General features: G+C 42.9%; 2 protein-coding genes across 4 annotated transcripts; both read right to left on the bottom strand.

Moving 5' to 3' along the window:
• Window positions 1-29,735: 29,735 nt before the first annotated feature.
• On the bottom strand, window positions 29,736-70,015 carry LOC111081165 (homeobox protein extradenticle). Of its 3 annotated transcripts, none has more exons than XM_022377150.2 (5): window positions 69,792-70,015; window positions 39,702-39,987; window positions 30,856-31,174; window positions 30,536-30,794; window positions 29,736-30,473 (listed from the first exon to the last, which is right to left on the bottom strand). In XM_022377150.2, the coding sequence occupies exons 2-5, from the start codon at window positions 39,964-39,966 to the stop codon at window positions 30,186-30,188; spliced, it is 1,131 nt and encodes a 376-aa protein (XP_022232842.1). In that variant the 5' UTR covers window positions 39,967-39,987; window positions 69,792-70,015; the 3' UTR covers window positions 29,736-30,185. The 3 variants fall into 3 exon arrangements, with proteins under 3 accessions (XP_022232842.1, XP_022232843.1, XP_022232841.1); XM_022377151.2 differs by having other exon boundaries at window positions 39,702-39,969; XM_022377149.2 differs by having other exon boundaries at window positions 39,702-40,007; window positions 69,792-70,014.
• LOC121404947 lies at window positions 43,026-46,619 on the bottom strand. The gene is made up of 4 exons (XM_041595364.1): window positions 45,426-46,619; window positions 44,471-45,296; window positions 43,689-43,822; window positions 43,026-43,066 (listed from the first exon to the last, which is right to left on the bottom strand). The coding sequence occupies exons 1-4, from the start codon at window positions 45,649-45,651 to the stop codon at window positions 43,026-43,028; spliced, it is 1,227 nt and encodes a 408-aa protein (XP_041451298.1). The 5' UTR covers window positions 45,652-46,619.
• Window positions 70,016-72,089: the final 2,074 nt, after the last annotated feature.

Raw genomic sequence — 72,089 nt, 5'->3', positions numbered from 1 at the left:
GACAGCAGGTGACGCCGAGAAGTTCGGCAACAACGCAACCACGCGGTCGCAGCATCGCCACGCGCGGATCGCGCGACTTGAAAATCGGCAACAGCGCTTCGACGACCCAGAGGGGCTGACGGAATTAACTCAGCTCATCTCGGCATATGAGACCGCCAGGGACCGCGGCCCATCGCGCACCAGCGTATCTACACCGACGTACCTACAGCGGGCCTCACACGGAGGCCAAGGGGCCACAAACCAACGGGGTGCCCACCACGAGGCATCCGGAAGGTCAGAGGCCGCCCATCTAGGGAAACGGCAGGATGAGGAGGGACCGGTCGACGTGCGACGGGCCTGCCGGAAGTGCGGAGAAGATGGGCATTTTCGTAGCGACTGCATCAATCAACAGAAGCTATTCTGTTGGGAGTTTGGCCGCCGAGGAATCAGGACTATCAATTGCTGCCGAAAGCCCGAGTCGGGAAACGAGTGGGGTCTCCGCCCCACTGGGATACGGGCGGAGACGCACACCCAAGATCCGGGGACATCCACCCACTAAGCATGGCAGGAGGGAGGATCGTGGCTCTGGTGACCATCAATGGAAGGGCTTGCTCAGCCACACTCGACACAGGGGCCACCCGGTCTTTCATTAGCCGGCGGATAGCGGACGAGATAGGAACGGCAGAAAACCAACGAGCAGTGAGAACCAGGATCAGCCTAGCCAACCACTCAAGGAAGGAGATCACACAGGCAGTAGCAGCAACGGTGCGCCTCGACCAGCAAGAAACACAGGTATCTCTCTTAGTGTTACCCACAGTACTGGATGACATCATTCTGGGGCTTGACTTTCTGTGTGGTATCTGTGCAAGGATCCACTGTGGACGAGCGTATCTGCAACTCAAGCGGCGCCAGCACCCTCCTGAGAACACACCAGAAATCACGGCGTCACTGGGTCCAAGAACGGTGACGTTTGCCGACCCAATAGTCATGAACGACGGCCTGACCACCACTCAAACGCCCTTGCCCACAACACTGGGCACCAACCAAATGAACAGCCATAGCCAAGCAGGACACGACAACCAAAGCAGGACAACAGATTCGACACCCAAACCGGACCCAAGCCCGATTACGACAAGGAAAGCTGCGACACCGATGGGTCCAACCATGGCCAGTTCCCTCATTCGTAGCACGCCTTCAAAGCATCGCCAGGACCAAGGGACTTCGGCCCAGATGGCTGTGGCTCCGCTGGATCAATCCAGGGCCAGTCAGACGAACCGAGAGTCGCCTTCAAAGCATCGCCAAGACCAAGGGACTTCGGCGCAGATGGCTGTGGCTCCGTTGGATCAATCCAGGGCCAGCCAGACGAACCGAGAGTCGCCTTCAAAGCATCGCCAAGACCAAGGGACTTCGGCGCAGATGGCTGTGGCTCCGCTGGATCAATCCAGGGCCAGCCAGACGAACCGAGAGTCGCCTTCAAAGCATCGCCAAGACCAAGGGACTTCGGCGCAGATGGCTGTGGCTCCGCTGGATCAATCCAGGGCCAGCCAGACGAACCGAGAGTCGCCTTCAAAGCATCGCCAGGACCAAGGGACTTCGGCCCAGATGGCTGTGGCTCCGCTGGATAAACCCAGGGCCAGTCAGACGAACCGAGAGTCGCCTTCAAAGCATCGCCAGGACCAAGGGACTTCGGCCCAGATGGCTGTGGCTCCGCTGGATCAATCCAGGGCCAGCCAGACGAACCGAGGGTCGCCTTCAAAGCATCGCCAGGACCAAGGGACTTCAGCCCTGATGGCTGTGGCTCCGCTGGATCAATCCAGGGCCAGTCAGACGAACCGAGGGTCGCCTTCAAAGCATCGCCAGGACCAAGGGACTTCGGCCCAGATGGCTGTGGCTCCGCTGGATCAATCCAGGGCCAGCCAGACGAACCGAGGGTCGCCTTCAAAGCATCGCCAAGACCAAGTGACTTCGGCCCAGATGGCTGTGGCTCCGCTGGATCAATCCAGGGCCAGCCAGACGAACCGGGGGTCCCCTTCAAAGCATCGCCAAGACCAAGTGACTTCGGCCCTGATGGCTGTGGCTCCGCTGGATCAATCCAGGGCCAGTCAGACGAACCGAGGGTCGCCTGCAAAGCATCGCCAGGACCAAGGGACTTCGGCCCAGATGGCTGTGGCTCCGCTGGATCAATCCAGGGCCAGTCAGACGAGCCGAGAGTCGCCTTCAAAGCATCGCCAAGACCAAGGGACTTCGGCCCAGATGGCTGTGGCTCCGCTGGATCAATCCAGGGCCAGTCAGACGAACCGAGAGTCGCCTTCAAGTGCAACGGAAACAACAGCTACGGCTCACCTGAAACGAAAGAACGCGGCCCCATGTCTGAAATTACATCGAGCCGCGACTAACAAGCGAGAGGTCATCAGACCAAGCAACCCAATAAGTGAATGCAGCACCCCGACACCACGGGACGACTCCAGCCAGAAAAGGACGACGGACTACCAGCTGGAACCACGGGCCGACTCTAGAATAGCTCGAGAACGGAACCCGTTTCGTACAGCTGACAAGGACTACGACAGAGCGGTTTTGGCGGCCGCCACCGCCATGGAATTGGAGGACCTCTCTCCTTGGCAACCAGCCCAAGACCCGGAACCACCTCCCACGCCCTGGGCAGCCAAATTTCTGGAGGAAGAATTGGCCAAATTTGAGGGACTAAGCGGAATCTCCCACATCGCAGAGCACACCATCACCATGAGGGATGACAAACCTGTGAAGCAGCGTTACTTCCCGAAAAACCCTGCCATGCAAAGAATCATCGATGCCCAGGTAACCGAGCTGTTACAAGACGGACGAATCGAGCCATCCAAGAGCCCACACAGCGCACCGATTGTGTTAGTGGGGAAGAAGACAGGAGAGATGCGGATGTGCGTGGATTATCGGCAACTGAATGCGCGATCTGTGCCCGACGCCTATCCGCTCCCCCGGATCAATCACATTCTCGAGAGACTCCGTAATGCCCGCTACATATCAACACTGGATCTCAAGAATGGGTATTGGCAGATCCCAGTGGTCAAGGGTAGCAGAGAGGCGACAGCGTTCACCGTCCCGGGCAGAGGAAAGTCATGCCTTTCGGCCTGCACTCAGCGCCGGCGACTTTTCAACGAGCGCTAGATAGCGTCATTGGACCCGCCATGGAGCCATATGCTTTTGCGTATTTGGACGACATCATCATCATCGGAGCCACGCTAGAGGAACACGTCGAGAACCTTCGAGAAGTCTTCAGGAGATTGCGAGAAGCCAACCTACGGCTGAATAGAAACAAGTGCAGTTTCTTTAGGAAAAGCCTGGTCTACCTCGGACACGTCATCAGTGAGCAAGGAATACACACGGATCCAGACAAGGTCATCGCCGTCAGGAAACTGGCACCACACAGCAACCTAAAGGAGCTGCGACGTTGCATCGGGATGGCATCGTGGAATCGCCGCTTTGTCCCCAACTTCGCTACGATGGTCCAGCCGATGACGGCCTCATGGCCGCGTACGAGGAACTTCCCACACTCGACGCGGTTCAAGCGGAGCAGGATTAGCCGGTGGCACCAGAGGGATGGCGAGTGGAGACCCCAGGGCGTCGATTGCCGAGTCTCATAGACAGCGTAAGCCAACGACACGACCGGGTCGGGCCACGGTCCCGAACGCTGGAGAACTTTGCGGGACAACGTTTCCGCATATCCATCAACCAGCGGAAAGAAATTTTTATTTCGTCCCGCCCCCCGAAATAAGAAGGGAGTGTGAAGGAGCAGGCTCCTGCACAACAACAGGGCAGTGGACACCGTCCTACCACGAGAGTAGCAAAACCCACACGGGCCCATCGGGGCGGGCCAGCAAACAGGACTGCCAATACTTTTGATTTTGTTATGTCTTATTTTTCCTATCGATTTATTACTTCATTTACTCCATATTATCCATATTATCCATTATTACTCATATTAGACGTAAGCAGTTAACGAAAATATATATAATAAGAAATTAAACTAAGCATTGATTAGTGGGAACGATGGCCACTGGGAGCATTCAGGTACCATCACTAAGAACCAAGAACCAGCACCCAGAACCAGGAACCAACAGTAGGAACCAAGAACCAGCACCCAGAACCAGGAACCAGCAGCAAGAACCGAGAACCAGCACCCAGAACCAGGAACCAGCAGTAGGAACCAAGAACCAGTACCAAGAACACTGTAACGAACCATGGTTCTACCCATGGCTCGTTGCAAACAACTCCCACCGCGACACCTCCACGGTAGGCAGCAACCAAAATTCAACTAAGATATGCAGAACAGAAGAACCATGGCTCTAGCCACGGTTCTCCACAAATAGCGGTGTGTCAGCAACTCCGGGAAATAAAATAGTCTTAAGCAACGCTCACAATTAATCAAGAACTCTCGACCAACAACTCTACACATTCTTGTCCACACAATAATTTAAAACACCCCACCTCTTGGGACATTTCGCAATCGACGGCCTACATAAGAAATATCATTTGCGTTATTTCACAATAAGTCAAGCTAGCATAAAATTATCGACCTACCGACCCAAATTCAGATATCACCTTTCCCAACTGCAACTGCACCTTCCGGGATGCAGCCTCAGCAAAAACACACTGCCCCACTAACAATTGTCAACGAAGCACCCAGCTTCGACCCACTTACTAGCCCCACATTTATTGTCGTAATCATAAGTTAGCAATAATTAATTATTTCCGGGTCTCAGGTGCTATCGCCAGCTGCATAAAAGGGCCAAGATCGGCTGAAAGAGTAGGCAGTCCATCAGCCCAAACACAAGACACTGCACTAGGCAGTCCCTCAGCCCAAACACAAGACACTGCACTACCCAGTCCAACGGCTCCAAGGCCAAGTAACTAGATCCGCGAGTTAAGTCATTGTAAACAAACCAGAATTAAATAATAAAAGAACAACGCAAAGAACACCAACAAAAACAACCAACCACCGGCTCACAGGCCAAGTGACAAGATCCGCGGGTAATCCATCGTAAACAAACCCACAAAGAATTAAGTAATAAAAATAATAAACACCAGCAAAACCGACAACCACGATTTTCTTGAAGTATTTTTGTCAGCAACAAAACGCTCCTCCGGTGTCCTACCTCTCTTTCGGTCAGACAAGGCCGCTCCAAACCTGAAAGTCACCTGCGATCTACAAATTGTCTTGTAGTGGACCCTGGACAGGCTGATGTTTACCTCAGCCTGAAATAGGACCTCACAAGTGGCGCCCGAGCAGGGACTTTTTGGTGACTTTAAGGAGACTAACACCTTAATACGGAGCTTTGTGGAGTAAAGACCCACGGCCACTGAAAGAGACTAGGCTAGCAAGGATCAATAACCGTCAAGCACAAAACGCAAAATCCGGTCGCAAGCAGAAATACCACCAACAACACGTAAGTCAGTGCTACTAACCACAGAAACACACCATGGAAGCCCACGGAGCCGGTCAACCCGACGAATTTTACCCGGAGGGACACCATACCAATCCAGGAGTCACCACCGGCTGGATCTACAAACTCCGGCGGGATGAGCTGGAAGTCCTGGCCGAGGAATTCGGATTCGGAAACGACGGAACAGTCGAGGAACGAAGAAAGAGATTCGCCGCACTAGTCGCCGGAACACTCTCGCAGGATGCCTGGGTTCGACTGGCCGACCTCGAACGGCAATACGCCAGACCAGCAGGACGCTCCAAGTCGCCCATGCCCACCACTCCTGGGCCGTCTGACCAGCGGAAAACCGACCCAAAAGCCGGGTTACAAGTCCCCACCGCGGCGGAATGCAGCACACCCTGGCCCACCCCGCATCGTAACGCCAGCCGATTTGCCCAGACCTCCAGTTACGGAGACCAGCCGCTCGCCCACACAGAGGATCGTGCCAGCCATGGACTCTTCCATAGATGGACGACACCACAGCCACACCGCCCACATCGCGGAACAGATTCGGAAATGGGGAATAAGGTTCGACGGACAGGACGACCCACTTACATTTCTGGAACTACTCGAAGAACGTGCGTTCTCATATGGGGTGGCCACGAATCAGCTACCTCGGGCCATGACAGAGCTTCTCACCGATCGGGCCAGTCGCTGGTACCGCACCAGCCAACTACAAGGCAGCTCATGGGCATATTTCCGCCAAGAATTCTTGACTTTCTTCTTGCCGCCACGGTATATTGAACAATTGGAAGACCAGATCCGAGCCCGCAAGCAAGCGGTAGGAGAATTGTTCAAGGATTACCTCATCGAGATACGCCAGTTTACCACGCCAGGTACGACGCAGCCAAGGAACTGAACAGGATCTACGATAACGCCCTGCCAGCATACCAGATGTACGTGCGGCGACACGAACTACAAAGCTTAGCACAGCTCACAATGTTGGCCACCGAGTTCGAGAGCATCCAAGAGCGGACCATCCCGACCACTTTCGCACCCCCGCGTAACACTCCAAGATACGCAAGGCCGGCTTCAGAGCCGAGGAATTGCGACTCGCACCAGACGCCATTTCTGAGTCCCCATTGGGAATCGACAGACACACCAGGGAGACCACCAGCTCATCCAAACAGTACGGCGAATCCCGAAGTAGCCCATCACATGATCACGACCCCCATCATCAACCCACGCGCAGCCTGTCGCCGGTGTGGTGAAGCGGGGCATGCGGCATACGACTGCCATAATCCCTCCATCCTATTCTGCTGGGAATGTGGCAAACGCGGCACACGGACCGTAAATTGCTGCCGCCAAAACACGTCGGGAAACGACATGCGTCCCCAACTGACACGGGATCAGCCGGGAACGACGCCTCCTCCAACCCGCGACTAAATAACTCTCTACACGTAAGCAACGGCCGGATAGTGGCGATGGTGACCATAGGAGGACACACAACGGAAGCCACAATCGGCACCGGGGCATCCAGAAGCTTCATCAGCGCAAACCTCGCCCGACAACTAGACAACAACACCAACCTGCAAGATGCATGCGTCCGCATACGCCTGGCCGATGGCTCGGTCAGAGAGATCTCACAAGTTCTACTGGCGCACATCAAGCTGGATCAACGAGAGGTTCAAATCCCGCTCCTGGTCCTGCCAAACATGTTGGGACAAGTCATTGTCGGCATGGACTTCCTAGGTGCCACCGAAACGACGATCCAATGCGGCTCCACGCTGCTACAGCTACGAGACCGTCACACCATGCCCACTGAACCCGTGCTTACTACCATCCACGTACAAGACGCCGAACCCCGATACCAGAAACCCCAACAAATCGCCACGAACCTACGTCCACGACCTACCACAACGCACACGGCACCCAATAACGCAACGCAGCACTTGACACCCAAACCAATCGCAACGAATACGAAACGCCGGCCCACAACGGAGAACACGAATCCGAGGCCAACACAAGCCAACCACAACCAAGCAATCGGGAAAACGAGTCCCACGGTCACTACGCACCAACCGCGTCCTAGGCCAACCACAGGGGACACACACCCCAAACAAAACCACGAGGATCTCACACACGAGACAAACACACTTGAACCCGGCGATCGACACAGGAAGCCCAGGTCCAAGACAAGCAACAGAGCAAGCACGCAGAGAAAACGCATCGGAAGCAGGGAACGCACGTACCCCCTCAAAACTGACCGCCAGCAGCGAAAAAGGACAACGGCCACCACCATCCGACAGCCCAGCCCCACGGGAAACAGCCACGCTAACCCCACGCTGGACGGGGCCCATAATCGAACTGATCTCCACAGAGCCCCTCAACGAGGGCCCGGAAACCAGCACGATGCCCCCACGATGCCCAGACAGCCGTCCTGTCCGACCCACGGCCGACGCCACACCGATCCTCGCCAACACAATGGAGTACCTTCCGCGTACTGAAATGATTCTTAGCGCCATGCAGCGAGCCATGCCTAGAGCCTTGTCCGAGATCTTCGTCGCCCACACAAGTCGTTGCTGCGATACCAGAGGGGTCATCGCGACTCACCTGTTCACGTACCAGTCTGGCTGTAGTATAACACGAGTACTACACCCGGCGTACCAAAACATCATACCCATGGTCGACACCACACCCATCGTCGCCCACATAAGCGACTACCAACGGAGGATCGAACCGCCCAGCGCCTTCGATACAACCCTCTTACCCGAAGACCCCAGCCAGCCATTTGACTCCGAAGCAGCCGATCCAACCGAAAATGAGCCCGAACCAGTCCCGGAGCCGTGGCCGCCGGACTTGGCCCCGCAGATCCAAGCATTTACATTCGACAGACCCATCCTACCGAAAGACCCGAATCAAACGTTTGACCCCGGAGCCACCGAACCCACCGAAGACGATCCAGAACTACCCACAGATCCTTGGCCACCCGACATAGCACCGCCGATTCAAGAATGCCTGGACAAAGAACTACCGAAGAAAACTGCCGAGAAAACCATCGTGATATGGGATATTCGACCCACCAAGCCGACACCAACTACAAAGCACCCAGAACATCAGAAAGGCCACGATCACAGCACCGACGCCACGCTAAAGTGACGAGATTAACAGCGACGAATCCGGAGACTCGGCACCAGCCAAAGGACAGGAAAAAGGCGAACCTCAGCACCCGCCAAGCGACGCCACTAATCTCTCCATCACCCACCCGGAAGAAAGGGGGGGGGGTGTAACGAACCATGGTTCTACCCATGGCTCGTTGCAAACAACTCCCACCGCGACACCTCCACGGTAGGCAGCAGCCAAAATTCAACTAAGATATGCAGAACAGAAGAACCATGGCTCTAGCCACGGTTCTCCACAAATAGCGGTGTGTCAGCAACTCCGGGAAATAAAATAGTCTTAAGCAACGCTCACAATTAATCAAGAACTCTCGACCAACAACTCTACACATTCTTGTCCACACAATAATTTAAAACACCCCACCTCTTGGGACATTTCGCAATCGACGGCCTACATAAGAAATATCATTTGCGTTATTTCACAATAAGTCAAGCTAGCATAAAATTATCGACCTACCGACCCAAATTCAGATATCAAATTCAGCAAAAACACACTGCCCCACTAACAATTGTCAACGAAGCACCCAGCTTCGACCCACTTACTAGCCCCACATTTATTGTCGTAATCATAAGTTAGCAAGAATTAATTATTTCCGGGTCTCAGGTGCGATCGCCAGCTGCATAAAAGGGCCAAGATCGGCTGAAAGAGTAGGCAGTCCATCAGCCCAAACACAAGACACTGCACAACGCAGTCCCTCAGCCCAAACACAAGACACTGCACTACCCAGTCCAACGGCTCCAAGGCCAAGTAACTAGATCCGCGAGTTAAGTCATTGTAAACAAACCAGAATTAAATAATAAAAGAACAACGCAAAGAACACCAACAAAAACAACCAACCACCGGCTCACAGGCCAAGTGACAAGATCCGCGGGTAATCCATCGTAAACAAACCCACAAAGAATTAAGTAATAAAAATAATAAACACCAGCAAAACCGACAACCACGATTTTCTTGAAGTATTTTTGTCAGCAACAAAACGCTCCTCCGGTGTCCTACCTCCTCTTTCGGTCAGACAAGGCCGCTCCAAACCTGAAAGTCACCTGCGATCTACAAATTGTCTTGTAGTGGACCCTGGACAGGCTGATGCTTACCTCAGCCTGAAATAGGACCTCACAAGTGGCGCCCGAGCAGGGACTTTTTGGTGACTTTAAGGAGACTAACACCTTAATACGGAGCTTTGTGGAGTAAAGACCCACGGCCACTGAAAGAGACTAGGCTAGCAAGGATCAATAACCGTCAAGCACAAAACGCAAAATCCGGTCGCAAGCAGAAATACCACCAACAACACGTAAGTCAGTGCTACTAACCGCAGAAACACACCATGGAAGCCCACGGAGCCGGTCAACCCGACGAATTTTACCCGGAGGGACACCATACCAATCCAGGAGTCACCACCGGCTGGATCTACAAACTCCGGCGGGATGAGCTGGAAGTCCTGGCCGAGGAATTCGGATTCGGAAACGACGGAACAGTCGAGGAACGAAGAAAGAGATTCGCCGCACTAGTCGCCGGAACACTCTCGCAGGATGCCTGGGTTCGACTGGCCGACCTCGAACGGCAATACGCCAGACCAGCAGGACGCTCCAAGTCGCCCATGCCCACCACTCCTGGGCCGTCTGACCAGCGGAAAACCGACCCAAAAGCCGGGTTACAAGTCCCCACCGCGGCGGAATGCAGCACACCTGGCCCACCCCGCATCGTAACGCCAGCCGATTTGCCCAGACCTCCAGTTACGGAGACCAGCCGCTCGCCCACACAGAGGATCGTGCCAGCCATGGACTCTTCCATAGATGGACGACACCACAGCCACACCGCCCACATCGCGGAACAGATTCGGAAATGGGGAATAAGGTTCGACGGACAGGACGACCCACTTACATTTCTGGAACTACTCGAAGAACGTGCGCTCTCATATGGGGTGGCCACGAATCAGCTACCTCGGGCCATGACAGAGCTTCTCACCGATCGGGCCAGTCGCTGGTACCGCACCAGCCAACTACAAGGCAGCTCATGGGCATATTTCCGCCAAGAATTCTTGACTTTCTTCTTGCCGTCACGGTATATTGAACAATTGGAAGACCAGATCCGAGCCCGCAAGCAAGCGGTAGGAGAATTGTTCAAGGATTACCTCATCGAGATACGCCAGTTTAGCCAGGTACGACGCAGCCAAGGAACTGAACAGGATCTACGATAACGCCCTGCCAGCATACCAGATGTACGTGCGGCGACACGAACTACAAAGCTTAGCACAGCTCACAATGTTGGCCACCGAGTTCGAGAGCATCCAAGAGCGGACCATCCCGACCACTTTCGCACCCCCCGTAACACTCCAAGATACGCAAGGCCGGCTTCAGAGCCGAGGAATTGCGACTCGCACCAGACGCCATTTCTGAGTCCCCATTGGGAATCGACAGACACACCAGGGAGACCACCAGCTCATCCAAACAGTACGGCGAATCCCGAAGTAGCCCATCACATGATCACGACCCCCATCATCAACCCACGCGCAGCCTGTCGCCGGTGTGGTGAAGCGGGGCATGCGGCATACGACTGCCATAATCCCTCCATCCTATTCTGCTGGGAATGTGGCAAACGCGGCACACGGACCGTAAATTGCTGCCGCCAAAACACGTCGGGAAACGACATGCGTCCCCAACTGACACGGGATCAGCCGGGAACGACGCCTCCTCCAACCCGCGACTAAATAACTCTCTACACGTAAGCAACGGCCGGATAGTGGCGATGGTGACCATAGGAGGACACACAACGGAAGCCACAATCGGCACCGGGGCATCCAGAAGCTTCATCAGCGCAAACCTCGCCCGACAACTAGACAACAACACCAACCTGCAAGATGCATGCGTCCGCATACGCCTGGCCGATGGCTCGGTCAGAGAGATCTCACAAGTTCTACTGGCGCACATCAAGCTGGATCAACGAGAGGTTCAAATCCCGCTCCTGGTCCTGCCAAACATGTTGGGACAAGTCATTGTCGGCATGGACTTCCTAGGTGCCACCGAAACGACGATCCAATGCGGCTCCACGCTGCTACAGCTACGAGACCGTCACACCATGCCCACTGAACCCGTGCTTACTACCATCCACGTACAAGACGCCGAACCCCGATACCAGAAACCCCAACAAATCGCCACGAACCTACGTCCATGACCTACCACAACGCACACGGCACCCAATAACGCAACGCAGCACTTGACACCCAAACCAATCGCAACGAATACGAAACGCCGGCCCACAACGGAGAACACGAATCCGAGGCCACCACAAGCCAACCACAACCAAGCAATCGGGACAACGAGTCCCACGGTCACTACGGACCAACCGCGTCCTAGGCCAACCACAGGGGACACACACCCCAAACAAAACCACGAGGATCTCACACACGAGACAAACACACTTGAACCCGGCGATCGACACAGGAAGCCCAGGTCCAAGACAAGCAACAGAGCAAGCACGCAGAGAAAACGCATCGGAAGCAGGGAACGCACGTACCCCCTCAAAACTGACCGCCAGCAGCGAAAAAGAACAACGGCCACCACCATCCGACAGCCCAGCCCCACGGGAAACAGCCACGCTAACCCCACGCTGGACGGGGCCCATAATCGAACTGATCTCCACAGAGCCCCTCAACGAGGGCCCGGAAACCAGCACGATGCCCCCACGATGCCCAGACAGCCGTCCTGTCCGACCCACGGCCGACGCCACACCGATCCTCGCCAACACAATGGAGTACCTTCCGCGTACTGAAATGATTCTTAGCGCCATGCAGCGAGCCATGCCTAGAGCCTTGTCCGAGATCTTCGTCGCCCACACAAGTCGTTGCTGCGATACCAGAGGGGTCATCGCGACTCACCTGTTCACGTACCAGTCTGGCTGTAGTATAACACGAGTACTACACCCGGCGTACCAAAACATCATACCCATGGTCGACACCACACCCATCGTCGCCCACATAAGCGACTACCAACGGAGGATCGAACCGCCCAGCGCCTTCGATACAACCCCTCTTACCCGAAGACCCCAGCCAGCTATTTGACTCCGAAGCAGCCGATCCAACCGAAAATGAGCCCGAACCAGTCCCGGAGCCGTGGCCGCCGGACTTGGCCCCGCAGATCCAAGCATTTACATTCGACAGACCCATCCTACCGAAAGACCCGAATCAAACGTTTGACCCCGGAGCCACCGAACCCACCGAAGACGATCCAGAACTACCCACAGATCCTTGGCCACCCGACATAGCACCGCCGATTCAAGAATGCCTGGACAAAGAACTACCGAAGAAAACTGCCGAGAAAACCATCGTGATATGGGATATTCGACCCACCAAGCCGACACCAACTACAGAACATCAGAAAGGCCACGATCACAGCACCGACGCCACGCTAAAGTGACGAGATTAACAGCGACGAATCCGGAGACTCGGCACCAGCCAAAGAACAGGAAAAAGGCGAACCTCAGCACCCGCCAAGCGACGCCACTAATCTCTCCATCACCCACCCGGAAGAAAGGGGGGGGGGGGTGTAACGAACCATGGTTCTACCCATGGCTCGTTGCAAACAACTCCCACCGCGACACCTCCACGGTAGGCAGCAGCCAAAATTCAACTAAGATATGCAGAACAGAAGAACCATGGCTCTAGTCACGGTTCTCCACAAATAGCGGTGTGTCAGCAACTCCGGGAAATAAAATAGTCTTAAGCAACGCTCACAATTAATCAAGAACTCTCGACCAACAACTCTACACATTCTTGTCCACACAATAATTTAAAACACCCCACCTCTTGGGACATTTCGCAATCGACGGCCTACATAAGAAATATCATTTGCGTTATTTCACAATAAGTCAAGCTAGCATAAAATTATCGACCTACCGACCCAAATTCAGATATCACCTTTCCCAACTGCAACTGCACCTTCCGGGATGCAGCCTCAGCAAAAACACACTGCCCCACTAACAATTGTCAACGAAGCACCCAGCTTCGACCCACTTACTAGCCCCACATTTATTGTCGTAATCATAAGTTAGCAAGAATTAATTATTTCCGGGTCTCAGGTGCTATCGCCAGCTGCATAAAAGGGCCAAGATCGGCTGAAAGAGTAGGCAGTCCATCAGCCCAAACACAAGACACTGCACTAGGCAGTCCCTCAGCCCAAACACAAGACACTGCACTACCCAGTCCAACGGCTCCAAGGCCAAGTAACTAGATCCGCGAGTTAAGTCATTGTAAAAAACCAGAATTAAATAATAAAAGAACAACGCAAAGAACACCAACAAAAACAACCAACCACTGGCTCACAGGCCAAGTAACAAGATCCGCGGGTAATCCATCGTAAACAAACCCGCAAAGAATTAAGTAATAAAAATAATAAACACCAGCAAGCCAGCCCACAGCAGCCGAGAGAGGAGCAGCGCCGCAACGCAAGAGATAATCGACGATCGGCTCAGCGTTCGGCAGCTAAGCTACAAAGTGGCCGAGGGCCGGGCAGAATAACCGGCAGAGGCCGGATCAAGAGGCTTGGCACGCGTCAAAAAAGATGCGAGCTGGGGGTCGAAAAATGGTGTCAGAAGTGAACAGTCGAGTTCCAGAGCAGAGTCCATAGCGAGTGCGATCGCCGTGACCCCCGCCCCCACGATTGGCAACAACGACAACAACATAGGACCCAACCAACGACACCGACGGAATCCTGCCCGCTGAAGATTTCCCCCACACGGAGGCCACCGAGAATCAGCGAAATAACACCAAAACAGGCGAAAGAGGACGGGTAAGCCGGCTCACTTACGTGGGTGTGTAGGGAGAGAAAGAGACGGTGCGATAGGTAGGGACCCAACCACGGATATAATAAAGAATATATATAAAACGCTCTTGGTTATTGTATCGGCTGCCACCAAACTGTACCCTTCCATCTCTACACCACTATCCTTGGGGAGACGGGCCATAGCATCGGTACGCGGTCAACGCACGGTGACTGTGGTCCGCCGCCCCTCCCCCTTCCCATATCACCTTCCCCGTAGAAAACCTCGCCTTTTTCCCCCGGAGGACCAGTTGAAAGGTGTGTACGCGGGCACGCACGGCACGCACGGCACCCCGAAGCTGGATTCCCCATTCCCCCCGAGCATTTCCTTCCCGTGCCTGGCTGTAAGGGCCCCGTTCCGATCCCACGCGCGGAGCGCCGCACTTTTCCCTCGCCACTCATTCCAATCTCTAGGTCCCAAAAATACCTGTACCCCGGCCTGAGAAAACATCCTTACAATTGATATGGCAGTATGTGAAAAGGCATCTATTAGCCTGTTCGGAACAGAACTTCACCGACTAGTTGCTTTACCAATGTCGTTATTGGCCTTCAGCCGCATATGTTTGTTTACTGCTGAATTCTATGTTATTATGTTCACGTAAGCTTTGTACTTGCTTGCCCTGCTAATCGCTCTCTCGAAGATCGCTCTTAGTTATCTACAGCGATCGGATCGGCAATACAAAGGGTAAGCAAGACCACTTGCATTTTGGATGTCATTAAAGATTATACAGTTGAATTTTACGTCTACGCCGTGTTCTTATTTATTCGGAATAATTATTCGATAGGGGATAAAAACCATTATCCCCACATAAAATTTGCTGACCCCATCATCTGAATTGCATTGTCAACTAATTGTAAAATCATTTTCGGGTTAAACAATCGCGATCTCGGCGCTTTGATCACTATTCATTGTCAGAGCATACACACACTAACCATTCCCTGCGTCGCTGCAATTTAATCAGTGCAGTGAACTCACCAATACACAGAAGCGCATACAAAGCGGCATCGGAGAGCTCGCATAGCTGCACAGTTACGCGCATTAGCTGTAATCTCTTTGCTTGCGGTCTCCAATGATATACATATATATACAGGATGATTTTTTCTGTCGTGCAAAATGGTTTTTAAAAGCATTAAAATGGAAGCACCTGAGCCTAATAAACATTATTGATTCCGCAGAGTTATCTCGATTTGTATAAGCACAAAGCAGATTCCATGGCGCGGCAAATGAAGACCATGGATTCATTTCTTACCAAGGAGGAGCTGAATCGTTTGGATGAGGCAGAGCTTCAGGCTCGCGTAGAGCAGCTCGAGCGAATGAACGCAGATTTCGATGCTGCGCAAACGAGCCTTGAAAGGCTGGATTTGCGGCAATTAGCTAATGATGCCCGGCTGGATTTTTCTAATGTTTATGTGACGGTCAGGTCCAAGCTGTCGCGGTATTTCCTGTCTGCTCGCGAGGTTAATGCTGCTCATTCAAAGGCCCGGCATACTCTCGAGGAGCATTCATCTTCGTTTGGCTATGATATAGGCCGTTCTCGACTGCCCGAGCTGCAGCTTCCTCGAATTAGTGGAAACTACATGGATTTGCCAGAATTCCACTCAATGTTCTCGAAAATGGTGTACAAGGAGCTGCGTATACAAATCATCGAGAAATTCCAGTATCTTCATGGATGCCTAGATGTGCTGCGCTGGACACTATTCGTTCCTTGGAGCTCTCTGAGGAAAATTACGACAAGGCGTTAAATTTATTAACGTTGCGATTTGATAATTAACTTATGCATTTTCAGGCACATGTCATGGCACTTTTCGGTCTTCAAGGGGTGGAGAAGGGCTCGGCCAGCGGTTTGCGTGAGCTCAGCGACAAGAATCAAGAGATTTCGGATGGCTTGCTGATTTACATAGTGTGCAGGCAATTGGACCACAAAACACAAGAGAAATGGGAGGAGAACCTTCCGACCTCAAGATTGCCTTCGTGGACGGCCATGGCCTCATTCTTGGAAGCGAGATGTCGAATGCTGGAGAATTTGGAATCGGCTATGGTAACAAGTCCTAGCCAGCAGGTGGGAAAAACAAACCTAGCACCCTGATCACTGTCATTAACGACCATTCTAAATCCATATGCAATTATTGCAAATCCTTCGATCACTACATATCTCGATGTCAGGCATTTTAAACCTTCCGGTTTTATTCGATAAAAGGAGGCTTATGTCTAATCCGCCTCAACAAAGGTCATTCAGTTCGTTTTCTTAAAACACGTTGCAAAATTAATAACTTTTGAACCTGGCTAGGTATAGTTCTGAAATGTAATTCACATATTTTCAATACTTAAAACAAATAAAAGAAAGATTAAAGTAGACGTGTCACTGGAAGGGGAATAATTAACGGTCAAACTCGAACTTTCATTTCTTTACCCTAAAAACCATCATAAAAAATATAAATAAAATTGAACAACAGGCAAATTGATTTTTTTTTTACTACAAATCATAATTTTGTATACATTTTTACTAGTTAAATTATTACAAAAAAAAGTTAACGTCCAAACAAAGGCAAGTAAAAACATTGAACAATTAAACGTAAAATAATGGAACTCTCCTGCTGTAGATTTTTTTTTCAGAAAACGAGTCACTGTGCGTGCAGGTCAGGAACTATCAGGATCATTTTATAACATCGAGACTCGCAAATAAGCTGCAGTTGGATCCTCATCCGTCTCACGTTCAAATTGCCGGTATTGGAGAGGCAATTCTTCCTTCAAGCAAGGCTGTGGACATCGCCCTGCAATCGCGGGTTTCTCTCTACATTATCACTGCCTCCATCACAGGGATGCAGCCAAACTTTGGCCTGGACGGAAAGGACTCTCCAATGCCTAATAACACTAGTCAACACGATTTTTCCTCAAGGAACAAAACGAACTTTTTCTTAAAGATTTGGGGCTTAGAAATGGTTTGATGATATTTTTTTTTTTCTATGGCAGAACTTTTTTTTGAAGAATTTTTGAAAACTGGTATTTTTTTTAAGCTTTTTTCAGAGGTAGCGCTTGTTTTTTTCACATAGCTCTAGTATCTTACGTCTGGTTGCAAAGAACTTTGCTATTTTGAAAAGATAATTAAAACAGCTAGAAGTTAAGCCCAAACACTTTGTGATTACAGCTTACCGTCTGGGAAATATAAAGCATTGAAATGCAAAAATGATGATTTTTGTGCGGTATTTTTAACGAAATTTTGACTTTAAAAACTCAGGAAAAGTTGGGCTCGCCGCCTTCAAAAAGGTATTTTTTGTTCATTTTTTCCATTTTTTAGGTTTGGCTAACGAATTTTAGCTCCAAAGTCTCTCCATAGATTTTAATGAGCGATACCTTAAACGACGCCAAATTAACGCACCTATACACAAAAAAATAGAGGACACAAGATATAATTTTTTTCGACTTTTCCTGAGTTTTTAAAGTCAAAATTTCGTAACAAATACCGCACAAAAATCATCATTTTTGCATTTCAATGCTTTATATTTCCCAGACGGTAAGCTGAAATCACAAAGTATTTGGGCTTAGCTTCTAGCTGTTTTATTTACCTTTTCAAAATAGCAAAGTTCTTTACAACCAGACGTAAGATACTAGAGCTATGTGAAAAAAACAAGCGCTACCTCTAAAAAAAAGCTTTAAAAAAAATACCAGACTTCAAAAATTCTTCAAAAAAAAGTTCTGCCATAGAAAAAAAACCATAATTCTTTAAAAAAATTTAAATCCCCATATCTATCAGAAAAAGTCGGTTTGGATCCTTGAGGAAAAAAAAAGTTCGATTTTGTCGAGTAGTGTAATCTAAAACTAGCTGACCCTAATTTCTCCAAGCCCCAACGGGTCGATCTGTTAATAGGTTCTGGTATGTTTTTTGATCTAATGCGCGTCGGGCAGATCCGACTGTTTGTAAGGCGGTTTTGGGGGGTAGATGCAGATTATTCGCCTTTCTCAATTTCGAAGGAAGACATTCATTGTGAACAGCATTTCGTCCCGAACTACGAGCGCTTAGATTCCGGAGCTTACTCTATGCGTTTGCCAACTTAATTCAGTCTAGAGGAATTAAGAGAATCGTATCAGCAAGCGTTACGTAGATTTCTCAATTTGGAGAGAAAGCTACTCAGAAATTCACAGCTTAAGGCCAAATATACCGAATTTCTCCAGGAGTACCTTTATTTAGGGCACATGTCGCCATCTTCTCGACAGTCAGATTTCCCGCAGTACTTCTTGCTTCACCATTGCATCCACAAGCAGGAAAGTACAACCACCAAATTACGCGTAGTGTTCGACGGTTGCGCCAAAACAGCGTCATGAAAGGTGTGTAGAGGAGAATACCAAATGTATCACCTGGTTTTACAATAAAACGTCACGAACAGATTATTATACAAATATGTTTATTCATTGTCGATTAGGTCAATTAGGCGACAATGTGTCAAGTACGAGTTCTACGTCCAGACTCTACTAAGGGCAGGCGGACCGAATTGCCCGTGCCCTAATACAAGCGAGAGAAAGATAGATGAAGAGAGCGATAGCGAAGGCGAAAGAGCACGCGATTCGTGTTTATATAGGCGACGAAAGAAAAGTGCGAGAGATTGCAAAGGCATGCAAGTGCTAGACCAGATCATGACCATTGCAAAGGCATGTTAGGGCATACGGAACGAATTGCCTGTACTGTACGCGATGCTACGAAATAGAGAGCGAGAGAGTGTTCGAGGGAACGAGAGAGCTAAAATGATCGATAGAACGAAAGAGCGACAGAGCGAGAATGATAGAAAGAAGAAAGGCGCGAGACGAAAAGACGAAAGAACGGTTGAAACGGCTATTACAGTGAGGGGGGCGGTTGTAGATACATGTCGATTACAATTAGGTACAGTGGGCAGTGCAAATAACGAACAAATGACAGGAATTACTTTAAGGCTGCACCTTAAAATACTAAATAATGCTCGGCTGGTAGACCAAACAAAAGGTAAGGAAATAAGGATCTGCCTCAGATTCGATTTCCAAAGCAGCGGCTTCATTGGAACACCATTAACTCCTTCACTTGATGATGAATGCGCTGATGGCTGGACCCACTATCCAGCCCAAAATTCTCGTAACTTTGCTTTGTTTCCGCTTCTTTAAAGTTTCGACATCTGAAAAATGTATCGCTGCGTGCGCGTTTCCCATCCCGATCAGCTCGTGCAGTGCATTTTATGGGGCAATGACCCGAAGGAGGAGATCCAGGTGTTCAAGTTGAAAACTGTTACCTACGGAACTAAACCTGCCGCTTTCGTAGAAGTTCGTGCTATGCATCAATTGGCAAATGATGAAGAGTCCCACTTTCCACTTGGTGCTGATATAGTTCGAAGAGATTTCTATGTCGATGATCTCATATCAGGGGGGGGGGGACAGTATCGACTCGGTCATCGAGATTCGTCATCAAGTGAAGGAGCTTCTTTCGAAAGAATGTTTTCCTATACGTAAAAGGTTTTCCAACGAAGCCTCTTTGGAAGGTGAATCTGAGGCAGATCGCAAAAAGTTCCTTACCTTTCAAGACTGCACGGAAGTAACTAAAGCTCTTGGTCTAGTTTGGGATCCCGGACAATCTTCTATTTAGCTTCGCTCACGTCGCAACCGGTACAGGCCCAGTATCGAAACGTTCGGTTCTGTCTACGCTAGCCAGGTTCTACGATCCCTTACGACTGATCTTTCCCATCATTAATAAAGCGAAAATATTTATGCAGTCGTTATGGAACGAAAGCCTCAAGTTGAATTGGGACAAAAGCCTGCCCCAGGATCTTCGCAGTTGTCGATGGTCAAAAACTTTAAGTTTCCACGTTATGCAGCTTCAGCAGCTAGTTAGATTGAAGGGAGCTAAGGGAGCATATCATGGGAAGTTTGCCTGGGGACCGCGTAAGGACCAATCCAGCGATCCAAGCAAGAGGCTTTGAAAGTCACCTATCAAATGTTATATCGCCGTCTTCGTTTGTTTTAGCACCAAGGCAACTCATTTGGAAGTCATCCACAGTCCACAGAATCCTTTCTGGAAGCATTAACACGCTTTATAAGTTTACGTCCCAAAAAACGAACCATCTGGTCAAACAACGCTACAAATTTTGTCGAAGCAAAAACTGAGATTTTGGAGCTTCGGCAGCTGTTCCTCAGCGATCCTCAAGCGTCTGCAGTATCTTGTCTATGCGTTTCCAGTGGAATCGTTTGGAAGTTCATCCCGCCTCGCTCGCCGCATTTTGGGGGCTTGTGGGAGGCGGCAGCTAAAGCAGCCAAATATCATTTTCGTGGCATCGTTGGCACTTACATTTTCACTCTTGATGAGCTTCAGACCATGACATGTGAAATATCTGCTTGTTTAAACTCCCGTCCGCTTTATATAATTACAGAAAGTCCTGATGATCTGTATGTGCTTACGCCAAAACCACTTTCTTAATGGAGCACCGAATTCTTCACTCGACGAGCCAGACGTGATGCATCTCCGGTTCAATCTACTTAGCCGATGGCAGCGGTTGTGGCAAATGAAGCAGCCATTCTGTAGAAAATGGAGTACGGCGTATCCCTCGCTTCTTCAGGAGCGGAGCAAGTGGCGGGCATCGTCTCCAAATATCGAAGTTATGATCAAGGAGGAAACGCTGCCACCGTTGGATCTGTTGAAAGCCTTTGCCTTCCAACGGGGGGTGAATGTTCGGAGCAGAACTCCGCCGTCTAGTTGCTTTACCAATGTCGTTATTGGCCTACAGTTTACTTTTGAATTCTATGTTATTATTATGTTTACGTAAGCTTTGTACTTGATTGCCCTGCTAATCGCTCCCGAAGTTCGCTCTTTGTTATCTACGACTCTGCGCTGCTTATCTATGTCGAAGCTGCGCTCAGCGATCGGATCGGCAATGTAAAGGGCAAGCAAGACCACTTGCATTTTGGATGTCATTAAAGATCATACATTTGAATTTTACGTCTGCATCGTGTTCTTATTTATTCGGAAAATTATTATTCAGCCGATCGGGGATAAAAACCATTATCCTCAGAAGCTGATTCCATTCAAAATTTGAAGAAGCTGCGCCAGTTTGTTTCTGGCTTACAGCCATTGATAGCAGCTTCCTCGTGCTTTGAATAAAAATGTGAGGTTCGTGTTCGCCTTCAGCATTTTTTATTGCGGAAAAAACCACCGCTGAAACCAAGGAACAGCTTGATAAGTACTATGGGATCTATTCTCCATCGATTTCAATGGTAAACGATAAGGAACGTGTGATTCGCTTCTGGGGACGCGACTCTACTTATACCCGTACTCAGTCAGTATATACATTTTTGAGCTTATAATTTTTCAGAATTTTAATATTAAAAAAAAAATTTTAATTTTACATTTTTTTGCTACATCTGTTATCTACATCTACATTGTATATTATACATCTAACATGTAGATTATACATGTACCATTTAGATTCTACATCTCCTCCGCTAGGGGTTGCTCGCTCGCTGAACGTGGCAGAGTGTGCGAGCGAGAAAGAGAATGAGTAGCTTGGTTGTCGGCCGAAGGGGGCGAGGGAACCAACTGAAAATTAATGTCTTCATTCTGGCTATAAATATGATCCGATCTGATTCAGACCTGTGTGTCACAGATTTTCCTCCTTTGTGAGGGCGGAAGGGCGAAAGGGCGAAACTTTGAAATACACTTGTAGCAGTGGGATATCACATAAGTCTGGAAACCAAATTTGGTTGCCCTACCTCTTATAGTCTCTGAGATCTAGGCGCTCATCGAGACAGACAGACACACATCCACTTTTACCACAAAGCATTTTTTATTGCGGAAAAAACCACCGCTGAAACCAAGGAAAAGCTTGATACGTACTATGGGATCTATTCTCCATCGATTTCAATGGTAAACGATAAGGAACGTGTGGTTCGCTTCTGGGGACGCGACTCTACTTATACCCGTACTCAGTCAGTATATACATTTTTGAGCTTATAATTTTTTAGAATTTTAATATTAAAAAAATAAAATTTTAATTTTACATTTTTTTGCTACATCTGTTATCTACATCTACATTGTATATTATAAATCTAACATGTAGATTCTACATTTACCATTTAGATTCTACATCTCCTCCACTAGGGGTTGCTCGCTCGCTGAACGCGGTAGAGTGTGCGAGCGAGAAAGAGAATGAGTAGCTTGGTTGTCGGCCGAAGGGGGCGAGGGAACCAACTGAAAATTAATTTCTTCATTCTGGCTATAAATATGATCCGATCTGATTCAGATTCGGCAATCTGGCAGATATGGGCATTCTCTACGATACTGCGTTTTTAGTTTTATCGCATCTTTAAAACTGTGTGCCACAGAATTTCGTCCTTTGTGTGGGCGGAAGGGGGAAAGGGCGAAATTTTGAAATACACTTGTAGTAGTGGGATATCACTTATGTCTGGAAACCAAATTTGGTTGCCCTAGCTCTTATAGTCTCTGAGATCTAGGCGCTCATCGAGACAGACAGACAGACGGACAGAGAGACATGGCTATATCGACTCGGCTATTGATGCTGATCAAGAATATATATACTTTATGGGGTCGAAACGTTTCCTTCTCTGCGTTACACACATCCACTTTTACCACAAATCTAATATACCCCTTAACTCTTTTTGAGTACGGGTATAAAAAGGGACTTACTGTATTACGTTGTGCCCGTACAATCACAAGCGATGCCGCACATACTGGTCGCCCAGTTATGGTCTTATACCCGAAGAAATTGAACAAATTCACGATATGGTGTTGCCCGATCGGAGATTGAAATTGCAAGATATTCTGGAAGCCGTAAGTAACCACATAACTAAGTGGTTTTAACTTTGAATAGTCACTTGGGTATGGCTGCCGCGTTTGCCTACAATCGACCACAAACTCGTGAGACAACTTCGAGGGAGTGTTTGGCGTTGTTTAACCACGATAAGGACGAGTTTTTTTGCCGTTTCGTAAACTTGGAAACGAGGAATGCTCTCGGAATTAACCACATTGATTACCTTCAGAAAGGGTAAAACAGACAATGGCGATTATCCCCACTTATTGGGTCGATTTAATGAGGATTGGAAAAAGAAACCACAGCACTTGGTCAAAAAACAAAATTCTTCCACCAGGACAATGCAAGGGTGCAGACATGTGCAGTTTCCATTGCGAAAATTCACGAATTAGGCTACGAATTGCTCCCTTACCCACTTAATTTTATGGGTTTAGTTCCTAGTTACTATATTTTTTCAAACATTAAGCAATGGCTCGGCGAAAAGATATTTGAGTGCAGTGATGAAGTCTTCTCTCAAAAAAACCCTATTTTGAGAAACTCGACAAATCCTTTTTTTTTATTGGATAAAAATATTGGAGAACTGCTGAAAAAATGATGTAGAGCTAAAATAAGACCATGTTGATAAATAAAAAGTTTGCGTATCCAAAAACTTGCCTTTAATCCAAAAGGAATTATAGATAAATATATATATTAACGAGAAGGAACGTGTGAGTCGCTTCTGGGGACGCGACTCTACTTATACCCGTACTCAGTCAGCTCATTTTTGAGCTTATGATTTTTTAGAATTTAAAAATTAAAAAAAAATTTTACATTTTACATTTTTTTGCTACATCTGTTATCTACATCTACAATGTATATTCCACATCTAACATGTAGATTGTACATGTACCATTTAGATTCTACATCTCCTCCGCTAGGGGTTGCTCGCGCACTAAACGCTGCAGAGTGTGCGAGCGAGAAAGAGATAGGAAGCGTCAGCAGCGCTGGAGAAGGAGAGGGAACCAACAGAAAAACAATTTCTTCATTCTGGCTATAATTATGATCCGATCTAGTTCAGATTCGGCAATCTGGTAGATATGGGCATTCTCTACGATACTGCGTTTTTAGTATTATCGTATCTTTAAAAATGTGCCTGCCACAGATTTTCGTCCTTTGTGGCGGCGGAAGGGGGCGGGGCGAAATTTTGAAATACACTTGTAGCAGTGTGATATCACATGAGTCTGGAAACCAAATTTGGTTTCTCTAGCTCTTATAGTCTCTCAGATCTAGGCGCTCATCAAGACGGACAGACGGACAGACAGACATGGCTATATCGACTCGGCTATTGATGCTGATCAAGAATATATATACTTTATGGGGTCGGAAACGTTTCCTTCTCTGCGTTGCACACATCCACTTTTACCACAAAGCATTTTTTATTGCGGAAAAAACCACCGCTGAAACCAAGGAAAAGCTTGATAAGTACTATGGGATCTATTCTCCACCGATTTCAATGGTAAACGAGAAGGAACGTGTGATTCGCTTCTGGGGACGCGACTCTACTTATACCCGTACTCAGTCAGTATATACATTTTTGAGCTTATAATTTTTTAGAATTTTAATATTAAAAAAATAAAATTTTAATTTAACATTTTTTTGCTACATCTGTTATCTACACCTACATTGTATATTATACATCTAACATGTAGATTATACATGTACCATTTAGATTCTACATCTCCTCCACTAGGGGTTGCTCGCTTGCTGAACGCGGCAGAGTGTGCGAGCGAGAAAGAGAATGAGTAGCTTGGATGTCGGCCGAAGGGGGCGAGGGAACCAACTGAAAATTAATTTCTTCATTCTGGCTATAAATATGATCCGATCTGATTCAGATTCGGCAATCTGGCAGATATGGGCATTCTCTACGATACTGCGTTTTTAGTTTTATCGCATCTTTAAAACTGTGTGCCACAGATTTTCGTCCTTTGTGTGGTCGGAAGGGGGAAAGGGCGAAATTTTGAAATACACTTGTAGTAGTGGGATATCACTTATGTCTGGAAACCAAATTTGGTTGCCCTAGCTCTTATAGTCTCTGAAATCTAGGCGCTCATCGAGACAGACAGACAGACAGACGGACAGAGAGACATGGCTATATCGACTCGGCTATTGATGCTGATCAAGAATATATATACTTTATGGGGTCGAAACGTTTCCTTCTCTGCGTTACACACATCCACTTTTACCACAAATCTAATATACCCCTTAACTCTTTTTGAGTACGGGTATAAAAAGGGACTTACTGTATTACGTTGTGCCCGTACAATCACAAGCGATGCCGCACATACTGGTCGCCCAGTTATGGTCTTATACCCGAAGAAATTGAACAAATTCACGATATGGTGTTGCCCGATCGGAGATTGAAATTGCAAGATATTCTGGAAGCCGTAAGTAACCACATAACTAAGTGGTTTTAACTTTGAATAGTCACTTGGGTATGGCTGCCGCGTTTGCCTACAATCGACCACAAACTCGTGAGACAACTTCGAGGGAGTGTTTGGCGTTGTTTAACCACAATAAGGACGAGTTTTTTTGCCGTTTCGTAAACTTGGAAACGAGGAATGCTCTCGGAATTAACCACATTGATTACCTTCAGAAAGGGTAAAACAGACAATGGCGATTATCCCCACTTATTGGGTCGATTTAATGAGGATTGGAAAAAGAAACCACAGCATTTGGTCAAAAAACAAAATTCTTCCACCAGGACAATGCAAGGGTGCAGACATGTGCAGTTTCCATTGCGAAAATTCACGAATTAGGCTACGAATTGCTCCCTTACCCACTTAATTTTATGGGTTTAGTTCCTAGTTACTATATTTTTTCAAACCTTAAGCAATGGCTCGGCGAAAAGATATTTGAGTGCAGTGATGAAGTCTTCTCTCAAAAAAACCCTATTTTGAGAACCTCGACAAATCCTTTTTTTTTATTGTATAAAAATATTGGAGAACTGCTGAAAAAATGATGTAGAGCTAAAATAAGACCATGTTGATAAATAAATAGTTTGCGTATCCAAAAACTTGAGTTTAATCCAAAAGGAATTATAGATAAATATATATATTAACGAGAAGGAACGTGTGAGTCGCTTCTGGGGACGCGACTCTACTTATACCCGTACTCAGTCAGCTCATTTTTGAGCTTATGATTTTTTAGAATTTAAAAATTAAAAAAAAAATTTTACATTTTACATTTTTTTGCTACAATCTGTTATCTACATCTACAATGTATATTCCACATCTAACATGTAGATTGTACATGTACCATTTAGATTCTACATCTCCTCCGCTAGGGGTTGCTCGCGCACTAATCGCTGCAGAGTGTGCGAGCGAGAAAGAGATAGGAAGCGTCAGCAGCGCTGGAGAAGGAGAGGGAACCAACAGAAAAGTAATTTCTTCATCCTGGCTATAATTATGATCCGATCTAGTTCAGATTCGGCAATCTGGTAGATATGGGCATTCTCTACGATACTGCGTTTTTATACCCGTACTCAAAAAAGAGTTAAGGGGTATATTAGATTTGTGGTAAAAGTGGATGTGTGTAACGCAGAGAAGGAAACGTTTCCGACCCCATAAAGTATATATATTCTTGATCAGCATCAATAGCCGAGTCGATATAGCCATGTCTGTCTGTCCGTCTGTCTGTCTTGTTGAGCGCCTAGATCTCAGAGACTATAAGAGCTAGGGCAACCAAATTTGGTTTCCAGACTCATGTGATATCCCACTGCTACAAGTGTATTTCAAAATTTCGCCCGGCCCCCTTCCGATCACACAATGGACGAAGTTCTGTGGCAGGCACAATTGTAAAGATAAAAATAAAAACGCAGTATCGTAGAGAATGACCATATCTACGAGACTGCCGAATCTGAATCAGATCGGATCATAATTATAGCCAGAATGAAGATTTTAATTTTCATTTGCTTCCCCTGCCCACTCCTTCCAACGACAACGCAACTCATTTTCCTTCTCGCTCGCACACTCTGCCGCGTTCAGTGCGCGAGCAACCCCTAGCGGAGGAGATGTAGAATATGAATGGAACATGTACAATCTACATGTTAGATGTAGAATAGACATTGTATATGTAGATGTAGATAGCAGATGTAGCAAACAAATTTTAAATGTACAATTTTTTTTTTCTTCTAAAATTCTAAAAAATCATAAGCTCAAAAATGTATATACTGACTGAGTACGGGTATAAGTAGAGTCGTGTCCCCAGAAACGACTCACACGTTCCTTCTCGTTAGTTTTATCGTATCTTTAAAAATGTGCCTGCCACAGATTTTCGTCCTTTGTGGGTGCGGAAGGGGGCGGGGGAAATTTTGAAATACACTTGTAGCAGTGTGATATCACATAAGTCTGGAAACCAAATTTGGTTGCCCTAGCTCTTATAGTCTCTGAGATCTAGGCGCTCATCGAGACAGACAGACAGACGGACAGAGAGACATGGCTATATCGACTCGGCTATTGATGCTGATCAAGAATATATATACTTTATGGGGTCGAAACGTTTCCTTCTCTGCGTTACACACATCCACTTTTACCACAAATCTAATATACCCCTTAACTCTTTTTGAGTACGGGTATAAAAAGGGACTTACTGTATTACGTTGTGCCCGTACAATCACAAGCGATGCCTCACATACTGGACGCCCAGTTATGGTCTTATACCCGAAGAAATTGAACAAATTCACGATATGGTGTTGCCCGATCGGAGATTGAAATTGCAAGATATTCTGGAAGCCGTAAGCAACCACATAACTAAGTGGTTTTAACTTTGAATAGTCACTTGGGTTTTTTTTGGGTTTTTTTGCCGTTTCGTAAACTTGGAAACGAGGAATGCTCTCGGAATTAACCACATTGATTACCTTCAGAAAGGGTAAAACAGACAATGGCGATTATCCCCACTTGTTGGGTCGATTTAATGAGGATTGGAAAAAGAAACCACAGCATTTGGTCAAAAACAAAATTCTTCCACCAGGATCCAAAAACTTGCCTTTAATCCAAAAGGAATTATAGATAAATATATATATTAACGAAAAGGAACGTGTGTGTCGCTTCTGGGGACGCGACTCTACTTATACCCGTACTCAGTCAGCTCATTTTTGAGCTTATGATTTTTTAGAATTTAAAAATTAAAAAAAAAATTTTACATATTACATTTTTTTGCTACATCTGTTATCTACATCTACAATGTATATTCCACATCTAACATGTAGCTTGTACATGTACCATTTAGATTCTACATCTCCTCCGCTAGGGGTTGCTCGCGCACTGAACGCTGCAGAGTGTGCGAGCGAGAAAGAGATAGGAAGCGTCAGCAGCGCTGGAGAAGGAGAGGGAACCAACAGAAAAGTAATTTCTTCATCCTGGCTATAATTATGATCCGATCTAGTTCAGATTCGGCAATCTGGTAGATATGGGCATTCTCTACGATACTGCGTTTTTAGTATTATCGTATCTTTAAAAATGTGCCTGCCACAGATTTTCGTTCTTTGTGTGGGCGGAAGGGGGCGGGGCGAAATTTTGAAATACACTTGTAGCAGTGTGATATCACATGAGTCTGGAAACAAAATTTGGTTGCTCTAGCTTTTATAGTCTCTGAGATCCAGGCGACAAACAAGACGGACAGACGGGCAGACAGACATGGCTCTATCTACTCGGCTATTGATGCTGATGAAGAATATATGTACTTTATGGTGTCGGAAACGTTTCCTTCTCTGCGTTACACACATCCACTTTTACCACAAATCTAATATACCCCTTAACTCTTTTTTGAGTACGGGTATAAAAATGCTTGGGGATGGCTAACCCGAAAAGTCTACGAATCTGGAAGACAGTTCAATGATAAAACTGCATTGATAAATGCCATTAAAACATAGAAGCCTTTATAATTACTTGCGAAGTCGTCTGTATGAAGTAATTACAAACAATGGAGGCTGTACACAATATTAAAATTTTACAAATAGCTAATACTATTAATCCATAATTTAAATTATTATCAATTCTTTTAGTTTTCTCTATATTATGATCATGTTCCTAATTTTTTTATACATACTCCTGTGGTATTACACTGTGTATTTTAAAATTTCGCACTGCCCGCTTCCACCAAATTAAAATCCACAATTTAAAAAATACGAGAAAACCGAAAACGCAGAGCCGTAGAGAATAACCAATCTCCTAGATTGCCGAATCATTACTTTAGCCATAATGGTCAGATAAATCTGCAGTGGTTTCGCTACCCTTCCACGCGCTACTCATCATTTCTCTCACCTGTACTCTCTACTGTTCCTCGTGCAGTGAGCGCCCTCTAGCAGAGGAGAGCGAAATATAACGTCGTATTGGTGTGAGAGAAAGAGACACGGGTGTAGCGGAACTAAAAACAACAGCGAAGAAATGGAAGCAGATAAAATATTCCTAAATCTGACTGAGTACCAGAAGTAGGGCTGAATCTTTTGCCGCGGCTCACAACGTTACCGCACGTTAATTTTTCACATATTTCTTATATATACATATACAGCTTCAAAAACACGAGAAAAAATAAACGATTTTTGGTATGCTTTAAAGTTTATTTATGTGTACTTTACGTATGTTTAAAATTCACCATTTTTGTTTACGTGGATTGCGTTGTCATATTTAAAGCAGCAAATTAAAATTTATTAGAAAAAAATGTATAGGAAAAGAATATATGTTAAATTTATTGTTAAAAAAAATGTAAGCAAAATGTACGTAAAAGAGAATGTGTTTTGTTAATGAATATAAACTTATTTGTAAATACGCGCTGGATATCTGTGTGCCAGTATGTGAGTGCTATTATTAAGATTTAATCGTATACAGTATTGATGGTATGCTTTTCTGACCAGACTAACACACACGCGCAGGACAGTAGTTACATATATATATATAAAGTGTATTAGTTTCGATTACGATAAATTGCCCAGATAAAGATGCAATCAATATAAATAGATTTATAGATAATATTTTAATAAATTTTATTTTCAAGGGCTTAGATCCTGGTGGAGGTTGGGATCGTAACCGCCCATGCTATTATCGTACGGTTGCTGCTGATCGTAGCCTCCGGAGCCCATGGTATAACCCATTGAATCCTGTGGAGGAGCTGGTGACATCATTGGTGTTGTCGTACCACTGGGCGGACCTGCCATCGAGTAGGGGGAAGCGCCTGCTGCCTTTTTGGCTGCATATAAATTGGCCTCTTCTTGAGCTTTACCAATGTTTTTTTTATAGCGAATGCGTTTATTGCCAAACCAATTGGATACTTGAGAGACCTGGTGTTAGATAAGATTATATCTCAGATGTAAGAAATGGTTAGGTTTTTCCAAAAACTCACTGTTATACCGCACTTGCGCGCCAGCTCCTCCTTGGCCTCTTCGGATGGATATGGGTTACTCAAATGACTATAAAAATACTCATTGAGGATTTCAGATGCCTGCTTGCTAAAATTACGCCGCTTCCGACGTGCGTCTAGAAATCGCGAACGAAGGATCATCACAGCTTCGCAAGTCGATTGCTTCAGTTGCATTTGTATGGAGCTGAACTTTTTGTGTATGATCTGTACCATTCGCTCGATTTCTTTGGGTGTAATGGGTCTAGAAAGAGTGAATTGGATTTACATATACTAAATAAGTTACTCATCCTACAAGTTATTACCTGGTTCGACTCTGCTCACGCAGAAGATTCATAACGTGCGTAGTGAATTCATTACAGGCCTGCTCGTATTTCTCTAGCTCTTGGTGATAGATCTGACGAATCTGCGCCAACTTTGCGCGATAGTCCGAATGCTCGATGGCATTGTCAGCACCATCAATCGATAGCGATCCACCCTGACTAGCGGCCGCTGCGGATGCAGCTGCTGCGCCTCCACCACCTTTTTCGGGACCAGCAACGCCTTCGGCAATCAGCATATTATCTAGTCGCATCAGTTGCGGGTCTGGTGGCTCTTCTTCCTGAGTATTGCGAATTGAAAGAACTGTAAAAATTAAAAATAAAAAATGTTTTTGAATCATTTTCTTTTGATTACAGTGTGGCTACTAAGTTTGGCCGTCAGCCATTCGGGTGATACAGGGGGACTAACGGATAACTGGCTGTCTGGCCGTAACTGTACACTCGGACTGGGGGTAAGGGTGCCTCGGACTAGGGCTTTCCCTGATCCGATGCGGCCATGCTCCTGTTCAACACCGGTGGAAGTGCTACTATACTCTATTCGTAAGGGCTGGTAACAGGTCCTGATACGGTCAAGTCTCTGTCACTGATGAAAACTCTCAGTGTAATAACCCCAATCCAAGGTGAAACAGGATATGCCAGGGATGCGTGGCAGAGGGAAGCTCGATGCTGTATATGCTAAATCTGGATACCTGCCGACCTCCAGTTTAAATTAGGCTTCCCGGGACAAGCGGGCTGATATGCCTCAGGTGACTTACCCCTTCCCGCATACTCGTGGGAATAAAAATTTAAACAAAAAAAATTCCCAAAGACAAGCCGCAAAGCAGCTCGGTACTCCTTCTAAAGTACCGGAGGGTCAGGCCAATCTCTCTACATCAACGCCTGGGAAATCAGGTCCTAAGCGCGGCTGGTAAGAGCCTTGTGATCGGGGAACTTCTGTCAACCTCGGCTGGCGGCGGTACTGCAACACAGGCAAAGAAGTCGTCCTATGAAGACAGAGGGCCCGTTGCCTTCCCCGATCACAAGGCGCTTACCAGTCTGTCATTCACGGCTTCACTGGCGGACCTGGAGATTGATTCCCGGACTGTAAGTCTTATCGATCAGATGCTTCGATGCAGGGCCGTTGAGGTCTCACTGGGGACCGGGGTACACCGCAGGGCGGAGTCCTCTCACCACTCTTTTGGAACGTAGCAGTAAACTAATTGCTGCGGGAGATAGAGGGAGTGGATGAATCGTAGTGGCGTACGCTGATGATGTTGCCAAAGCATTCTTTGGGAAATTTCCACAGAAACTATGACTCTCCTAAAACTGTCGCAATGGGCACACAAATTCGGGCTAGATTTGAACCCGTCAAAAACGTCAAAATATTTAACTCGATTTTATTCGGGAGTAATAGCATGGTCATTTTTGCATTTAAAAAATTGAAAAAAGTAATTTTTGTGTGCTGATTAAGCATTATTTTTTGCGGAAAAATACCACCACTGAAAACGAGGAAAAGCTTGATTAGTTTCATGGGGTCTATTCTCGATTGATTTCAATGGTAAAAATTTGGGTTACTGTGTTTCGTTGTGCCCGTACAAGCAAAAACGATGCTGCACATCCTGGAAGTCCAGTTATGGTCCTATACCAGACGAAATTGTAAAAATTTACGATAAGGTGTTGGACGATGAAAAAGCTGTCTGAAAAATGGGTATCGCTTCAAAAGAGTGCTTGGCGTTGATTAACCCCGATAACGACGAGTTTGTTTTGACCAATTTTTTAGCAAATATTGTATCGATATAATGAGGATTTGAAAAAGAAGGGTCAGCATTTGACCAAGAAAAAACATTTTTCCACCATGGCTACTTCGTCTCGCTCTAATTTAGATAAACTTTATAGTGAAAAAAAACATAGATAGTTCAAATTGTTTTGCCACGTACAACTGGCCATAAGAAAAACATGGATTTTCTAAGTTTAGACCAAAAACAGTCAAGGATTGGACTTGTGATTTTATTAATCGCCATGACGAAGGCAAGACGAATCAGGAACTGAATTCGTTTAAACTGAATGGGCATATCCGTTTGGATTATTGAAATCCTCGGAATAAGGACTAACTCATCTTTAAATTTTCCTTTGATTCAACTAGTCAGCACGACATTTAGTCTGTGCCCCAAAATTAATTTTTCTTATAGATTTCGGGGTTTACAATTTTTTAACGAATTATGGTTTTTTTTTATGGTTTAATTTTTTATTTAAAGAATTTTTAAAATCTGGTATTTTTTTCATGGTTTTTTTCAGAGGTAGTGCTTCTATTTTTTACATAACTTCTTAACTTCTTATTAACAGTGAAAAGTTTTTAAAGTCAAAATTTCGAAAAAAAAAATACCGCAAAAAATTATGAAATTTGAATTTGAAAGCTTAATATCTTCCAGGCATTAAGCTGCAGACACAAAGTGTCTGGGTCGGATTTTAAGCTGCATTTGTCAGCTTTTCAGAACTGCAAAGTTCTATGCAACCAGATATAAGATACTTAAGTTATGTGAAAAATAGAAGCACTACCTCTGAAAAAAAATCATGAAAAAAACAGATTTTAAAAATTCTTTAAAAAAAAAGGACACCATAAAAAAAATAAAGTACTACAAAAATTGTTAAATCCCAAAATCTATCAGAAAAAGTCATTTTGGTTCACAGCCTAAATAAAAAGTTCAATTTTCTTGAGTAGTGTAATTCTCTTTGTCACATTCTGTCTATTTTCTTGGTAAATTTTAAAATGATGTGCAGTCTTGTATCTCTTCCACTTATTATAAGCTTGGTTTCTTTTTTTAATTCGTAGCTTTAGAACCAAGGATTTGCTTTTCGCTTGGCAGCTGCTCTCTTTAGCGGAACATTGTGATTAAAGAGGTAGTTAATATTAAGCTGAAGCTGGTCAAGTTGAGTGTTAACAGATAACACTACTCGACAAAATCGAACTTTTTTTTTCCTCAAGGATCCAAACCGATTTTTTCTGATAGATATGGGACTTTAAATTTTTTTAAAGAATTATGGTTTTTTTTCTATGGCAGAACTTTTTTTTGAAGAATTTTTGAGCTTTTTTCAGAGGTAGCGATAGTTTTTTTCACATAACTTTAGAATCTTACGTCTGGTTGTAAAGAACTTTGCTATTTTGAAAAGGTAATTAAAACAGCTAGAAGTTAAGCCCAAATACTTTGTGATTTCAGCTTACCGTCTGGGAAATATAAAGCATTGAAATGCAAAAATTATGATTTTTGTGCGGTATTTTTTACGAAATTTTGACTTTAAAAACTCAGGAAAAGTCGAAAAAATTCAAAAATTCTTTAAGAAAAAGTTCTGCCATAGAAAAAAAAAATATCATCAAACCATTTCTAAGCCCCAAATCTTTAAGAAAAAGTTCGTTTTGTTGCTTGAGGAAAAATCGTGTTGACTAGTGTAATTGGTCATATATGGAGTGCCAGTCAAGTAGGTTAATGTCAATGTAAAGCTTTGCATAGTCAATATTTTTTAAGTCCATGTAGAATATGGGAGGGTCATTTGTGTCAAGATTAAAGTCATAGGTCAAAAATAATAAGTCATGTCTTGAGTATCCAGGAACTGAAAGTTGATCGTATAACATTATCTTTGCTTTATCATTCACAAAAAATAAGTATTTCGTATTTTTGTATAGTGTGTGGCCATCGTTGAGTTTACCAAGTTCAGTCCTAATGCTTCCATATGTTCTGTCAAGTAATCTTGTGTGAATATATCGCAGTTAAAATCTCCAGTCAGAATTATATCAGTATATGTAAGCGATATGTCAGATATTTAATTTGTCAATTCGAAATAGTCAATGTTCTGATTAGGTCGATAAATGCATCCTAGTAGTAATTTATTTGAGCTTTTTGTGTCGATCAATTTTACAAAAATATATTCGAGTTCACTTTCTGGGGACTGTTTGCAGACAGTTTTAGTAAAAATATTTTTTCTTGTGTAAATAACAAGCCCACCCTCATGACCAATACGATCCGAACGAAACACATTGTAACCACTACATGCAGGCTTTGTGCATTAATATTGCACATTTTTAGGCCAGCTCTTTGCTTCACCAGAATTCTTAACAAACCATGAGTAGTAGTATTTATGCTTTCTCGGGAATCACCAATTTCAAATGCTTAAATGAAGTAATATTCAACAACGCAAGAACAGGGAAAAATCTAAAAACACATCTAAAAACACATATTTTAATTAAAACTACTGGTGAACTACTATTAATTTTACTTGCTATCATTTCTGCGTCACTGCTGCTCTCCTTCTTGATGGCGAAAGGAACCAGTTGGTATATTGGAAAGGTGGTTAATGTTTTCAAGAACAATGATTTCACCGTTTTGGCTTGCCCTGACATGTACTACCCCTCTTCGCATGAAAACAGCCAATAATTTCCTAGCCTTTTTCTGCTTCATAGCTTCCCTGAAAACCAAATTGTTTTCCTTTGTGAGTTGCTCGTTGACATAAACGGGGCCGGGGAGTTCAAGCCAAGTTGCTGGAGGGTCAGTATTTGTTGCGTTTCACGCCTTAGCGTGCCAATCGCTCTGAACAGCGCAGCCTTATCACGTAAGTGATCGAGCTTGACGATTATTACCGGATCAACTATTGAGTGTGTTTGGTAGATGCGGTAGATGTCCTTAATGGTGGGCGCTGGGGTTAAACTTAAATTGAAGCATAGGGTGTTGAAAATATGCTTCAATTTTTCGCCTTCAACAAAGGGGACACCGTGAATGCGCATGATTTAGCTTAGCTTCCAGATTGGCGACTCTTTGCGATATTCCTCGAGCCTCGCCCAACTCATTTTCAAGGAACTCCACCCGGTCGCTAAGCTGCTTTATTTGCCTAGTTAGAGTGCCGATTTTCGCACTCTTCTATTTTTATTGCAATGAGATCCGTCTGTTCCTTTAGGCGTTTGTCCAATATTTGCAGAAGGCTTGGCGACAGAGAATCAGCTTTTTGTGCTGATTTAAGGTCAGTGTCGGTGTTTTCACGCACTCGCTTTGTAACTGACGGCATTTAAATTTGTAACGGAAAAACTGTTTGAAAGTTGTAACACCGATAACACTGCTTTGCCGATCAACAGATCTGGTGTGGTGAGCGAGCGCCCTCTGGTGACAATTTTTGACAAGCTTTTCCGATACCGGTAATAATCGCTAAACAGCTGTCTATTGTTACCTCTAATGCAAAGTGCAATTGGTTTTGTCTTCACACGATGAGTGAAAATTGTTATTTCGCGCTCTTTCCTCGTCTCCTTTCCTCACGTGAGCCAAATTGGAGTGTTTTTAAGATGATGGATTTCGACAAAAATATAAAGTTGTTTTATCCACAGCTCGTTCAGTTGGAGAGTCAGTGTTAGCAGTAGGAAGCTTGGTAAGCACCTTATGCTTGGATTTTCCAACAGATGATCTTTTTTTGTTTGCAGATTTCTTGAAAGAATGTATATATTGGCGGAGCCCGGCACTAAAGTCTGTTCTTCGCGACTTTTCAGCGAATACCTATGGTATTGAATGGTTTGGATTTCGAAGCATGATGACTACCGCCTTCAGTTGTAAGTTTAAAAATTCAGTTGGATAACACTAGTCAACACGACATTTACGCTGTGGCCCAAAATTACTTTTTCTTACAGATTTCGGGGTTTAAACATGTTTAACGAATTATGGTTTTTATACCCGTACTCAAAAAAGAGTTAAGGGGTATATTAGATTTGTGGTAAAAGTGGACCCCATAAAGTATATATATTCTTGATCAGCATCAATAGCAGAGTCGATATAGCCATGTCTGTCTGTCCGTCTTGTTGAGCACCTAGATCTCAGAGACTATAAGAGCTAGGGCAACCAAATTTGGTTTCCAGAATCATGTGATATCACACTGCTACAAGTGTATTTCAAAATTTCGCCCCGCCCCCTTCTCTTCCCACCATTCTCTTTCTCGCTCGCATACTCTGCAGCGTTCAGTGCGCGAGCAACCCCTAGCGGAAGAGATGTAGAATCTACAGGTTAGATGTAGAATATACAGATGTAGATGTAGATAACAGATGTAGCAAAAAAATTTAAAATGTAAAATATTTTTTTTTTAATTCTAAAATTCTAAAAACTCAGAAGCTCAAAAATGTATATACTGATTGAGTACGGGTATAAGTAGAATCGCGTACCCAGAAGCGACTCACACGTTCCTTCTCGTTTGTGATATATTTATATATATACCGATATATATATATATATATATATATACCGTAATAATAAAAAAAAAAAAACATGTAGATTGTACATGTACCATTTAGATTCTACATCTCCTTCGCTGGGGGTTGCTCGCGCACCGAACGCGGCAGAGTGGGCGAGCGAGAAAGAGATAGGTAGCGGTTCTTTGTCAGGATGGGGCGGAAGAACAAACAGAAAATTAATTTCTTCATTCTCGTTTTATCGACAGGAGCACGGCCATTACCGATAGTCGGAAATTGCATGGAGAAGTCTTTAGCAGATGGGTCGTCAAACAATGCAACTGTCATGTTTGCCACCAGTTGCAGTTTCTTCACATTTAACCACAGATTTGATGATTTGAGGAAGCTGTTTGGTTACAACAGAAGCGTCTGAATTTTCTTTTTGATTTATGTAACACTTTCCATTCAAAAAATCAAGCAACCGTAATCCTGGAAGGGCATACTTCATACAAAAATACTAACTTTTCCGAGCCGCTTTTTCCAATGTTTTTAATAGTTATTATGCTATTCTGGGAGGAGACACACTCAAAATATCAAAAACCATGAAAATCAGACTAGCCGTTCTAAAATCGCGATTTTCCGAAGCGCGGTCGCCTTTTCCATATTTTTTCCAAGCCTGAATGGAGACAAGTTCAACAATTGTCTGTTTGGCATACTGTGTGCTGGTTGTAAATTTGTTGGCTTTATAAAATGATGAAGAATAAAAGACTATTCTTAACAAAGGAACGTTGTGAGTCGCTTCTGTGGCCGCTACTCTACTTGTATACCCGTACTCAGTCAGTATACATGTATGTGGAGTAGGCTGGGCCACAAAATTGTTTTTCGAAATTCAAACGGGACACCCCCTAGTTTTGTTTCCTTGGATTTATTGATAATTTACATTTTTTATTATTTTTTTATACCCGTACTCAAAAAAGAGTTAAGGGGTATATTAGATTTGTGGTAAAAGTGGATGTGTGTAACGCAGAGAAGGAAACGTTTCCGACCCCATAAAGTATATATATTCTTGATCAGCATCAATAGCCGAGTCGATAGAGCCATGTCTGTCTGTCCGTCTGTCCGTCTGTCTGTCTGTCCGTCTTGTTGAGCGCCTAGATCTCAGAGACTATAAGAGCTAGGGCAACCAAATTTGGTTTCCACACTCATGTGATATCACACTGCTACAAGTGTATTTCAAAATTTCGACCCGCCCCCTTCCGCCCCCACAAAGGACGAAAATCTGTGGCAGGCACATTTGTAAAGATACGATAAAACTAAAAACGCAGTATCGTAGAGAATGCCCATACCTACCAGACTGCCGAATCTGAATCAGATCGGATCATATTTATAGCCAGAATGAAGAAATTAATTTTCAGTTGCTTCCCCTGTCCCCCCTCCCGACGACGACTCCGAAACTCATTTTCCTTCTCGCTCGCACACTCTGCCGCGTTCAGTGCGCGAGCAACCCCTAGCGGAGGAGATGTAGAATCTAAATGGAGCATGTACATTGTACAATCTACATGTTAGATGTAGAATATACATTGTAGATGTAGATGTAGATATCAGATGTAGCAAAAAAATGTAAAATTTTTTTTTTTTCTAAAATTCTAAAAAATCATAAGATCAAAAATGTATATACTGACTGAGTACGGGTATAAGTAGAGTCGCGTCCCCAGAAGCGACTCGCACGTTCCTTCTCGTTTTTTTTTAATTTTTTAGAGGTTGCTACCGAATTTTACAAAAAAATTTAATCAAGAAATAAAATTTTGTTGCTGAATGAGTGGATAATTGGTAAAATCTATTGCATATATATTGGCAGTAAAAAACCTTCACAAGTTTTGGCGAGTTTAGTTAACTAAATATATCAACCTCATCTGAACTTCTTGATTTTCACCAATCGTTAATTTTTTAACAGTAACTAAAAAAAAATAAAAATACCTTATTATCTATATGAACTAGTTGCTAAGTTTCAATATTATTTGAAAAAAACCGACGAATTCAATTTTTTTTTTAATGTATATTTACCCAAAAATTTGTATATTTGTTTTTCGTGGTAGCAACCCCCAAACTTTAAACTACAAATTTTGAAAAATATTGTATAATTTTATCGAATAACACAGAACAGAATTGGGGGGGTGTCCAATTGAAAAACAAAAACAAAAATTGTTTGGTCAAATTTTGGCCCAGCCTTATGTGGAATTTTAAAATATTTAAATTTATCAGATTACATTTTTTGCTACATCTGTCATCTAAATCGGCATCGTCCATGAGGATTTTACATCTCCTCCGCTAAAAGGCGCTCGAACAATGAACGAGGCAGAGTGTGCGATCGAGAAAGAGAATGAATAGCGATTAAGCGGAGGGAGTGGGGATAGCCCACCACATTCTGGCTGTATTGATATTCCGATCTGAACCAGATTCGGCAATCTGGTAGATATGGTCATTCTCTACTATACTGCGTTTTCTTCAAAATTGAGGATGCCACTGGGCAAGGAGAAATTTTGAAATACACTTGTAGCAGTGTGATATCACACGAGTCTGAAAACGATACATACAGTTTGAACTTTTCCGGACAGACTTGGACATTTTCAGTTCGATTGTGTTATTGAGGGCAACTTACCAGTTTTTTCCTTAATTTCGCACAGTACCGAGAATAGAGCCGGCTTCATTCGATGACAGTTCAGCGTGTGCTTCCTAGCCTGTGCCTCGTCCAGAGACTGCTCAGAGATGCTCATGATTTGTTGCAATATCTCGCCTATGTCCTTTTGCTTCCGGACTTCGTTCTCGCTGCCTGCATTTTGGCCATCGTCCTGACCAGATAAGCCATAGCCCTGTGGTGCCATCATTCCACCAGCGTGAGCCATCATGCGGTTGGGATCCTCCATGACCTGTCAAAAGATTGCCCACTTAGAAAAGAAATACAGATCTGAAACATTCGTAATAAATAGTTTTTGTGTCAGTAAATTCTGTTAATACTTGAGGGCAATATTCTAAGCTTATTAAAGATATAATATGCAAAATATGCCGTTTTGTTGTTGAAAATACCAAAGTTTTTCCAAGAAAACCACGCCCACTCCCCATTTGGGATTTGGGTGCCGCAGTCTTCGCAGCCGAAGCAAAAAACAAAGCAGAAAACAGCCCACTTGGTCTGTTGACTTTTTACTGCTTGCTGCTACTTCTACTTGCGATTTTTTCGAAGTAGACTTGCACTGTACACTGCACATCCACAGTGAGTCGTAAACTATTAAACAGTCGCTTTGTAGTACTATATATTTTCTCTTTAAAAAAATTCAATAGCTGGAGTGATAAAAAGTTATCTTAATATTCTGATTGAAATCGTCACACATGTTACATGGATTACAATAAAGTATAGACATAAGTTTTGAGCAGAGTAACGAGCATCAGAATGATGGTATCTTCATAAAATAAACTGTATTTACAGCCATGTGATTAATAATTATTATATTATTATAATAAGAACACTTGGCCATGCTTCAGAAAATGCTCTATTAAATGAATATTTTCTGAAATTTTGCGGTGATCTTAATTTTTATCAGTAGATTTAGGTTTGCATTTCATAAACAAAAAGTAAAAACCAAGTATAATGGTTGAAAAAAATAATAAAAAAATTTCGGTACTTCATCGACTTTTGGCTGTGCGAAATAATAGGGACTTCGAAATAAAAAATGATATATTTCGTAAAACAGCGTGTTTCTAAAAGTTGTTTGGTATTAGACTATTGATTCTATTTAGTTTTAGTAATTTTAGATATAAAAACATCCATAAAACAATGTTTAGATATTAGGGATGGGAAGGAACGTGCTTAGATGTACTCAGATACCCATGGATATGAAAAAGTCCACAAAAATGGATTTTCGTACCGGAATATTTGCCGAAACATTGACGTTTTCCAAGGAAGTTAATGATAATGCAATAAAACATACTATTTAAGAGGAAACACGGAAACAAAAATCAAAAATATTCCGAATTCTTGAGAAAAATGTGATGAGATTCTTGAGGCAAGAATCTTATAATTACCATAAAAATATTTTATGGAGGCAAACCCATCTAAAATTTGAATAATACTTGAAGATAACAATTTAAAGTCCATGAGACCCCAAAAAGTTCCGTGTCTATTGAATATACCAAAGATGATGATGGTCACTGTGGACCATGAACCACCCCCATACTATAATTGATGTCTAATAGTTTTAAGCTCTTCAAATTTGTGTTTATTGGTCTTCACACATGCTGAGCTATCAATCAAAGTAGAATATGTTACACTTTGTCTTATTCGACCAGAGGATGCTGTGCTATTAGTTCTCAGGCCATAGTTTTAAGATTATTTAAATGTCTTTCCTCATGAATCTCCTCAAATTTTTACAAGAATTCGGAATATTTATACCCATACTCAAAAAAGAAAAAAGAGTATTTGTGGTAAAAGTGGATGTGTGCAACGCAGAGAAGGAAACGTTTCCGACCCCATAAATTATATATTTTCTTGACCAGCATCAATAGCCGAGTCAATAAAGCCATGTCCGTCTGTGCGTCTTGATGAGTGCATAGATCTCAGAGACTACAAGAACTAGAGAAACAAAATTTTGTTTCCAGAATCATGTGATATCACACAGTTACAAGTGTATTTCGAAATTTCACCCCGCCCCCTTCCGACCCAACAAAAGTCGAAAATCTGAGGCAGCCACAATTTTGAAGATACCAGAAAAGTAAAAGCGTAATATCGTAGAGAATGACCATATCTACCAGATTGCCGAATCTGAATCAGATCGGATTATAATTATAGTCAGAACGAAGAAATTAATTTTCAGTTGCTTCCCGCGCCTACTTCAGCAAGAGACACGGCACATTTAGAATCCTCATGTTAGATGTAGAATATAGATGTAGATGTAGATAACAGATGTAGCAAAAAAAAAATTGTAAATGTAAAATATTGCGTTTTCAGTTCTATAGTATCTTTAAAATAGTGCCTGCCACAGATTTTCGTCCTTTGTGTGGGCGGAAGGGGGCGGGGCGAAATTTATTTATTTATTTATTCGCCAACGGATAAACCTTATCTGGCTAGACTAACTTAATTCTACATTAAAAAGTAAATACAAAATGAGGAACTAACAATTAAACAAGAAAAACTCAGAAAGCAACCGTCTGACGGCTCCTTTCCCAAGGCAAAAATCGAATCGCATCCCAGCAGGTAGCGAATTATACCGGCGAAGAGCCCTACATATTGGCTCGTTATTACCGTAATTGTTCCGGTGAAGATCAACTACAAAGAGTGCATGGCCCCTAAGGCTCCTGGCAGGCGTGTTAAAGCTAATCCCAGCAAGCAGGTCAGGGCAATCGATGTTACCAACTAATATATTGTATATAAATAACTGAGCCGCAATAGTCCTTCGATCCTCGAGAGAGGAGAGATGCACGAGGCGACATCTGCACTCATAGGACGGCAACGGAACGGAAAATTGCAAAGGCTGGAGTGCAAACTTCAAAAACTTCCTTTGCAATCTCTCGATACGAGCAATTTGAACGACCCCAGTGGGGTTCCAAACCACCGAAGCATACTCAAGGCGCGAGCGCACAAGAAATGAATAAAGACTTAGCCTCGTATATGGGTCCCTAAACTGGGATGAATTACGCGTAACAAAGCCGAACATAGCATAGGCTCTTGGCAAAATGAAGTTCAAATGCTCGATAAAAAGAAATTTTGAATCGAACAAGACCCCTAGGTCAAGTGCCTCTGCATGCTTCAAGAGCGGAAGGCCAACAACAGAATATGAGGCCTGAACATTGAATACACACTTGCTAAAGGACACAAAGTAACATTTGTTAATGCTGAAAGGCAGAGAATTATGTGTGCACCAACGAGCGACTGCATCCAGGTCTCGCTGAAGACGGATACTGTCGCCTAAAGTTTTGATAGGACGGAAGATTTTCAGATCATCAGCATAAAGCAAATGCTCAGAAGATTGAATGCTGAAACATATGTCATTAATGAAAATAGCAAACAGCAACGGCCCAAGAGCACTTCCCTGTGGAAGGCCGGAAGTAGCCAAATATGGGTCCGACTGATTTCCGTTTACCAACACAACATACTCTCGCTGCTCCAGATACGACATGAACCAACAAAGCACGCTCGAATGAATCCCCAACCGATGCAGCTTGGCTACTAAGGCACAGTGGGAGACTTTGTCAAAAGCCTTAGCAAAGTCAGTGTACACTACATCGACCTGAGAATGCCTTTCAAAGTCATGTGTGCAAAAATTACTGAAGGCCACCAAATTAGTGGTCGTTGATCTACCCGGCATAAAAGCATGCTGATTTGGGCTTATGTACGACTTCATGAGGAAAGAGATCTTTTTGGCAATGATTCGCTCAAGAAGTTTTGAGACATTGCTGAGTTTGGCAATTGGTCTATTATTAGAGATACAATTCTTAGCAACTTTCTTAAAAACGGGAGTAATAGTGGCAGCTTTCCACTTTTTAATAAACTGACCCGTTACCAAAGAATTTTTGAACAGAATTTTAAGAGGCTCACAAAAAGCAACATCACAGTTGCGAAGCAGAAAGGCAGAAATGCCATAACTGTCGGGCTTACTTGAGTTGTCGAAATCAGCAATTGCCTCCAAAATGTCCACCTCCGATACATCAAGCGAGCCAATATTGACCACTGAAGGGATAGAGTCTAAGACATCAGAATCATGCCAAACTGTGTATGGCTCGAAATTTGAGCTAAAAAAAGAAGCAAAAAGGTTTGCTATGCCACTATCAGTATTTGAGCTCAAGTTACCAAGGTTCATGGCTGAAGGAAGGGCACTCGTCGACCTTTTTGAATTTATGAAATGCCAGAACGACTTAGGATTAACCTTAAGTCCCCTTTCAACGTCAGCAATATACTGATTATATAAAAATTTGTTTAAAAAATCAAACTCCCGCTTATGCTGCACGTATCTAGTCCAGTCAACAGAGTCACGTGTTTTCTTAAATCGTTTAAAGAGCTTGTTACGCAGATTCTTATACCTAACAAGACCCTTCGTATACCATGGTAGCCTATACGAGCCACGCACTCTTCTGGAAGCATTATTATCAACAATATTATGAACGGTACTAATGAAAACAGTGTAAGAAGAGTCAGCACTAGGATGCGAAAGAACAGAAGCCCAGTTTACGTTTAACATGTCATCCCGTATAGTAGTCAAACTTACATCAGTAAAAATATATTCAAACCTGGGTTCAGACCAGGGCGAGTAACTATAGAATTTAGCTGAGAAGACCAACGGCACGTGATGCATGTCACATTCTGCAATAGGCAGCTCGCAACGTGCAACAGGGCAACCAATATCAGTACTAACAAAAACTAAATCTAGAATCTTATTTAACCTATTAAAAACATTATTTATTTGGGTTAAGCCCATACTATAACAGTCATCCAGAAAAAGAACTTCGTGCTGTAAATGCGCATTACTCGGCATCATAGCCGCAGACTGCGGATCAGCGGACCATACCAAGGAGCCCAGATTAAAATCGCCAACTACGCAAAGATGCTGACGGCCTCGTAGATTACCATATATGTTGGCAATATTCAGCGTGTGCGCCTTGTAGACTTCATAGCTGCTATTCGGTGGAATATACGACGCGCTGATACATAGCGTCTCCGACTGACCGGCCACTGACACACCAATCTGATCCAAGATAGAGTCACCATCAAGGAGACAAATCGGATCACAGCGTAGGGTGCGTCTGACGGCCACAATGACACCACCTCCTCTCCGACGCTTCGTTTTGGCACAATCTCTGTCCTTACGAAACACTTGGAAAAGGTTGGGATCGAAGTACTCGTTGTCGAAGAAGTTTTCATTGAGCCAGGTTTCAACCAAGATGATTACGTCGAAATCGCACGTAGAGGTTGCCAAGTAGACAGCCTGAGCCTTAGTGCGCATACCTGCTATATTTTGAAAGAAAATGCGAATGGATTTGGCCCCGTCCATCAGCATGGTCCCAGAGAGTGGCAATGACGTCCGGCCAGTGGCCACGGGAGGAGGCTCCAGAGCAGCACCAGGCAGTTTCCACTGAGCAACAGGGGCCAGACTCACATGGGAAGCCTGCCGAATCGTCGCAGTGCGGATCAGCAGCCCATCCCCATCGAGTAGACTGGGCGGGAACGGTGCTGGGAGACCCACTCTTCCTGAATGTGTTGACAGTGGTGCTGAAGAGAGAGATCCATTTAAGAGCAAGCGCCGGACCGCTGACTCTCCCCAAGTGTCGAGTGCAGCGCCGACACAAGCATAGCACACGAAGCAATGTAACAGTTGTGGGGGTGACGCTAAACACTCACGCAGTCGAAAGAGAGCGCCAGCAAGAGCATCGACATCCGATCCAGCAGCAGCCGAGCGAATGCCGCACAAAGCGCAGCGCGAAAAATGCATATGTTGTAGTTGTTGCGTCGACGGGGAATGCCAAATATGATCGCATAGGCGGTTGCTCACAGCAAAGAGGCGAACAGGTGCAGGTAGAAAATTCTGTTGAAAAGCGCCGATCATGAACGCAGAGGCGCCGCTCATTGGGGGTTTTTTGAAGTGGACGGAACTGGACCTTCCTGAGTGGGCGTGGACGTCCGCAACGGTACGATAGCGCGGAGATCTACTGCCGTCAGGTCAGCGTCCGGCCTCTGTCTATGTACAAAGCGGGAAACCCTTACTGAGACAGGCCAAAACTTGTCCTCAAAGACAGCAGCAAATAGATCCTCAGGGACCCCAAGTTTGAAGTTGACAAACTTTAACGAAGATATATCAGCATCTCGCTTGACTAGCTTCGTACAAGAAATTTTCGCTACCGGCACCTTAAGTTGTTCGGCAACAAATTTTGCCACCGCCTCTGGCTCCGTCGCGGTAGAAAATTTACCGATATGCATGTATTTGTTACTCTGCATAACGTTTAGCTGCTCACAGCTCGGAGCAATACCAACAAAACGCTTAGTGTTTTTGTTTCTATTCTTCCTCTCCTTCTTTCTCACTGTGACAAAGCCATCCAAATCTAATGGAAGAGCAGCAGCTGATTCCGGTTCAATGACCGCCGTCGAGGTGGCGGCCCCTAGTCGCGGAGACAAAAAGTCAGCCGCTGGCATGGGCTTGTTGGCCTCTTTCCTAGTAGGCTTCACCCGCTTAGGATTGACGGAAAGGCCCTGTAAGTCCGACTTGAGATCCCGATAAAGGCTTTCAAGCTTCAGAACCTTATCATTAATTTCGTCAATTTTCGAATGCGAGTCATTAGAAACCACACAGTTATCACACTGCCATAACAGGTTAGGCAGATTTATTAACAGTTTTACGGCATCTGAGTGCAGATCAATGCACGTCAAATGAAACGCACGTCGACATATAGAAGAACACCGAACAGCATCAAAGCAACGAAGCTGAGCGGCAGTGACGTCCGAATTGCATTCCGAGCAGTGATAAAGCGACATAGCGAGAACACGTCCGAGCGTAATGAGAGCTGATTGATCACTGAAATTTTGAAATACACTTGTAGCAGTGTGATATCACATAAGTCTGGAAACAAAATTTGGTTGCTCTAGCTTTTATAGTCTCTGAGATCCAGGCGACAAACAAGACGGACAGACAGACATGGCTCTCTCTACTCGGCTATTGATGCTGATGAAGAATATATGTACTTTATGGTGTCGGAAACGTTTCCTTCTCTGCGTTACACACATCCACTTTTACCACAAATCTAATATACCCCTCAACTCTTTCTGAGTACGGGTATAATTAATATAACCGCAAAATTCCAGAAAATAGTAATTTTATAGAGCATTTTCTGGAACATGGCCAAGTGTCCTTATTATTAATCACATGACTGTATAAATCTTTAAAAATTTAATTTTCAAGATAATATGGTGATATAGTGTCTAGAAGCTTTTCAATAAATTTTCAAAGTTGAACTTTGTTGCCAGTACATATATTCCTTTGTAAAATATAAACAACAAATACTTAAAAAGCTAAGGGCCTTTGCACAAAACACTTTAAAACAACTTATTATTATTAAAAATTGCAAACGTGCAAAATACTTTGAATTTTTTTTTTTAATTACTTAACTTTTAACGAAGCAGATCTTTTTTGATTGTATTTATTGTTTTGTTTCATTTCTATATACATAATTAAGAAATAAATAAAAAAATAACAAGGATTTGATTGGACAAAATTAGCATTTTTTGTATATATAAAAATATATACATAAAAAAGTTCTGACAGAAAAAAAAAACTATCCCTAAGCATGTTTAAAGGCCAAAAATCGATCAAACAAAGTTGGTTTGGTTCGAAGAGGAAAAATGGTAACGGATAGTGTAAGCGGCTCAGAACTTATCGATATTGCTTTCAAAGTTTCGCGGCTCGCACAAAAAAACACGTCAAATTTGAAAAATCTTTTGTAAAACCGAAGTATGTTTTGAGCTAATATTAATTTTGCGGTGGAAGTGGATATGTCTGACACCAAGAAGGAAGCGGTTCCGGCCCCATTAAGTATAGATTTAAATATATTCTTGATCAGCATCAATAGCCCAGTCAATATAGCCATGTCTGTCTGTCCGTCCGTCTCGCTTGACGCCGTGTTCTCAGATATATTAGTTCTATTATATTAGTTGTGCTGGCACCTTTGATATGACACTGAATCAAGTGTTGGTGTAAGAGAGAGAAAAACATGTGTAGCGGAATAACAACAATTGTGAAATGGAAAAAAACGCGGAAAGGAAGCAGAAACGGGGTCGTGGCTCCTCTCTTTTTTTCTATGACAAGTGCAAGAAAAATTGAGCGATTTTTGAGAGATTTCCTTAATGGTTTTTATAATTTTAATTAATTAATCAGAATATTACAATTTTGGATTGTGGATTTTGGATTACCTAATTAATATGGCATAAGATTTCTGTGAAAAGGTATCTATTAGCCTGTTCGGAACAGAACTTAGCCGACTAGTTGCTTTACCAATGTCGTTATTGGCCTTCAGCCGCATATGTTTGTTTACTGCTGAATTCTATGTTCTATGTCGAGCGAAGCTGCGCTCAGCGATCGGATCTAAAATGCAAAGGGCAAGCAAGACCACTTGCAATTCGGATTTCATTAAAGATCATACAGTTTAATTTTACTTCTAAGCCGTGGAGCTAACTCGTTTGGATGAGGCAGAACTTCAGGCTCGCGTAGAGCAGCTCAAGCGATTGAACGTGGATTTCGATGCTGCGCAAACGAGCCTTGAATGGCTAGATTTGCGGCTATTAGCTAATGATGCCCGGCTGGAGTTTTCTAATGGTTATCTGAAGGTCAGGGTCCAAGCTGTCGCAGTATTTGATGTCTGCTCGCGTGGAGCTTTGGCTATGATATAGGCCGTTCTCGACTGCCCGAGCTGCAGCTTCCTCGATTTAGTGGATTGGCCAGAATTCCTTTCAATGTTCTCGACAATTGTACAAGGAGCTGCGTATACAGATCATCGAAAATTCCAGTATTTTCATGGATGCCTAGATGTGCTGCGCTGGACACTATTGGTTCCTTGGAGCTCTCTGAGGAAAATTGCGACAAGGTGTTAAATTTATTAAATTTGCGATTTGATAATAAACTTATGCATTTTCAGGCACATGTCAAGGCAATTTTCGGGCTTCAAGGGGTGAAGAAGGGCTCGGCCAGCGGTTTGCTCTTCAGATCTTGGCTACACCTCAAGAGATTTCGGATGGCTTGCTGATTTATTTATTTATTTCAGTTAATTAACAATTATCTGCTAACTATGAACTATAATAGGAATATACATACTTAAAGAAAAAATATAATAGATGAAGAAAAGAAAGGTTTTACAAATTTTCTAGGTTAGGGTGATGGTAAAAGTTACGTACAATCGATACGTAAAAGGAATTGTAATTATTGCAAAGAACACGGAAAGGTTTGTGCTGCGCGAAGTTAGATCTGCAGAAGGGTAAACGGCCGGAAAGTTCGGGTTGGTCTAGAAGGAACTGTACAATGTATCTGTTCCAACAGAGTTTGGCATTCCACAAGCCCGAGAATGAGCGTGTAAATGAATAAGACGCCATTGCAAATTCTGCGATGGTGTAAGGAGGGTAGGTCGAGTAGTTTTAGCCTGGATCGGTGCATTTACATAGTGTGCCGGAAATCGGACCACAAAACACAAGAGAAATGGGAGGAGAACCTTCCGACCTCAAGATTGCCTTCGTGGACGGCCATGGCCTCATTCTTGAAAGCGAGATGTCGAATGCTGGAGAATTTGGAATCGGCTATGGTAACAAGTCCTAGCCAGCAGGTGGGAAAAACAAACCTAGCACCCTGATCACTGTCATTGACGACCATTCTAAATCCATATGCAATTATTGCAAATCCTTCGATCACTACATATCTCGATGTCAGGCATTTTAAACCTTCCGGTTTTATTCGATACAAGGAGGCTTATGTCTAATCCGCCTCAACAAAGGTCATTCAGTTCGTTTTCTTAAAACACGTTGCAAAATTAATAACTTTTGAACCTGGCTAGGTATAAGTCTGAAATGTAATTCACATATTTTCAAATACTTAAAATAAATAAAAGAAAGATTAAAGTAGACGTGTCACTGGAAGGGGAGTAATTAACGGTCAAACTCGAACTTTCATTTCTTTACCCTAAAAACCATCATAAACGAGAAGGAACGTGTGAGTCGCTTCTGGGGACGCGACTCTACTTATACCCGTACTCAGTCAGTATATACATTTTTGAGCTTATGATTTTTAAGAATTTTAGAAAAAAAAAAATTTTACATTTTACATTTTTTTGCTACATATGCTATCTACATCTACATATACAATGTATATTCTACATCTAACATGTATATTGTACATGTTCCAATTAGATTCTACATCTCCTCCGCTAGGGGTTGCTCGCGCACTGAACGCAGCAGAGTGTGCGAGCGAGATGGAAAATGAGTTGAGTTGTCGTTGGCTGGAGGGGGGGCAGGGAAAGCAACAGAAAATTAAATTTCTTCATTCTGGCTATAATTATGATCCGATCTGATTCAGATTTGGCAATCTGGTAGATATGGGCATTCTCTACGATACTGCGTTTTTAGTTTTATCGTATCTTTAAAATTGTGCCTGCCACAGATTTTCGTCCTTTGTGGGGGCGGAAGGAGGCGGGGCGAAATTTTGAAATACACTTGTAGCAGTGTGATATCACATGAGTCTGGAAACCAAATTTGGTTACCCTAACTCTTATAGTCTCTGAGATCCAGGCGCTCAACAAGACGGACGGACGGACGGACGGACGGACGGACGGACGGACAGACAGACATGGCTATATCGACTCGGCTATTGATGCTGATCAAGAATATATATACTTTATGGGGTCGGAAAATTTTCCTTCTCTGCGTTACACACATCCACTTTTACCACAAATCTAATATACCCCTTAACTCTTTTTTGAGTACGGGTATAAAAATATAAATAAAATTGAACAATAGGCAAATTGATTTTTTTTTTACTACAAATCATAATTTTGTATACATTTTTACTAGTTAAATTATTACAAAAACGAGAAGGAACGTGTGAGTCGCTTCTGGGGACGCGACTCTACTTATACCCGTACTCAGTCAGTATATACATTTTTGATCTTATAATTTTTTAGAATTAAAAAAAAAAAATTTTAATTTTACTTTTTTTTTGCTACATCTGTTATCTACATATACTATGTATATTCTACATCTAACATGTAGATTGTACATGTTCCATTTATATTCTACATCTCCTCCGCTAGGGGTTGCTCGCGCACTGAACGCAGCAGAGTGTGCGAGCGAGAAAGAGAATCAGTAGCGTCAGCAGCGCTGGAGAAGGAGAGGGAACCAACAGAAAATTTATTTCTTCATTCTGGCTATAATTATGATCCGATCTAGTTCAGATTCAGCAATCTGGTAGATATGGGCATTCTCTACGATACTGCGTTTTTAGTTTTATCGTATCTTTATAATTGTGCCTGCCACAGATTTTCGTCCTTTGTGGGGGCGAAAGGGGGCGGGGCGAAATTCTGAAATACACTTGTAGCAGTGGGATATCACATAAGTCTGGAAACCAAATTTGGTTTCGCTAGCTCTTATAGTCTCTGAGATCCAGGCGCTCATCGAGACGGACGGACGGACGGACGGACGACGGACGGACAGACAGACATGGCTATATCGACTCGGCTATTGATGCTGATCAAGAATATATATACTTTATGGGGTCGGAAACGTTTCCTTCTCTGCGTTACACACATCCACTTTTACCACAAATCTAATATACCCCTTAACTCTTTTTTGAGTACGGGTATAAAAAGTTAACGTCCAAACAAAGGCAAGTAAAAACATTGAACAATTAAACGTAAAATAATGGAACTCTCCTGCTGTAGATTTTTTTTTCAGAAAACGAGTCACTGTGCGCTGCAGGTCAGGAACTATCAGGATCATTTTATAACATCGAGACTCGCAAATAAGCTGCAGTTGGATCCTCATCCGTCTCACGTTCAAATTGCCGGTATTGGAGAGGCAATTCTTCCTTCAAGCAAGGCTGTGGACATCGCCCTGCAATCGCGGTTTTCTCTCTACATTATCACTGCCTCCATCACAGGGATGCAGCCAAACTTTGGCCTGGACGCAAAGGACTGGCCAATGCCTAATAATCTAAAACTAGCTGACCCTAATTTCTCCAAGCCCCAACGGGTCGATCTGTTAATAGGTTCTGGTCTGTTTTTTGATCTAATGCGCGTGGGGCAGATCCGACTGCCTGTAAGGCGGTTTTGGGGGGTAGAGGCAGATTATTCGCCTTTCTCAATTTCGGAGGAAGACATTCATTGTGAACAGCGTTTCGTCCCGAACTACGAGCGCTTAGATTCCGGAGCTTACTCTATGCGTTTGCCAACTTAATTCAGTCTAGAGGAATTAAGAGAATCCTATCAGCAAGCGTTACGTAGATTTCTCAATTTGGAGAGAAAGCTACTCAGAAATTCACAACTTAAGGCCAAATATACCGAATTCTCCAGGAGTACCTTTATTTAGGGCACATGTCGCCATCTTCTCGACAGTCAGATTTCCCGCAGTACTTCTTGCTTCACCATTGCATCCACAAGCAGGAAAGTACAACCACCAAATTACGCGTAGTGTTCGACGGTTGCGCCAAAACAGCGTCATGAAAGGTGTGTAGAGGAGAATACCAAATGTATCACCTGGTTTTACAATAAAACGTCACGAACAGATTATTATACAAATATGTTTATTCATTGTCGATTAGGTCGATTAGGCGACGATGTGTCAGGTACGAGTTCTACGTCCAGACTCTACTAAGGGCAGGCGGACCGAATTGCCCGTGTCCTAATACAAGCGAGAGATAGATAGATGAAGAGAGCGATAGCGAAGGCGAAAAAACACGCGATTCGTGTTTATATAGGCGACGAAAGAAAAGTGCGAGAGATTGCAAAGGCATGCAAGTGCTAGACCAGATCATGACCATTGCAAAGGCATGTTAGGGCATACGGAACGAATTGCCTGTACTGTACGCGATGCTACGAAATAGAGAGCGAGAGAGTGTTCGAGGGAACGAGAGAGCTAAAATGATCGATAGAACGAAAGAGCGACAGAGCGAGAATGATAGAAAGAAGAAAGGCGCGAGACGAAAAGACGAAAGAACGGTTTAAACGGCTATTACAGTGAGGGGGGTGGTTGTAGATACATGTCGATTACAATTAGGTACAGTGGGCAGTGCAAATATCGAACAAATGACAGGAATTACTTTAAGGCTGCACCACTGACTAAAAATACTAAATAATGCTCGGCTGGTAGACCAAACAAAAGGTAAGGAAATAAGGATCTGCCTCAGATTCGCCTTCCAAAGCAGCGGCTTCATTGGAACACCATTTACGTATGGGAAAACATACTTTGGAAAGAAAAATATGTGAAAAATAGAAGCGCTACATTTTTTAACAGCATACAAAACAATACCATTTAAAAAAATTCTTTTAAAAAAAGCTCTGCGGTGAAAAAAAAATATTATTTATTAAAAAAATGTAAAGCCCCAAATTTATCAGAAAAAGTTGGTTTGGTTCCTTGAAGAAACATCGTGTCAGGTAGATAGTATAAACGGGAAGGAACGTGTGAGTCGCTTCTGGGGACGCGACTCTACTTTTATAACTGTACTCAGTCAGTATATACATTTTTGAGCTTATGATTTATGTAGAATTTTAAAACATTTTCCATTCTTTTTGCTACATATGTTATCTACCTCTACATATGTATACAATGTATATTCTACATCTAACATGTAGATTATACATGTACCATTTAGTTTATACATCTCCTTTAGCGGGTACTCGCGCACTAAACGATGCAGAGTGTGAGAGCGAGAAAGAGAATGAGTAGCGTGGTCTCTTGCTGGAGGAGGTGGGGGAAGCAACTGAAATTTAATTTCTTCATTCTGACTATAATTATGATACGATCCGATTCAGATTCGGCAATCTGGTAGATATGGTCATTCTCTACTATACTGCGTTTTTATTTTTATCTTTATAATTGTGCCTGCCACAGAACTTCGTCCATTGTGTGATCGGAAGGGGGCCGGGCGAGATTTTGAAATACACTTGTAGCAGTGTGATATCACATGAGTCTTGAAAGAAAATTTGGTTGCTCTAGCTCTTATAGTCTCTGATATCTAGGCGCTCAACAAGAGGGACAGACGGACGGACAGACAGACATGGCTATACCGACTCGGCTATTGATGCTGATCAAGAATATATTTACTCTATGGGGTCGGAAAGAACTGGACGTTGAATTGATGCAATTGATGCAATGACTGCACCATCAAGTGGCCTATGCGACACCAAGCCGAAGCCTGTTACGCGCGGAACCCATGCAGAAACGCAGCCCCTCCTCCCGCCAACCGACCGAGGGGCGCTGCCGCATGACGCGCGACGCGTGTTACCGAACCGATCGCGAGCATGCAGGAAAGATAGGTGTTAGACTAAAATTCGAGGAAAATTAGAGCTAAACACAACTCAAAAAGCTAAACATGCAAAGATAGCTAAGAAATAGTACGAATCAAGGGAAGATATGTTAGTATTAGTGATTTAAGAAGAGGAAGGGAATTAGTGGTGGATATTATATGGTAGAGGGAATTGAAGTCCGAGCATAGGATCCTAAATTCGTGCAAGGAATAATTCGATCTACAAAGCGGAAGGAACAAGGGAATGAAGTTTCTAGTAGATCTAATAGGAATCGTAAAGTTTATGCTCACACCTGCATCCCAGTTAAGGCCACGCAGAGAAAAAGAAAAAAGTTTTTCTGGACTGATTCTATACGGTCCTGGTGTACTTTGTTCTGGGGGCACCAAACACAAGAGCCGTACTCTAAAATCGGACGGACAAGCCAGATGTAGAGAGTCCTCGTTATATAGGGGTCGTAAAATTCCTTTGACCCCCTCTTTATAAACCCAGGCACACCCATGGCCTTATTTACCATGGTAGAAATGTGTTCAGAAAACTTCAACTTTGGGTCTAATTTAACACCAAGATCATCAACCAAGATAATTCTCTCAAGAGAACCACCGCAGAGGCTATAAGGAGCCAAAAAGGGGCTGGAGCGATGAAATGTTATTACTTTGCATTTCGAGGCACTTAGCTGTAACATATTTGCACAACACAATGACTGAAAGTTATTGAGATCGAATTGCAAGCGAGAGTGAAATGAAATGTCCTTATATGGACGCTGAGTTTAACATCATCCGCAGACATGAGTACTCGAGAGTTTGTTAATACTGAAGGCAGGTCATTAATAAAGAGTGTGAATAGTAGGGGGCCTAGATGGCTGCCCTGTGGTACTCCAGAAGTAACATTAAATAGGTGAAGAAGAGTTTTTGAAGAGGACTCTTTGAGACCTAGAACGAAGGTAGTTAGAAATCCATCTCAAAAGATTAGGCGGAAACCCTAATAGGTCGAGCATTTGTGCTAGAAGGATGTGGTTTACAGAGTCGAATGCTTTACTGAAATCAGTGTAAATGACATCCGTCTGCAAGTTACCTTGGAAGCCTTTAATGATACAAGAGGTAAACTCTAATAAATTGGTGGTTGTTGATCGCCGCCTTATAAATCCGTGCTGAGACGGAGATATAAGTGATTTACAGAGATGTTGCAAATGATGAGTTAAAATTTTTTCAAAAATTTTAGGAATAGCGGATAACTTAGATATACCTCTATAATTATTTGCATCAGACTTGCTACCTTTCTTATGGAGCGGAATAATAAAAGATTCCTTCCAGATGGGGGGGAAGCATGAAGTGTTAATGGATAGGGTGAATAGTTTAAGCACGGGCCACACAGAGCGTCGGAACAGTACCTGAGTACACAGCCGGGAACTCCGTCAGGACCTGGTGAAAACACCGGCTTAACTAGTCGAAGATCATGAATCAGTGAGCTTTCATTAAACAAGGGTCTGAAAATGCCATTCGACCTTGGTAAACTGAATGGATACGGCTGACCAAAGTAGCTTTCATGAGAATTGGTTTTTTGGAAAAACTTGGCAAAAAGATCAATTTCCTGATCATTGTTTGCTGACATATTGAGAAATTATAGCGAGGATGGATGTGCGGACGTTCTACGCTTACTATTTACGAAGCTGTAAAACTGTTTAGGGTCCTGTGAAAATCGTACCCTGCATCGAGATAGGTAATTTTTATAGCATTGAGCGTTAAGAACGGAGAAATTTGACCGAGCTATTACATAGTAAGAGAGAGAAGAAGGAGAACCAACTTCTCGAAATTTTTTATAAAGTCTTGATTTTAAATTTTTTAGACTGGATAACTCTTTGGTAAACCAAGGAGGCTTCCCAGGTCTAACCGGACAAGAAAGTGGGACACAAGAATCAAAAAATGTGTCAAGTGCATTGTAAAAAATGTTTGTGCCTTTCATAACGTCAGTGCACAAGTACAGAGCGGACCATTCAAAATCCCTAATAAAGTTATTAAGCTCGTAAACTCGGCTTTACGAAAGCAGCGGACACGTTCGGATAGCCTACTCATTCGATCCAATACAGTAGGGCCAATATCGACTGACACTTCGAATGTAGGATGGTAGGAGTCTTCAGGTATACTGAGCGGAAGGGCTCGGGTTAACAACGCTAAGGTCGGATCCGAGACAAAGCACAGATCAAGCAATCGACCCAAGGAATTTTTCACATGGTTGACTTGAGACAGGGATAGGTCTAGCAAGCCGTCGATAAAGTCATGTCGTGACATGGGCACAAGGTTATTAGACTCGTTTACCGAAGACCAAACAGTACCTGGCAAATTGAAATCACCAAGAACTATCATATGGTCTTTATCTGATAGCGAGGAAGAAACAGTTTTTAAAGCGGACAGGTGATGCTCGTATATTAAGCTATCCGAGGAAGGTGGAATATACGAGCAAGTAATGAAAATGGAAAAGCCTGGGAGAATCAGTTTTACGCACAGGAATTCCAGGTCTTGTTGAACCTGGACCATGAAATGTTCCGACGTGAAGTTTGAGTCCACTGCAATGAGGACCCCACCTCCACGTCGAGACGAACGGTCATTTCTATAAATTGTGTACCGACCTGACAAAACTTCGGAACTAAGGAAGTCCGGCTTCAACCAGGTCTCGGTAAACACAATAACGTGGGACGAGAATGCGAGACTCTCAAGGAAAAGAGGTCTGAGCTTACTACACAAGACTCTAGCATTCTGGTAGGTAACTACAAGAGAGGAAGTTAGTTTTTTGAATGGGTGGAAGTAGAGGTGACGTTTACTTCTCTACGTTGCACACATCCATTTTTACCACAAATACAATATACCCCTTAACGGGTATAAAAAGAAGCAGCAAAAGCAGTCTAGTTGTTATGAGAGCGTCCGATAGTTTTTTTTTATAATTTTAATTCTTGCACACCGTTTAACCCCATTCCACTGTGTGACCAACATTCTAGCTTTTTCCATACTGCAACGTCCGTTACATATTTACCTCTCTCTCGTTCTCTTTCCCCCAACAAACAACCGAATAGGCAAAGGGTTCACACTGGCCGAGAAAGAGAGCGCGGGGCAAGAGTCAGCACGGGTACAGTGCAGGCAATTCCAACATCAACCGCAGATCCGGCTCGTTAATCAGGAAATGGGTACTCACAGACAAGGTAGTATGTAATAATCTTAAAGAATAATAATAAAACGAGGGGGAACGTTTCGAATCGCTTCTGTTGCTGTGACTCCACTTTTATACCATTACTCAGTCACAATATAGGGGAGCTTATGATTTATGTCGAATTTTAAAACATTTGATCAGTTTGCATATATGTATACACTAGGCGCTCATCAGGACGGAAGGACAGACCGACATGGCAAGTATACATATGTATATGTACTGTTCAATCGCATTTTTATGCAGTAATTAATATTACATAACATACACTTATCGAATAAGTCAGGTCGACCCATATAACGGGACACATAATAACAAACGACAAGGCATTGTAGCTGAGTCAACAATAACCGCTTCTGCAGCAATTTCTGCCAACGATGCGATCGCTCGTCAGAGGGCAAAAACACTGGTGCAATTGCTGACTATCACAATTGCCCAATAACACAATATCATATTAAATTCAAATTAATTCAATACTAATTCCAATTCCCTTTTACCATATTCTTACTAGACTCAGCACTTTCTGTACCTTTTGTTACCTATAAATAGAAACTAAGTTTGTTGAATAAAATCAGTATCAGAAACAGTACAATCACTGCCTGTTCACTCATTCTCTACAACTGCAATCAACAGAGGCTGTCGCCGTGTCTTCAGACCCTCATTTGCTCGACGTAGGAAACCCTCTCCGCAGTCCAACTGGTTCAAGTTCTAGTTGCGACGACAAATTTGTAGACGGTTTATGTACCGTATGCATACCAAAACACACACACAAACACACATTAACATTTGGTGACCCCGACGCAGGAAAACCTGCTGATCACACTGAAGAAGTCACCAGGACTTTTCAACACAAACTGGCAACAAGCCACATACTTACGGTAGAATCTCCTATCAATAAGTAGAACAAATTGGCAGATCTGTCACTTTCAGATCATCAGCCAACAAGATCAACGATTAATAATATCAAGATCATAAGTGCGTTTCACCAGCACAAAACCTCCATCCAGTACGTCGTCTGTACTTATACTTTGTACCACATCGGTTGCGAATAGGAGCGTATCCAGCTGCAAAAACAAATAAAATACTCAAAATGGTGAAATGGATTCCCACAAGGAGGAACACGCTGTCACCACGGAGACTTACAGCAAATTGCCTTCACTATGTCGCCGACAAAAGGCCATAGTAGCGTCCATAAAACGCATTCTGAGACAATTCTCAGAGGCGGGAGGACGTACATCAAGTGATTTGATAAAATCACTATGGACTCAAGCACAAGAAGTCCATTTTACTATCCACGAAGAATACGATAACCCAGAGGAAGGAGGACACAACATGGAAGCCTACCTGACCCTGGAAAAAGAGGTTCAAAGTGCATTGGCAAAACCAGCCACATCAAACAATAATGACGTGCAGCTTCCACGCATTAACATTCCCAAGTTTGATGGGGACATACTGAAATGGTCCCAGTTCTATGACCTGTTTTCATGTATGATACATGAAACAAACATGCCCACAGTTCGGAAGATGTGGTATCTGAAAACAACTGTAACTGGAGAGGCAGAAAGATTGATCCGACATATCGATCTAAACGAAGAAAATTATTTGAGCGCCTGGGAAATTCTGATTGATACATACAAGAATCTCAGAGACGTCGCTAGCACGGTATTAAACCGCTTCCTAAATTATAACACAGTTAATGACGACTCCAAGTCATTAAAAGAGTTGTACGTTACAACTATCGAATCCCTGTCATCACTAAAGGGATTGGGCATCAATATATCCACATGGAATCCAATATTGATTGCAGTCATCAAAAATAAGCTGGATGTCACGAACAGAGCCTTGTACGAGCAATCATTGGGAAGCTCAAAGGAAATACAGGCCTTGGACACAATGCTTCAGTTCCTAGAACAAAGAGTTCGAGTTCTAGGAACAGGCAAAAAGACACAAATGTCAAGGAAAGAGCCAAAAGGCACAACATGTGCAACAGTAAACACTGGAAAATCGAAGACGCCTCTCTGCTCATTCTGCAAGAAGGCAAGCCATTGGCTCTACGGATGCGATGAGTTTCGCTCCAAATCACCATCAGAACGACTAAATTGGGTACAAAAGCAGAAATTATGTGTCAACTGTTTTAAAACAAGCCACAAAACAAATGCATGCCCAGGTCGGACATGTTTCAAATGCGACAAAAAACACAATACACTGCTTCACTTGGACATACCATCGGGCGTAAGTACAGAACCAAGAGCACCGACGGTTGGCGCAGCAAGTAACAATAATTACAACCTGTTAGCTACAGCACAAGTAGCGGTAGAAGCAAAAAATGGACAGAGAGCCAATTTCAGAGCCTTGCTGGATTCAGGATCACAGATCAACCTGATCTCTGAACGAATGGCATCAATGTTGTCAGTAAAACTTAATGATACAACATTACGCATCGAAGGGATTGGAGGTCAGTCAAAGACCAGCAGAGCACGAGTACTTGAACTTGAACATACCAAACAATTGCCCATTGGCAGATCCGGATTTCTATAAACCGGGAAAGGTCGACATGCTCATCGGAGCAGAACACTATTATTCGCTACTACTCCCAGACCAAAAACAGCCAAAGTCAGGAGGTCCGTTGCTGCAAAATACAAAATTGGGATGGATTGTGGCAGGAAAAATCAGGTCTGCACACAACTCCTCATCCATTTGTGCAATTGGACTCAACGAGCTAATGGAAAAATTCTGGACTCTGGACAACTTAGAGACGGAAGAAACACCACGCACGCCATTCGAATCACATTGCGAAGCTCAGTTTATAGAGAACTTACAAACAGCATCGGATGGCAGGTTGATAGTAAAACTCCCATTTTCCGAACACTCTTCAGCCCTGGGGGGGGTCTTTGAAAACTGCAACGAAAAGATTCCTGGCATTAGAGCGACTGATTTCACCATACACCTGAAAAGGCTATGTGGAATTCATGAATGAATATGAAGGACTTGGACACATGAAGATGGTCCCAGCAACACAAGTGCCGGAGAGACACTACTTCATACCACACCACTGTGTACTCAAACCTGAGAGCACCAGCAAAAAGTTACGGGTCGTGTTTGATGCATCATGTAAATCAACAAGCGGAAAGTCTCTAAACGACATTCTGCATGCCGGACCCAAAGTTCAGAGTGAACTTATGTCAATTCTACTACGTTTTCGTTTAAATAAGTACGTATTCACAGCGGACATCGAGAAAATGTACCGAGAAGTGTGGATAAATCCCAAGGATCAATTTCATCAGATGATAGTCTGGAGAAACAATCCATCTGAAGATATCAGGTACTATCGCTTAAAAACAGTCACATATGGGACCACATCTGCTCCATTCCTGGCAACGAAATGTCTGGATCATTTGGCAACTCGGAGCCAAAACAGATTACCTATTGGATCTGCTGCATTGAAGAACGATTTCTATGTGGACGACTGTCTGACTGGTGCGGATACCATTCAGGAAGCGATACAAGTTCAACAAGAACTTAATAAAATATTGCTACCGTTCGGCCTTAAACTCCGCAAATGGTGCTCCAACAACGACCAGCTCTTGCAAGGAATCCCTGAAGAGGACGTTGTCAACGAAGTCAAGCTAGGTGAAACATTAGAGCAATACAGCGTGAAAACGCTGGGTCTCATTTGGATGCCAAAACAATACCAACTGCGAGGACGAACCACAAAAAGCCAAGCAACACGCATCACCAAAAGGGTCGTGTGCTCAGAATTGGCCCAAATCTTTGACCCACTGGATCTCTTTTCCCCAGTGATAGTCAAGGCAAAAATATTTATGCAACAGCTGTGGGAGATTTAACTCGATTGGGACGATGAACTACCATTATAACTCCAAAACGAATGGATGGAGTACCGGGAGGACCTACAATCATTAAACTCAATGGAGATTCCCCGGCACGTATATGATGGAAAAGTGCCAGTCACCCAGGATCTACATACCTTTGTAGACGCATCGGAACGAGCCTATGGCGCGGCAGTGTACGTACGAGCCACCTACAAAAACAATCAGGTCTCTGTACGACTATTATGCTCAAAGTCTCGAGTAGCACCCACCGCCAAACAATCCCTACCACGTCCAGAACTGTGCGCTGCAATTTTAGGTGCCGAACTCACCAATCGAGTTAGAAGGGATCTCCATATGAACCTTGACACAGTATCAGGAAGCTTCTGGACTGATTCCACCGTTGTACTGTCCTGGATTAACGGATCGGCGTCCACATAGCACACCTTCGTGGCAAATCGAATCGCCAAAATCCAGGCATTGACTAACCAATTACAATGGCGTCATGTTTCATCAGCCAACAACGCAGCAGATGTCCTTTCAAGAGGAATCCTAGCAAGCAAGCTAAGGGATCATAGTCTATGGCTATACGGACCATTATTCTTGCACGGATCAGGAGATAAATGGACGAAACCACCCATCATTGAGCCCAGCAATCTTGAGAGAAAGGCTAAGCAAGTCAGCTTGCCAATCGCATCTAGCTCTCTCGGAGAAGAGTTATACACATGCAGACTTAGCAACTCGTTCAACAAACTACAACCTCATCCGAGTTGGCGGATGACTCGAAGAAGCTCAAATTCCGTTTAACGCAAAACATCCAATCATGCTACCGTACAACGACCCAATAGTCAAAATGATTATGCGAGAGCTTCATGAGGAAAATATGCATTGCGGTGCCCAAGCATTAAGGGCAATCGCAAGACAACAATATTGGATTATCAACGACAAGACGATGGCTAGAAGCATCATACATAGCTGTATTAGATGCACCAGAGCCAGACCAAAGCTGATGCACCAGATCATGGACAATCTTCCAGCACAAAGAGTCACGCAAGCACGCCCATTCCTTAATGCAGGCGTTGACTACTGTGGACCAATTATGATCCACCATAAAATCCGAGGAAAACGGCCAGATAAGGCATACATTGCCGTATTCTGCTGCTTCTCCACAAAGGCTGTACATCTGGAGTTAGTAAGTGACTTAACCACAGATGCATTCTTGGCAGAACTCCGGCGATTCCTTAGCAGACGCGGGAAGTGTCAGACTATTCATTGCGACAACGCAACAAATTTCGTCGGCGCAAATAACAAGCAAAGGAATTGAAAGAAGCAATATTTAGCGAAAAGGCACATGCTCTGATCAGAAATCATTGCAACAAAAAACAAGTGGATTTTAAATTCATTCCTCCTCGGGCCCCATCGTTTGGCGGCCTCTGGGAAGCTGCGGTAAAATCAGCGAAAAGGCGGCTAGTTACAACCACAGAAACAGCATCCTTGACGTTTGAGGAGCTGAACACAGTCATAATCGAAATTGAAGCAATTCTCAACTCCCGACCCATAACTCCAATGTCAAATGATCCAACGGATACAAGTGCGCTTACTCCAGGGCATTTCCTGATCGGTGAACCTTTGACCGCAGCACCTGACGTCAACACCGATCGTCAAGAGATAACTCTGGTTAAGCGCTGGGAATTGGTTTCACGCTTAAAACATGCATTTTGGAAACAATGGTCTACGGAATACCTCCACGAACTATAAACTCGCCATAAATGGAAAACCACCGATCCAAACGTGACCGAAGGATTATTAGTTTTGGTGAAGGAATACAACCTTCCAGTAATGAAGTGGCCAATGGGTCGCATCATCAAAACTTATCCTGGGCAAGACAACCATGTACGAGTGGTTGATGTCAAAACATCGTCCGGCGTATACAAACGCCCCATCAGTCGTCTCGCCCCATTATTCTCAGAGGAGGTAGCAACAAAACGCTCCAAAAATGCTATTCAAGACATTGCGGAAATAGAGGAGCCACCAACACAGCGAAAAAGGTTATCATTACCTACACTAACATCCACATTGGTAGTGTTACTTCTCATGCTGCCATTAGCATTTTCACAATCAATAAATGTGACGCAATTTGCAAACAAGCCTGGAATATTCTATGAGAAACTTGGAACCTCAAGAATGACCACTTCCGAATGGACCATGATTGTATACTACGACTTGGATGCCTATTGGAAGGAAGGATATGCAAGTCATGTCAGCCGGAATGTCCGAACTAAGACACATGTGCCCTGCACTAAAAAATGTTCCAGCGTGCAACTCCATATTTCAACACTTTCAACATTTGTACAAAGAACTACAAACAGGAAATATGCTAATGAAGGCCTCTCGACAACGCAGATCACCGCTGGATATAGTAGGAAACGTGGCACACCAGCTATTCGGTGTACTTGACTCTACATATGCTGAGAAAATGGCCAAAGTAATCGAAAAGGTACAAACCAACGAAGACTTTCTGCTACATCTACTACGAAATCAAACGTCAATTTTCGACTCCACAATGAACGTGATCAGGAAGGATAAGTCAGCCATGGACAACCGCCTAAAGGTATTGGAACAACAAGTGGCAACCATCAGCCGAGAAAGAGGAACATATCATGGCGATCATCTAATTCAGTCATACCTAGGGCTCACAGCACAACTAACTCTGCTGACAACGAGTCTTCAACGTATGCAGTCTGACATATCTGATGTATTAATCGGCATTCACCATCGGACAATAAGCCCAACGCTAGTATCTCCTGAGCAATTAAGAGAGCAACTAGACCAAATCCGGGATCACAACACAAAATGTGATACAATTATACAGGCTAATGCGAGCCGAAGGAAAACTGACTACCACACACGTCATTTTCAAGGTGACACTACCGTTAGTTTCAACAGTTCAGCTCGAAGTTTTCAGTATCATGCCGATTCCGGTCTGGGACTCAACAAGTTGGAGCTTGTTCAATCTCAAAACGACCGTAAACACTCACCGAGATCAATTCATGGGATTTACTCCAGAAGAATTTCGACGCTGCTTTAAACTACTCAACGCAGAATACATCTTTGATCATCAAACAGTCTTCAATGTCGACAATCGCTGTGAGTTTCAGTTGTTTAACAATAAAACAGCACCTTTATGTGAAGTGACCCACACGAAGGCGGAGATGGTGTGGTCCAAAACTCAGCAAGCAAATAAATGGATTTTTGCAACACACTCTACAATGAGACTTCAGGCAGTTTGCAACGGGTCTCCGTCAACCATACAACTAGAAGGAACTGGCTTGCTCTCACTGTCACCTGGATGCACTGCTCGCAATACAGAAATAAGCATCAGTACCTTCAGCACAACAATCAGTGAAGTCAAATCAACCTACACTCGATTTGGGGACATACGCTTACCAACGACACCCCCTTCGCCAGCAACTGCACAATTGGAGAACCAGACATCAGACTATCTTCAAGAATTGGAAGATTTACGCCTGCAATTAGTGGCAATCAATCAACAAAGGCTGCCACACCATCTCAACACAGTGCAGCATCATCAAATCGCTACTTATGCTGCCCTAGCAATATCAATGCTATTGATTATTGCGTTCATTCTCCGGAAGAAGTATCAATCATGGAACCCAAGGCCGTCAACAATCAACCAAGCAGAGCCACGCGGATCATCACCCCCGATCCCCATTCCACGCCGCTTTTCAGTCGACTTGGGCGATGGTTGAACACCAGTTCAACGGCCGGGAGAATTTTCAGTCGCATATTTATGCAGTAATTAATATTACATAATATACACTTATCGAATAAGTCAGGTCGACCCATGTAACGGGAGACATAATAAAAAACGACAAGGCATTGTAGCTGAGTCAACAATAACCGCTTCTGCAGCAATTTCTGCCAACGATGCGATCGCTCGTCAGAGGGCAAAAACACTGGTGCAATTGCTGACTATCACAATTGCCCAATAACACAATATCATATTAAATCCAAATTAATTCAATATTAATTCCAATTCCCTTTTACCATATTCTTACTAGACTCAGCACTTTCTGTACCTTTTGTTACCTATAAATAGAAACTAAGTTTGTTGAATAAAATCAGTATCAGAAACAGTACCATCACTGCCTGTTCACTCATTCTCTACAACTGCAATCAACAGAGGCTGTCGCCGCGTCTTCAGACCCTCATTTGCTCGACGTAGGAAACCCTCTCCGCAGTCCAATTGGTTCAAGTTCTAGTTGCGACGACAAATTTGTAGACGGTTTATGTACCGTATGCATACCAAAACACACACACAAACACACATTAACATGTACATTAGGCTGGGCCAAAATTTGACAAAAAATTTTTTTTTTTTTTTTCAAGCGGACACCGCCCTATTCTGTTCTTTGTTAGTAAATAAAACTATACAATTTTTTTCAAATCTTTAGTTTAATGTTATGGGGTTGCTACCACGAAAATATTATACCCGTCATTGGTTAAATATTAGGCTGGGCCAAAATTTGAACAAAAAATTTTTTTTTGTTTTTTCAAGTGGACGCCCCCCAATTCTGTTCTTTGTTATTCGATAAAATTATACAATTTTTTTCAAAATTAGTTTAATGTTTGGGGGTTGCTACCACGAAAAAAAATTGAATTCGTCGGTTTTTTCATTATACCCGTACTCAAAAAAGAGTTAAGGGGTATATTAGATTTGTGGTAAAAGTGGATGTGTGTAACGCAGAGAAGGAAACGTTTCCGACCCCATAAAGTATATATATTCTTGATCAGCATCAATAGCCGAGTCGATAGAGCCATGTCTGTCTGTCCGTCTGTCCGTCTTGTTGAGCGCCTAGATCTCAGAGACTATAAGAGCTAGAGAAACCAAATTTGGTTTCCAGACTCATGTGATATCACACTGCTACAAGTGTATTTCAAAATTTCGCCCCGCTCCCTTCCGACCACACAAAAGACGAAAATCTGTGGCAGGCACAATTTTAAAGATACGATAAAACTAAAAACGCAGTATCGTAGAGAATGCCCATATCTATCAGATTGCCGAATAAAATCGGATCATAATTATAGCCAAAATGAAGAAATTAATTTTCAGTTGTTTCCCCCGCCCCCCACCTGCTACTGATTCTCTTTCTCGCTCGCACACTCTGCCCCGTTATGTACGCAAGCGCTCTCTACTGGAGGAGATGTAGAATATAAATAGTACATGTATAGTCTACATGTTAAATGTAGAATATACATTGTAGATGTAGATAACAGATGTAGCAAAAAAAATGTAAAATGTAAATTTTTTTTAAAATTTTTTAAAATCATAAACTCAAAAATTTATATACTGACTGAGTAGAGTCGCGTCCAGAGAAGCGACTCGCACGTTCCTTCTCGTTTTTTAGTTACTGTTAAAAAATTAACGATTGGTGAAAATCAAGAAGTTCAGCTGAGGTTGATATATTTAGTTAACATGTTCGCAAAAACTTGAGCAGATTTTTTACTGCCAATAACTGATTAACAAATAGATTTAACCAAATTATCCAACTCATTCAGAAAACTTTTTTTTTTAATTTTCTTGCTTAAAATTTGTTGTAGTAACCTCTAAAAAAAATTTTTGAAATAAAAATAAGATCTTTAATATTATTATCAAACCCAAGATAACCAAAGTAAATGTCCGTCCGTCGTGCTTGCCGCTAAGTTCTCAGGGCCATTAGTTCTAGAGCAACCCAATTTGTGCAGGCTCCTTTGATATGACACTGAATCAAGTTTTTTTCAAAATTAATCCACGGCCCCTACCGCACACACAGAGGACGAAAATCTTTTGAAATGAAATTTCAAAGATACGAGAAAAAAAGCAGAATCATAGAGAATTACGATATCTAGAAGATTGCCGAATCTGGCAATTCAGCGCTTCCAGCTCTTACTCATTCTCTCTCTCTCTTTCTGGCGGGGGACAGCGAGATAGAACTGCTGGTGTTGGTATAAGAAAAAGAGACAGGTGCGAGAAAAATTGAGAGATTTCGGAGAGAGCGCTACTCCCCGCCTTAACTAACAAATCAATTCGTCTTTTTTGCGTCGAAACATACGTACATACAGTTGTGTTCAATGAAATAGTAGTGCCGCACCTCATCACTTTCAAAACTCTTTTTGAGACACTTCTAGCTATCCAAATTGAACAAATGATACATTTTTAAATAGACTGGAATTTTAGCATCAGAATATCCATACATTTGAGTTCCATCTTCTTGTTTTACATGACATAAGCCGAATACCCATGAAATTTGCTGTTCAATGAAATTGTAGTGTTTTTTTAGAAAATTGAAAAAAACAGCAACTCAAATAAAAACATATATTTCATGTTCTTCATGTTTCCTGAACTTTAATATTTAGATTTTAATCAATTTATTTTTCATTGCGAACTTGCACCGGCCGACCATGGTTCATTTATCTCTTGCCACCGCTTCAATAGGATTTGAGCCAATAATCCATGAACCACTTGCTAAAACTTTGCTCTGCTTGACGGATTTGTAGTTGCAACAATGTATTTGGTATTTCCCCATAAGAATTCGATGAGATTAAGATCCAGATAGACAGTTGGACATAACAAAACGTCAATCTTTTCCGGAGAAACCCAATTCCTAGCGAGCTTTTGTGAGTGTTTCAGGTCATTATCCTGTTTAAACATCCTTTTAAAAGACGTTTTCCAACTGTAATATGAATGTAATGTATTCTTAAGTATGCCTACATAGATAGTTTTGATCAATACTCCAACACCAGACTATATGGCACTAGTACAAATGAGCTGGGCCCCATAGGGCTCAGCCCAGCATACTCACTGCTATTTTTTTCATGATTATGGGTGGTATCTTGGGTCTATCTTACCATATAATACAACTTAACTATCATCAGTCAAAAGTATTTTTGTCACTGTGACACAGGCCATTCTACATGCGTTTTTCCAAACTGAAGTCGTGCACCCATGTACTCTCAGACCCAAACGCGGAGCTTTCTGGGACTTCTTGCACTCAAATAATGTTTAATCAACCGTCTTCGAACTGTCACATAACTGACAGAATGATTAAAAATTTTGTTCATACTTTTTGAGGATATTGACAGACATGGTCTTGCCTTCCACAATCGCCGACCATCCTCTAAAAAATAAGTTTTTCGCATACAAAATTGATTTTTAGTCGAATTCTTATATTTAATTGGGTTAAATAAAATAGTGAGAGTGCATACAGCTTAGTTTTCAATCCCATTATACCTCCTGCCTTAAGTTTTATGTTAAACTCTTAGGTATCCTCTTCTGGACCGAGCAATTTCTTCAACGCTTCAAAATCACAAGTACCGCTATGTCCAAAATTTTCTTTCATCAAATTATTCGATATCTAAATTGAGCTTGCGGATGGTGGCTTATTTATTTTAATTTGCTTTGTTTTTTCATTTTTTTAAATTAATTTAATATTTAATATTATGGGTAGTTGTCTAAAGTCATGAAAAACAAGAAGATGGAATGCAAATGTAACGGGGTTTCTTAGATTTTCCAATACTTACATTCCAGGCTTTCCGTAAAGGTATCACTTGTTCAATTTGAAGGACTAGAAATATCTCAAAAAGAGTTTTGAAAGTAGTGAGGTGCGGCACTACTATTTCATTGAACAAAACTGTATGTACATACATATGTCTGAAGTAGGAACGAAATATATCTAGTAAACTGTCTGTGAGCTGATTCCATTCAAAATTTAAAGAATCAGCTGCCCCAGTTTGCTTGTGTTTTACAGCCATTGATAGCAGCTTCCTCGTGCTTTAAAGAAAAATGTGAGGTCCGTATTCGCATTAAGCATTATTTATTACGGAAAAAACCACCAATAAAACCAAAAAAAAAAAGGTTGATAAGTACTATGGGATCTATTCTCCATCGATTTCCACGGTAAAAAAGGGGTTTACTGTATTTTGTTGTGCCCGTACAATCACAAACGATGCCGCACATCCTCGACATACTTGGGCCCATATGTCAGCCACAGCTGTTGGAAATTCAGAACTATTCAGAAATTCAGAATTATTTCTGGGAACACTTACAAGGACATGTTATCTAACGATACATAAAGACACCTTCTTCAAATATGCGAAAAATTCGGTATAAAAGAATAGTGTGATTTAAAGTCAAAAAAAGTTTGTTACTGATTGTGTACAAATATTTATCGAAGTGTAAATCATCATTAACAACTCGAAGTCTACGATGCATAATAATTTAAACGTCTTTGCACATTTTTTTTCATTGCAAGTATATCCAGTATGTATAATAAAGTCAATCAAACACTTTTTTTCCACTAATGCATTCATATATATGTATGTACATACAAATTATGTGCGAATGTATTATAATTATTTTATATGGTCACGCAATATAACACAGAAAAAACCTTTTATTTAATGCACATTATTTTGGAGGAGCAACTGATGTTTTCATTCTGTTTCTGGCTTACAATTTGTTGGATATTTTACACTATATTTTTATTACACATTTTTCATGTATGCATTTGTAAAAATTTTACAGCCATGCATGCATTTGTATACCTGTAAAAAGACTTATGTGTATGTACGTATGTTACTTGAAGTTACCCCAACACCATATACTAGCATACAAATAACTTTAATATCATACTCACATCCTTTTTTTCGGACGTGTGTTAAATAGACGCTCAATTGGAGTTTGAAAAATTAACTGTTCAACTGATATAAATAATAGTTATGACTAAACTTTATGTTTCCTTTATGGTGTTTCTTGTCACAAGTTCTTTTCTAATTTTAATTGTTCAGATTTATGTTCTTTTAATAAGTGAATTTTTGTTTTTATATATATGGACGAAAAATTTCTACAAATTAATTATTTTTATAAAGCACTGAAGATGGGCAAAAAAAATATTAGGATGTGTATACGCTTGAAAACAATCGATTTGGTCTCTGTATGCAGTGCTGCCAAATCAGCTTTTTTCCGTAAAAACTGGCTATTTTTTTTCAACCAACTCACACTGGACAAAACAGCCATTCTATCGGAATTAAAGCCATACCCTAATATAATAGAGCTACATATTTGAACAAATAATAATAATATAAGGCATTTTTAAAAACATTTAAAATATTTATTTAGTTTTTAAATTTTTTGTTTTAAAACTAAAATTAAATAAAATATTTTTAATATATTTTAATTAAAGTTTATTAATAGAAAAAAAAAATATTAATTGAAAAAAAACCAACGCTCTTAATTATTTTTATTATTCTGAGTCTGAACTACTACTCTCCTCAGAACTAGCAGATTATAGGCTGGCATAAATGTACGAGTTTTTCGTGAAACCTCCATCAATTTATAAAGCTAACGCTTCGTCTGGAGTATATTTAATTTGAAGTTGAGTAGTTAAGCTAAACGCATTTCTTAACTTTTATTGAATCAGTTTCATGTATCCTTTTCAGTTAACTCTGAAATTTTAAGCTTCTTATTTTTTGTGTGGCATTCACCGAAGTCTTTTACAGGTCGGCCTGTTAGAGTTTGATCTTTTATCTCTGCAAGGAAGAGAATTCCATCCAACCATTCTCTACTTTGTTTCTCAAAGCATTCACGGACCCTAAAAGCCCTCTTTAATTTCTCCATCAGTTTGCTGGTAAAATTTCGTAAACGTTTCTTGATTTCTTGTACCTTATTTGCATTATATTTGGTTTTTTCTAAAATGTTCGAAAAAATATACTCGTCGCACGCCAAAAATTTGCTGGGGAAGTCATCTTCTACCAACCACTACAAGAAAAGAGTGCGTTTGCAAGCTGACATTGTGCCTAAAAAGATAGCTGTGTCAAAAACTTGCCGTGTATTGCAGCCTAAATTTCAAACTTACAAAGAAAATTAGCCCCATTAATAAATGGAACAAAAATTGAGTCGAATCCGGTCGAATTTGGCAAGTTACAGTACGCAAATGTTAAAAAATAGCTTCTTGCCAAAGATAGGTCGTACTGAAATATTACACGACGATTTGGGTTCACAGCATATAAGCATAGTCAACAGGCAATTCAACAAATTTTTAAAAAACAAACCAAATATGAAAACAATAAATTTAAGTAATTTTCTATCAACAACTTTGGAGAGTAAAAAATGGCCGAAAATTTGGATGATGTATGTACCTATGCAAACAATGTTTATATGGTCCCAGCTGACCGAATATCGAAAGCATAATTTTTTTAAAACTATAGGCTTCCTAACTATTGTGTTGGTAGTCGAATCCAACAAAAACATTTTGAGTTAAGCCTAGTACTCAGATTGAAAAACTGTTTGCCAGCAAACAGATGTCATATATTTTTCGAGCGACCAGTGGTGTGACCAGAGGTGTGCGCTGCATTCCGAACGGCTACACTGCTCAGACCGCTGCTTGGTTTTGTTTAAAGTTAACAAAATGCACTTCTTCGGCTGGGGCCGCTCTTCCCCAGGCATATCCTGGGCTCCCCAATATTTTATTGGCAAGGTTATGTGTCTGACTATCAGCAGCAGCAGATGGCGACGCCACCTGTGCCGACCACCGTGAAGACAAACTGTTTTGAAAGCAATATTTGTTTTATATTTATGAAAATTAATAAAATATTATATTATAATACCCATATAATTGTCCTTTATATAATGCTGCATTAATTAGATTCTATTTGTCTTCATTATTAAAATATTTCATTTGGTTTTTTGTTCTCTTATTGCAATGTTTGCTTCGTGCTTGCTGGCAAAAGATATCAAATTGATATCTTTTTCGAGGTGGTTCGAAACATACCAAAAAACAAGCAAATACTTCTGATACTTTTCCAGTATATACCGGCCTTTTTGTTTTTTGATCTGAGTACTTGCTTCGTGTTTGCTGGCAAAAGATATCAAATTGATATCTTTTTCGAGGTGGTTCGAAACATACCAAAAAACAAGCAAATACTTCTGATACTTT

This window comes from Drosophila obscura, unplaced genomic scaffold (genome assembly GCF_018151105.1).
Source record: "Drosophila obscura isolate BZ-5 IFL unplaced genomic scaffold, ASM1815110v1 contig_58, whole genome shotgun sequence".
NCBI classification, from domain to species: Eukaryota; Metazoa; Arthropoda; class Insecta; order Diptera; family Drosophilidae; genus Drosophila; species Drosophila obscura.
The sequence above is the reverse complement of the archived record's forward strand: the minus strand, read 5'-3'. Positions and strand labels throughout refer to the sequence as shown.

Excerpts from the sequence above, each read along its gene's own strand:
- LOC111081165 (XM_022377150.2), bottom strand. The coding sequence starts at position 39,966 with ATGGAGGATCCCAACCGCATGATGGCTCACGCTGGTGGAATGATGGCA. Across the intron at positions 31,175-39,701 it reads CGAAATTAAGGAAAAAACTG|TTCTTTCAATTCGCAATACT; the intron begins GTAAGTTGCCCT and ends TAATTTTTACAG. Across the intron at positions 30,474-30,535 it reads CGCGCAAGTGCGGTATAACA|GTCTCTCAAGTATCCAATTG; the intron begins GTGAGTTTTTGG and ends ATCTAACACCAG.
- LOC121404947 (XM_041595364.1), bottom strand. The coding sequence starts at position 45,651 with ATGAGCGGCGCCTCTGCGTTCATGATCGGCGCTTTTCAACAGAATTTT. Across the intron at positions 45,297-45,425 it reads TGGCGCTCTCTTTCGACTGC|CACCACTGTCAACACATTCA; the intron begins GTGAGTGTTTAG and ends CTCTCTCTTCAG. Across the intron at positions 43,067-43,688 it reads TGCTGATTTCGACAACTCAA|CATTCAATCTTCTGAGCATT; the intron begins GTAAGCCCGACA and ends CATATGTTTCAG.